Source organism: Sminthopsis crassicaudata, chromosome 1 (assembly GCF_048593235.1).
Source record: "Sminthopsis crassicaudata isolate SCR6 chromosome 1, ASM4859323v1, whole genome shotgun sequence".
NCBI lineage: Eukaryota > Metazoa > Chordata > Mammalia > Dasyuromorphia > Dasyuridae > Sminthopsis > Sminthopsis crassicaudata.
This window is the reverse complement of record NC_133617.1, coordinates 197,429,001-197,501,089: the sequence shown is the minus strand read 5'-3', so window position 1 is coordinate 197,501,089 and position 72,089 is coordinate 197,429,001.

Here is a 72,089-nt window from a genome sequence, read left to right as displayed (position 1 = left end):
TAAGTTTCTACCTTTTGTGAGGTAAATAGCTTCTTTGACTTCCAAATTGCAAGGACAACTTAGGGTAGAGATCAGGTATCTGGCTGATGTGAAATAAACAAGACTGTCAAAATGGCAGAAGAATGGCATACACCTGCCCTGGATCCTGACATTTCTACCTATTTCTGGAATCATTGGGACTCCAGGGAGTGCTTAGAGGGTCCAAAGGCTACTTAGTCAACCAGCCAGTTCTGGAGCTAGTTAATTCTGTAATTCATAATTCAATGCACATACAGCTGGTGTTTGAAGTCAGGAGATCTTTAAAATGTCTCTACCTGGAACTTCAAGTCCTGGTTTTTCTTGGGGAAACAGAAATGCTTCTTTTAAAACAGAAGGGAAAAACGAGGCCAAGGTTAAGCATCATGATGGGAGGGTAATGGAAAGAAACATTGAGAGAGAAAACAGCTATTCCTTAGACATGACTGAACTTTCTCATCTGCACCAGGTGAATCTCTTCTCCTGGACCTAACTGCAGCCTCCTTCCCCTCCTCCTCCATCACAAAGAGTGAAGTGTCATTTGGACTCTCAAACTTTTTTTTCTTCTCTGTTTCAATATAATATAGAACTTGAGGCTGAAACACCAATTGCTGCACAATAATTACTCAAGAAAGATATTCAATTGCCTGGCTAAGGATGTCATAATTTCCCTTAATATTTTAAAGAGACATGGTTTCACTGACTACATCATCATCATCATCATCTTGAAAATTCACATTTTAACCCACTTACAGATATGTCTCTGCTACACCACCAGCAGCCAACCTCAAAACCTGTCAATGCCAACTAGCATTTTCTAAATCAATGTTTAATTAATGAAGCACTATAGCAACAGGTTCTCATTCTCCTTTTTTAATTTGATCTCCATGGCATTGTAGGAACCTAAAGCTTCTACCAGCACATATTCCCACACTTTCCTTGTCAGAGAAAATGTATATTCATTTTAGAGTTGCAGAGGCAATTACAGGAACCACCAGTTGCCTACAGCAGCTAATCAAAGTGATAACCTGCAAGTTCTCAACTCCTCATGAGACAACATCATTGCCTCCAGCTGATGAATGCCAAACAGCACAATGGGCCCCCAAAGTAATGACACTGATGCCTAAATGAAATTTTAAACTCACCCATAGTTTTATTTTTTAAAAACATTTTTAACACCACTTTTAAAAAAAGACCGGAGAGAGAAAGAATTTCACAGAATGGAAAGACATCTGTTGCCTACTGTTTTTGTGAGGCCTTATATTGCCAAGTTCCTGTGGATAGTGTATGGTCCACTCAGATTTCTAGGACAGGCAGAAATCTTCCCAGTGAGCTCTTTAGAGTGTGAACATCCAAACTTCAATAGCCACATTAAGAGGTAATAAATATAATACCAATGTGGGTCATTTCCAGAAATAGCCATCTTTCACCCAGCAAAACACTGTAGTCACCACAAGGAAATCAAATCAAGGGGAAAACATCTTGAGAAAATAACCAAGGACTAAAGTTGATTGAGTAAATGTACAAAATTGTTGGAATTCCCTCATGTTTTTGGGGTACCCCATCTTCAGGGTCTTGTTAATACTTTATTGGCTCAAAAATGTGAATGCTTTCATTGCCACTGGTGCCTGTTTTCTTTCCATTTCCTATCCTGTTAAAGACAGAAGTAATTCTTACTCTATTTTTGTTTTATTAAATCATTGTGGTCCAAAGGGCTTAATATAACTTTGAAGAAAATAGTCTGCATCACTTGAAACTTGTTTTGAAGAAAAATGCTGAATTCAAGGCCAAAGCTGTGATAGGAGAGTGGGATCAGTGAAGGTAGGGGGGAGGTAGAGAAAGTCACAGTGAAGGAAGGCAGTGAAATAGAAAAAACTGACTATAGTAAGCAATTCTCTCATGATGTGCTGTACTAATTCAGCTATTGATTTAAGTTTTCTCTTTATAAAGTGTTTCTGGACAGTCTGTGACACTACAGTTTAGTATATTCTGATTTAACTGTTATGTCAAAGCATACACTTCAATTGGATTGTTTAGTATGACATGATTCCAAGAGTTTACTCAAACTATCTTAACTTTAAAAGGAGAAACAGCTTGTTAATTTAGTTGCCTGTTCACTGAATCAGTGAATCTCAGAGGTAAGAAGGACTTTGCAGGACACCCAGACCAATCTATTTCTGAACAAGAAAATTCTCTATCATATTCCAGTGACAGGGTAGCTTTTGCTTGAAGATTCCTCATTGTTTTCCTGAGACTCATCTCTCCTCATCCATGAAATTTTCCCCTTTCTTCCTCTTTCCTCCTCCTTTGTATATGTAAGTCAAAATTATCTCTCCAAACATAGCATGAATCTGCTTTTCTTCCCAAAGGCAACCTGACCACTCTAGGTACTCCCATACTCTGTGATACCTTCCCCTTAAGAACTCAAAAAGCTATTATCTGCAACCACTTGTTTCACACTTAGGAGATAACACTTATTTTTATGTCAGTGGTTCTCAAACTTTTGTTTTTGGTATCCCTTTATACTATTAAAATTATTAAGGATCTCTCCAAATAATTTGTTTATGAAGATTATATTTATAGATATTTACCATATTAGAAATAAAAACTAATTATGAATTTGTAGTTCCTCTGGAAGGGTTTCAGAGACTTCCCAGGATTCTTTAGACTTTGAAAATATAGGACTGGCCTATTAACAAGTTAGAGTACTACAGCTAGGTAGCATTGTGGATAGAGTGCTGGTCCTGAGTTCACTAGATGGGAAGCGCTGAGCAAGTCACTTAACTTTGTTTATCTAAGTTTCCTCATCTGTAAAATAAACTGGAGAAAGTAATAGCAAACCATTTCTAGAACATCTCAAATAGGGTCATGGAGACTCAAGCACAACTGAATAGCAACAAGAGTCCTACTTCTTCACTCCCTCACCCCCCCAAATTTCTAGTTCTCTTTAACCCTCAGTTATTAACTTTCACATGAAACTTCCTGATCTCTGGCTGCTATTACTTCCAAACACTGAATTTCTTTATATTTACTTGGTATAGATTTTGTATTTACTTATGTGTATACATGTCTATTTTGCCCATTCCCATCCCAGAACAATTCATTCCTTAATTGATAAGCTCCTTGAGAGCAGGAATTATTTTGTGTTTATTTTTGCACAGTCCCCAATACATAGCAGGCCTTTAATGTCTGCTCGTTGAATTGAAGGCAAGGACACTGTATCACTATTTATTAAGTCATCTACATTGTTGATGGTGATAATAATGATGATGACCATAGAATCTCAGTGTAGGAAATTACTTCAGAAGTCAAGTGGCACCTGTGCTGGAATCCTCTCTGTAATATCTTAAATATGTAAATGGTCATCCAGTATCTACTTGAAGATCTTGAATTACTGGGAAATCATTACCTCCCAAGACAAATTATTTTAATTTGTGGAAATTCTCATTAGGAAAACTTCCCCTTATTTTGCACCTAAGTCTATCTCTCTTCTGCTTTTAGTTGCTCCTAGCTCAATCAGAGACTTTTGGAAACAATCAGAACAAGATGATTTCCACTTCTGAGTAAACCTTCAGATGCTTAAAAATATTTTCATGTTCTTCCTAAATTGTATTTTCTTAAGGCAAAATTACCTCATCTTCTTCAATGATTCTATCAGTATGTGATCATCTTGGTTCATAGTATCACCAGTTTAAAGTTGGAAACGATCTTTCTAGACCATCAAATCAAGATGAGATAAAATGTATAAAGATCTTAGCATAGTGTCTGGCGTGTAGTAGATAGATACTTAATAAAATTGTATTCCAACTAAACCATTACATTTAAAGTGTGACTCCTGAATTTACAGATAAGGAGATGTAGATACAAAGAGATTGAGTCATCTCTTCACAGTCACATAGCTGTTATGTCTAGAACAGAATTTGAATTCAGGTCTTCCTAACATCAAGTTCTGCATTCTATCTATTCATCTATCTACCTGCCCCACTGGAATCATTATAAAATGATTCCCATAACTCAACAAAATGCTCCAGAATATTGACCTTTTCCTTATTCTGATCCTTCTACTACTGATGTGGATGAAAATTGTACTATGTTGCTCTCTTATCTCAATATCAATTCATGTTGAGCTTATAGGAACTAAGACCTGATCTTTTTGGAATCATCCCTAACTCTAATCCCATGTGAATGAAATTGTTTTGTTTTTAAACCCAATTGCATTTAGTTCTTTAGACTCCCAGTTGAATTTCATCTTTTTATGTTTTGCTAACATTCTGTGAAATTCTTTTTATAAACTTATTATGCCATCCAAGATGTTAACCCTCCCTTTCAGATTTTTGCCTTGATAAATTTGATAAGCATGTCATCTCTGCTTTCTTCATAATTATTAATTAAAATATCAAACAGAATAAGAACAAATACTAATCTGTGGACCAGCCTTTAATTAAATACTATCCTTTTGTTGTAGCATGGGGAAGGCAATAGGACACTGGTCTTGAAGCAGGGAAAATATGGGTATGATTCCTTCTTGAGACACCTACTAGCTATGTGACACTGAGTGATTTAATCTCTCTATATTTCAGAGGGATTAAATTACTTAACCTTCTCTGTTCCCATTATCTGTAAAATGAAGTGGTTAGATTCAATGGCCTTCAAAGATCCCTTCAAGCTTCCAACATAGAATCTTAAAATCCAAGGTTCAAGTAAATTCTATAATCAACACATGTGAAGTCTAACCATCCAACCATTCTGAATTCATTTTACTGCACTTTCCTTCAATGCTTTCCACTTTGTCTACATAGTGACATGAAATGTTTTGTACCATGTACCTTGGAAAAGTCCAGTTATATTGTATTTATGGTATTCCCCCTGATAAGACTATAAGAAAAGGAAATGAGATTAATCTGGCATTAACCTTAATTAACTCTTGCTGGCTCCTAGCAATCTTTCTAATTATTCTCAACTTGTTCCTTCAATAATGAATCTCGGCAGAATTGAAAGTCAAGATAATTGGCAAATAGAATAAAGATTTTACTTTTATTTATTTATTGAAAAGATTTGCTTATATCTTCTGCATTGTCCATGAATTTTCAAAGATCATCAATACTAAGTCAGCAATTGTAACTACAAGTCTTTTCACTACCCTGAGATAACATTCACTTAGTTTTAGTGACTTGGAATCATTCAAGAATATCTAAATGATTTCCTGCTATATCCTCAGCTATCTTGGGGTTCAATCTCCTGTGAACCATGTCATTTTATAGGTATCAGAAAATCTTTCTTTTTAAAAAACAAAAGAGAAGCAAAAAGAGTGTTAAATAATTATATTTTCCTTCATGATCATCCTATCACCTATGAGCAAGGAATTCTATCTCTTCTTAGATCTTGTTACTCTCACCAAACTGCCCCAGATGCTATATTCATCCTTATTCTTTACTTTGAGCCTCCGTTCATTCTATTGTCTGCTAGGTTCAATGGCTCTACCAGAATAGTATTGGAAAGACAAGTAGCTTCTTTCTCCTCAGAGCATTCAACTGTCTTTCCTTTAAGAAGAACCTCACGTCCGTTTTTAAACTCTAATTACATAATGCCATTTCCCTTCCCTTCCTCCTTTGTAGAACACTCTTCATTCTTTATCATCCTGACAAGGATAAAGTCTTTGCTTCTTTATTTCAGAAGCCTCTTTTCCTCCTGGGAAGCATTGCTTCTATCCCTTTAGTAAAATCCCCTTTATCCACCATAACGATAGAGAGGACATAGAGGTATTCTTTTTGTCCCTTCATCTTCTCCTTCAGAAGGGAGATGAGACTACATTTGAAACTCATATAGTAGTCACTTGAATATGGCAAAAATATAAATATCACACACTCAATACAAGCCACTGCAGTTTTCCTTACTACCCATAACAGTTGAAAGTTTGAACCTTATTTGATGAATTAATAAATGCAGGTACAAATTAGTACTATAAAGACTCTTTTTAAAATGAGTGGCCTATGTGCTTTTGTGTTATGCTTCTTCGTTTTTTTCAAGTGTGATGTCATTTCCAGCTCCTTACAGCACCCTTAGATAATATTTGAAAAGATGATACTAACTGTAAGCTTCACATAACCATATCTGTAGGTTTTAGATGAGTATCTAAAATCAATAGCTAGAGAATCATGGTAATTAAATTATAGTACTTACATTTAATTACACTTATGTTTAAAAATCTACCTTGAATCAAAGCTACTCTTGAATGTGAGAGACATAAATCTTGGGAAATTCTTTTTTCTTCACAGCAAGTTTTGTTTTTTAGATTTAATGCTTAAAAGGTTGTAATCCCACAATACTTTTTCTTCAAAGAAATCATTCGATATAAACTTCAGTGCACTTTAAAATGGGTTATTTTCAGTGATCCTTATCTGTGAAACTCAATTTAAGTAAATTTGTTCAGCAGAGGTAAGTGGTACTTTCATGTTATCTAAAATTAATGCCCTTGACTGTTTTGCTTGAGGTTTTAAATAAGTGAGAGGCAGATCCAACATGAGAAGGAAGTAAGATAGGCAGCTACCTAGAACAAAACAAATGAAGTGGAGGAAAAAATTTTACATGATTTTATGCCAAATTACAAGAATTGTGTTAATTTCATTAAATTAAAAACTTTTGGAAAATTGTTTTTTTAAAGCCCTTGATGATAAAAAAAAAATGGATAAAAGGAAAGACAACACCATTTCCTGAAAAATTTTAACAGAAATAAATCAATTGCTACTAGGAGACCAGAAGAACCTAGAAATTGACTTAGAAGCAAACACTTATCCTGCCTACTATGAGATATTAGTTTCAAGGATGAAATTACTTATAAGAGATCATAAAGCAAGGAAAAAACCCAAGTTGGTAGAAAGCTTGGCTACAGAAATAAATTCAGTTACAACATTTTAAAATAAAACTGGAAGGAGTACAATGAATTAGCAAAAAGATGGAAAAGATGACTAACCATTAAAAAGTTATAATTTTTCTATTAATTAGTGAAAATACTTCATTTGTGCTCTAATATCATTATTCTCAATATACAGTATGAGGAAAGAGAAATAGCTCTAAAGAAAAAAAAGTGAGAAAAGAAATTGACAGACCATGTATATACAGAAGAGATAATGTCAACATAATTGTGAGCATGTTAAGGGATAGAGTCGTAATATAAGTGAAAGACGTTCTTAAAAGGTAAGTCCTGGGCTTTATTATTTTCCCAAAAGTGACCTAGACTATAGAAATGACCCACCATCCTATACGCCTACTTTTGCATCTCTACAAAAGTTTTAATATGAATTATATACTTAATCATTAAAGGTATCACCATAGTTATAATTACCCCATTCTTATTAGTTGTTCTAATTTTAAACTTCAGGAATTTATGAGCTCTGAGATATTCTTGGAAATTTTTGAGAGTGTTCTTGTCCAAAGTATAAGAAAAAAAAAAGATAGGCTTTCCCAAGTGGTATTGTAAGGCAAACCACATTGTTACAGTCATATAATTGACTGAGTAATGTAGGAATTCAAGATTTTACTGTGTTTTCACTGTAGAAAATAAGCAAATGAAATCATAATCCTCAATAGATCAAAGTAAAGGTTTATCCTCCATCATGGAACTGTGCATGAACAAACAAAAAAGACAAGATTCATTTAATGATGAAAAAAATAAATAAAAATAGATGAAAAAATGAATAATGTAGGGACACTTGAGTGAGATGCACAAGCATTTAAAAGATATCAAAAAGTCATCCACATGTGATAAAAACAAGTGTATAAATACCACTTTGTTAGACTGGTACAAATACAGTTGAGTGAACAGATAAGAAAGCTAGGTTATCATTATATGTGCCTTGGTCAGACACTGTAGAAAAATAATTGACACCACTCCACACCTCTCAGATGGCTAAGATAACAGGAAAAGATAATGACTAATCTTGGAGGAGATGGGAGGAGACTGGGACACTAATACCTTGTTGGTGGAACTGTTATAATTTTTAAAGTTATAATTTTTCTATTAATTAGTGAAAATGCCTCATTTGTTCTCTAACATCATTATTCTCAATATACAGCATGAGGAAAGAGAAATAGCTCTAAAGAAAAAAAAAGTGAGAAAAGAAATTGACAGACCATGTATATACAGAAGAGATAATGTCAACATAATTGTGAGCATGTTAAGGGATAGAGTCGTAATATAAGTGAAAGAGGTTCTTAAAAGGTAAGTCCTGGGCTTTATTATTCCCTTCATCTTCTCCTTCAGAAGGGAGATGAGACTACATTTGAAACTCATATAGTAGCCACTTGAATATGGCAAAAATATAAATATCACACACTCAATACAAGCCATGGCAGTTTTCCTTACTACCCATAATAGTTGAAAGTTTGAACCTTATTTGATGAATTGGAACCAGCCATTCTAGAAAGCAATTTGGAACTATGCCCAAAGTACTATCGAATTGTGCATACCCTTTGACCTCACAGTATTTTTACTGGGCTTGTATCCCAAAGAGATCTTAAAGGAGGGAAAGGGAACCACGTGTATAAAAACGTTTGTGGCAGCCCTTTTGTAGTGACTAGAAACTGGAAACTGAATGGATGTTCATCATTTGGAAAATGGCTAAATATGGTATATGAATGTTATAGAATATTATTGTTCTGTAAGAATGACCAGCAGGATGATTTCAGAGAGGCCTTACATGAACTGATGGTAAGTGAAATGAGCAGAACCAGAAGATCATTATACGTGGCAACAAGACTATGCGATGATCTATTCTGATGGACGTGGCTCTCTTCAACAAAGAGATGATTTAAACCAGTTCTGATTGTTCAGTGATAAAGAGAGACATCTACACCCAGAGAGAACTGTGAGAACAGAGTGTGGAATACATCATAGCATTCTCACTCTTTTTATTGTTCACTTGCATTTTGTTTTCTTTATCATTTTCTTCCTCTTTTATCTGATCTTTCTTGAGCAGCAAGTTAATTGTATAAATATGTTTAATATATTGGATTGAACATATTTTAACATGTTGAACATATATTGGATTGCTTGCTATCTAAGGGAGGGGATGGGGGGAGGTGGGGAAAAATTGGAAGACAAGGCTATGCAAAGGTCAATGTTGAAAAATTATCTGTCCATATGTTTTGAAAATAAAAAGCTTTAAAAAAAAAAGGAAAAAAAGACAAGTAACGACCACCAAAAAAAGGGAGAGCCAGAGAGAAATTATATAATGTGGTAATGAGCAACAACAACTCTTTTTTTAATGCTGATACTTTTTTCAATAATGCAATATGGTTGCAAAGCATGAAATAACAATCCATGAAGAACTTGAGTTCTATCTTATCCAAAGGGTAGTAGAAAGACTTATGGAGGAGAAATATGGGATGCATTACCAAAAAAGAATTGCTCAGGAGAAGCAGGACAACAAATGCTATCATAAGCTAGATAAGGAGGTAAGAGAAGGGAATAAACTTTTTTATTTAGTATTTTTCCCCAGTTACATGTGAAAACAGTTTTAACATTTATTTTTAAAACTTTGAGTTTTAGATTTTGTCCCTTCTTTTCTTCCCACCTTCCCATCTTTGAGAATGTCATCAATTGAAAATAACTTATACATGTTTAGTCTTTTTTTATTAATTTTATAATTATAATATTTTTTGACAGAACATATGCATAGGTAATTTTTTTTTACAACATTATCCCTTGTACTCCTTCTGTTCTGAGTTTTTCCCCTCTTTCCCTCCACCCCCTCCCCTAGATGACAGGCATTCCCATACATATTAAATATCTTATAGTATATCCTAGGTACAATATATATGTGCAGAACCAAATTTTGTTGTTGTTGTTGTTGTTGCAAAGGAAGAATTGTATTTAGAAGGTAAAAATAATCTGGGAAGAAAAAAAATGCTCACAGTTTAAACTCATTTCCCAGTGTTCCTTTTCTGGATGTAGCTGATTCTGTCCATCATTGATCAATTAGAATTGGATTAGCTCTTCTCTCTCTATGTTGAAGATATCCACTTCCATCAGAATACGTCCTCATACAGAATCATTGTTGAAGTGTATAATGATCTCCTAGTTCTGCTCGTTTCACTCAGCATCAGTTCATGTAAGTCTCTCCAAACATCCTGCTGGTCATTTCTTACAGAACAATAATATTCCATAACATTCATATACCATAATTTACCCAACCATTCTCCAATTGATGGACATCCACTCATTTTCCAGTTTCTAGCCACTATGAAAAGGGCTGCCACAAACATTTTGGCACATACAGGTCCCTTTCCCTTCTTTAGTATTTCCTTGGGATATAAGCCCAGGAGTAGCATTGCTGGGTCAAAGGATATGCACATTTTGATAACTTTTTGGGCATAATTCTAGATTGCTCTCCAGAATGGTTGGATTCTTTCACAACTCCACCAACAATGTATCAGTGTCCCAGTTTTCCCACAGCCCCTCCAACATTCATCGTTATTTGATCCTATCATCTTAGCCAATCTGACAGGTGTGTAATGATATCTCAGAGTTGTCTTAATTTGCATTTCTCTGATCAATAGTGATTTGGAACACTTTCATATGAGTGGAAATAGTTTTGATTTCATCATCTGAAAATTGTCTGTTCATATCCTTTGACCATTTATCAATTGGAGAATGGCTTGATTTCTTATAAATTAAAGTCAATTCTCTGTATATTTTGGAGATACGGCTTTTATCAGAACCTTTAACTATAAAAATGTTTTCCCAATTTGTTACTTCCCTTCTAATCTTGTTTGCATTAGTTTTGTGTGTGCAGAAACTTTTTAATTTGGTGTAATCAAAATTTTCTATTTTGTGATCAATAATGATCTCTAGTTCTCCTTTGGACACAAATTCCTTCCTCCTCCACAAGTCTGAGAGGTAAACTATCCTACGTTCCTCTAATTTATTTATGATCTCATTCTTTATGCCTAAATCTTGGACCCATTTTGATCTTATCTTAGTATGTGGTGTTAAATGTGGGTCCATATCTAATTTCTGCCATACTAATTTCCAGTTTTCCCAGCAGTTTTTGTCAAATAATGAATTCTTATCCCAAAATTTGGGATCTTTGGGTTTGTCAAACACTAGCTTGCTATTTTTATTCACTATCTTGCCCTGTGAACCTAACCTATTCCACTGATCAACTAGTCTATTTCTTAGCCAATACCAAATGGTTTTGGTGACTGTTGCTTTATAATACAGTTCTAGGTCAGGTACAGCTAGACCACCTTCATTTAACTTTTTTTCATTACTTCCCTTGAAAATCTCGACCTTTTGTTCATCTATATGAATTCTGTTATTATTTTTTCTAGGTCATTAAAATAGTTTCTTGGGTACATGTTCAGTCTTATAAAACATTTCCATAATAGTTATGTTATAAAAGAAAACCCTTAAGAAAATTAAGAAAATTAAAAAATTATGCTTTAATCTGCATTCAGACACCATCACTCCTTCTTCTGGATACGGATAATATTTTTCATCATGACTCCTTTAGAGTTGTCTTAAATCATTGTATTGGTTAGAATGGTTATTTCATTCAGAGCTAATCATCTTACAATATTATTTTGTACACAGAACACTGCCTTTTCCTCAGCTCATGGAAGTCTTTCCAGGTTTTTCTGAGAGCATCCTGCTCATTATTTCTTATAGAACAATAGTATTCCACCATAAACACATACCACAATTTATTCAATCATTCCCCAATTGCTGAGCATCCCCCTCAATTTCCAATACTTTGACCCCAGAAAAAAAGTTACTATAAATATTTTTGTAGATAGAGGTCCTTTTCCTTTTTTGTCTCTTGGGATATAAACCTAAGAATAAATATTTATGTAGCACCTATTATGTGTCAGACACTGTGCTAAGTACTTCACAAATATCATTATCTCATTCTACTCTCACAACAAAGTTCTGAGGTAAGTGCTATTATTATTATTCCCGATTTACCATTAAAGAAGTTGAGGCAAAAAGAAGTTAAGTAACATACCCATCACACAGTAAGTGCATTGAACTCAGGTGTCTCTGACTCCAGACCCAGCATCACCTAGCTGCTTCTCAAAGGCAGGTCAAATATACAACTTGACCATTAGATGAACATCTTGTGTAAGATTTAAGGGAATACATGGACAAAAGTTATTCAGGATAACAAGATTCGAATTGGTTACCTATCTTATTAGAAAGAATTACATAGAAGGGATAATAACAACTAAGTTTTGAAGAATAAACATCCTCATCTTTTGTACGTAATATTGTTTCAACAAATGGTTCATTGGGAAGAATTTTGAGATGTTTTTGTTATGCAAATTTTTAAAAATGAAATACTTTTACAGAGTTAAAAATGATTACAACAGATTTAATCCAAATTTTATCTTCAGTATTACTCCTATATGGCTTCATTTATCTTTTCTCCTGTGATCTCTTTAGAATTGCTGAAGTTAATGATAAGAACTTAGGCCTTGTCTGAATTTATGAGCAACGTGTCTGGTGCTTACTCAAGTTTATCCTATAAGGGCAAAATGAATGAAGATTTGTATCCTAGGCAAATTTTGTTTTGTTTTGTCTTGTTTCTGAAGTTTTTAATATGTCAGGTGTGAGTCTTCATAACTACTCTACAAAATTTTAAGATCCATGAAAAGATATATTATTATTCTATAATATCTTATCATTCTATAAACAGTCTCATTCTACAAATAGTTCTAAATTTTGCTCCAGACTATCAATTGTAGAAGTTCAATGATCTCTGGAGGACTAAATTCCCTTTACCAATGTAGACTAGCAAATTGTTCTGTTATCCAGAGTATTAGAACATTGCCTGGGGCAGTGAGATGTCAAGTGGCTTGCCCATAGTCACCCAATCAATATGTATCAATGACAAGACTTGAAGTCATATCATCTTAGCACCAAATTGATTTACTGCCTCACAATTCTGCCTCTCCTAAATTAATAGATCAATAAATTGTAGTTTCTTATCAAATACAGCAGAACAGTATAGCCAAGAAACAATAATATGTAAAATCAGATAGGAGGAGTACTATCATTTCTATAAACTGGGGCTAAAAATTGTACTTTACTGGACCTCAGTTCCTTCATCTATAAAATGGTGGTAATAATATTCAGACTGGCTACCCAAGTTTTATGTGAGAATGATACATCATCATTCATGTTAAGTGCTTCATAATTTGGGTAACTCATATTAAACTAATTTTAGCTAAACTACACTAAATTTTTATTTTGATTTCTATTTTTGACATTGAAGTGATCTTGGGTTTTTGAAAGCTTTTCCAACTAAATGCAAGCTCCACAGGTGCTTGTATCTGGTAAGTATTCTAAATCCAAGTGGCTGGTAGTGAGGAATAATTTTATTTTTAGCCACAGCAACTCACAAAAACTAACTGATAGCAGACAAAGAGGGAGAAATCTGTTTTGTGGAGAGTTGCTTTGAAATCTTTTTTTTTTAAAATACTTCAGAAAATAAAAATGCTTGAAGTATAATGTATACTAATAACACCAATGTAACAGCAACTATTGCAATTATCACTATTGTTCCTACAAGTAATGATAATAAATTTGCTTTGAATTATCCACATTAAAATGATTTGTTAATGTCTTTTTTTTACATTACCTTAATTTCCCAGTATCCTTTTTCCTTTATTCCCAAAGAGCCAAGCCATGTACAAATAACATTTTTTGAAGACAAAAAAAAAAAGAAAAGAAAAGAAAAGAAGAGATAAAAATGAGTAAAATTGATTAATACAATGAAAAAGTCTGAAAATAGATGCAATATATATAGCATTTGTGGACCTTAAGCTTCTCTAAATGGGTAGAGTGGGAGTATTTTCTCATTTCATCCTTCATTCTTTTTTGATACCTTTTATGGTTGTCCTTTTTATTTAACATTGCTGTAGTCGTAATTTATATTTTCTTTGCTCTGCTTACATCACTCTGCATCAGTTCTTATAAGTCTTTCCTTGATTTTCTGTATTTTTCACATTCTTCATTTCTTATTGGACCATAATATTCCATTACATTAATATATGACAAGTCTATTTGGTCATGATCTAACTGATTGGTATCAACTTTGTTTTCAGTTCTTTGCTATGATAAATATGCTACTATATGTATTTTAGTCTGCATGGGTAATTACTTCCACTTAACCATTCTACTATATTTTCTTCTAATAAAACTTCCTTGTACTTAATTAAGCATTAGCTAGAAGAAAATAAATGTTTACCTGCAGCAAATATACCTTGAGATTAGATTTATATAAATTATGAGTGAAATGAGTCTGAGTGGTTAGATTTGATTGCATTGGGTCAGTAATTCCTATCTTTAAGGTCTGGTTCTGACATAAGTGGGTATATTTATAATTCTTATTAGAAGAAAATATGAAGTAATCAGAACAATAGAATATGACAACTGGCAAAGTAGTACTAATCAGAGACCCATGCAGGTGGATAAAGTTAACTGATTAATTTAACTTTTGATTCTAGTTATTTAAAGACTGCTTATGAGTTCCATCCTGAATTTGATTCAAACAGAAGTTGTCAAGAAAAACTATAAAAGAAAAAACTAAAAGAGAAGAAAAGAATAATACATTTCTTTCAATAATTTTAGAATGATTATCTGACTTTCTTACACCCAAATTGATTTTCATATATATATATATATATATATATATATATATATATATATATATATATATATATATACACATATACATATATCAGTTTGTGTCATTATCCTTATCAAATGAGATATGGCATATAAAAGGCTTTGCAATTTAAAAATGCTATTTAAATGAAAGCTATTGCTATTATTCTTCCTTCCACCATGCCTGTACTGATTCTACCTAAATATTTGCTCATTTTCAATAGCCAGAGAGGGGTGGATATGACAATAAATGGACCCATTTCATCATATGCATTTTTCAGACTTAGACTGATGCAGTCAGAAATCCATCAAGATATATAAACTGTCAAAAACCATGGATCTGAGTCATACATTAATTTAACATTCCTAAACCTTTTACTGAGCACCTACTATAATAAAAACTCACATTTCATGGAGAACCACAAAATCTCAGAATCTGAGGGGACTTCAATAGCTATCCACACTAGAGGACCAAACATCTAGTTTATTGGCTGCAAACTCCTAAGTGTGAAATCCAAGATACATGCAAGTGTGTCAGATTAAAATCTAATTGGGAATATTAAACAAAATAAATAAAAATATAATAAAACATAGGTAATGTCAATTTGTAGTTTTCTAACTCAATATTCACATCCAGGAATTTTATGTACAGTTTTGTGGTTACCATTTGTATTTGCATTTGACATTGCTGACATAGTCCAAACCATACCTTTTTTTTTTTTTTTTTTTTTTTTTTTTTTAAATTAAAGCTTTTTATTGACAGAACATATGCATGGGTACTTTTTCAACATTGACCCTTGCAAACCCTTTTGATCCAACGTTTCCCTTCCTTTCCTCCACCCCCTCCCCTAGATGGCAGGCAGTCTCATACATGTTAAACATGTTAAAGTATATCTTAAATACAATATATGTGTACATATTTAAAAGTTCTCTTATTGCACAAGAAAAATTGGATTTAGAAAAGTAAAATCCTCTTTGCCAAAGATAGCCACTTCCATCAGAATTGATCCTCATATAGTATTCCAACCCATACTTGAACAAGAATTCTCTATACAACATTCCTAGTAGTTCATCATCCTGCCTTTACTTAAAGATGCCAATCAGAAGGAATACATTATTTTCCAGGGTAACCTATATTATAATTTGGAGAGCTCTAAATTCACCTTTCAGTTTGACCCATTGGTCTTAGTTCTATTATAGGGACAAAAAATAAACAATTAAATAAAATCCCACTTTTACATGAGAATCCTCCAAATACTTGAACACAGTTATCATATCTCTTTTGAATCTTCTCTTTTTTGTATATATTCCTCCATATCATTTAATTGATCTAGAAATGGAATGATCTCAATGCCCTTATCACCCTTATGTCCTGCAGTTTTTCAACATCATCCCTAAATGTCATGCTGGAAAATGAAAACAATTTTCCATGTATGGTCTGAACAGAAAAGAGTGAAGGAGAACATCACTATATTTCTGGAAGTTATGCCTTTCAACCTAGCTTAAGATTGAGCCATACAGAGATAGTGACTGAACTTGGAAATAGATAAATCAATAAGAAAGTATATTTTTTAAAAAGAAGAGAAGCCAAGATAGAGTCTTGAGAGACACACATGATGATAATCATGATAATAAATAAATGTTGAAGTGTGTGGGCAGGTAGATGATTCAGTGGATGAGAGCTAGGTTTGGAATCAAGAAGAATCATCTTCATGAGTTGAAATCTGGCATTAGATTCTGGGCAAATTGCTCCTGTTTGCTTTAGTTTTATCATCTATAAAATGAGCTGGAGAAAGAAATGGCAAATCCTTTCAATATCTTTGCCAAGAAAACTCAAATGGGGTTAACAATGAGTCAGACATGACTACAATGACTGAACAACAACAAATTCTGAAAAAAGTAGAGTGAGATAAATAGGAAGAAAAGTATGGGATTATATTATCATATAAAAAAAAAACAAAAAGAAAAAATAAAACAGGAGCTATAGAATCTATGATGAAGGGGTCATCAATAGTACCAAATATTAGAGAAAGGTTGAAAAGGATGAGTACTGAGGAAAATAGTATTTGATTTAGTAATTACCAAGTTATTAGTTGGTGAGAGAAGTGTACATTGGCTTAATTAATGAACTCAGAAACCAGGTTAAAATGGATGGAAAAGTTAGAAAGAAGAAAACAAATGAATGCAATGGTTCCTAAACATTTGATCAGATCAATATAATTTCAGAATCCAAGTGAGTGACTGTCTGGATAAGAGAAGTGAAAGGATTTAGCTTTTGAAGCAAATGGAATATTTCTTCTGACCCTGCAGATAGACTATGTAAATAATTGCCACCTCTTCCTTTTCCTCCCAACCCTGAGGGGTTTTCCTACTAAGAACCTGACTAAGAAAGAAGTAGGAATTTTTGGAGTGGAGAGCAAAAGATCTGGATCTTTTAGGAAATTTCTAACATGATGTGTTTGCATATATATATATAGCTTTCCAACTTTTACTCTCATGCATTTGCATAGGCTGGAACACTCTATACCTGCAATATTCTCCTTCTCATTTCTACTACTATGCCCAACTTTCTAGATGTCAGAATAATACTTCGTATATGGGGTACTGCCATTCTCCACCCCAATATATTCTATTCTCTTTATTTTTTGTCTTCCCTACCAGAGAGAAAGCTCCTTGAAGAGAGGGGTTATATGTTTGTATCCTCAATATTAGCACCATATCTGCCTCACAAGCAAAAAAGAAACATAGTCCTTGCCCTCAAAGAATTTACTTTCTGATGGGGAAGACAATACATAATAGGAAAGTGAAAAACAGAAGGTTAGAGAATGAAGGTACCCAATATAGGTGGTATTATTTTGACATCCAGAAAGTTGAGAACAGAATAAAGATAGGCTATCTTAGCTCATTAACAAAATGAAGGCCTGAGTAGGAATTCATCAGTTGGATAAAAAGAGTAGGTTTTGCTGAGAGATATATACCTTGGCTAGCAGATTGCAGAAGTGATGAGATAATTCAAGATGAAGAGGTCTCAGGTGCTGAGGGCAATTTCAAGATAGGATAGCAGTAAAAGCAAGATTTTGAAGTCCAGAAAATTGAAAGCAGTACTGGGAGGAGAATATAATTAGTAAGTGTCTGAGATAGGATTTGAACTCAAGTTTTCCTCCCTCTAAAACCTGAACTTTATCTATTCTCTGACACTATCTTTAAGATTCAACTCAACTCAACTCCTTTCTTCTTCAGGAAATCTTTAGCTGTACCATTCAGATATAATTCCTTCCCTCTATTCTGCATATATGTTCTGTGTGTCTATTAAAATCATCATCAAAATGTTTCTTAAAGGGACTATTTCTGTCTTTCTTTTTATTTCTATTACTCAAGGTTATGTTTAAACTTTTAAGTCTTTAATAAGAGTTTGTTGACTGACACTGTTATAACTGAGGTAGTATAATGCTGGAAATAAGTGAATCTAAAGAGATTTACATGTCTTCTGCTTTGCCTTTGGTCATCTACCTTAAGGTCATACAGGAGGCTAGGAGAAAAAAGGCATTCTTTTTGAATTCAAAACCTATATTTAAACCATACACTTTTGATCTAATATACTATCTATGTAACAGTAAATATGGTTTTTTAATGTTTAGAAGATTTTTTTTAATTAGTAGAATAACATATCTAACATGTATAAGGCTGCCTGCCATCTAGGGGAAGGGGTGGAGAGAAGGAAGGGAAAAATCAGAACAGAAGTGAGTGCAAGGAATAATGTTGTAAAAAATTACCTATGCATATGTACTATCAAAAAAAAGTTATAATTTAAAAAAAAAAGAAACTGAAGATAGAAAATAACAGAAAAAAAATTAAAAATTAGTAAAATACATTCTATAAAATGTATTGCAATATATTCATCTAAAGTTTACTGACAGGAGCATTAAAAAAATTTTTTTTTGCTTATTTGTTCCCAAGAAGGAAGGCAAACTGTGCCCTTGCATCAATTACTGAGGTATAAATGAAGTAAAGATTCATAACCACTACTCAAGCCTGCTGATATTAGATATTTTGGATAGTGTCCAGGGAGCTTGGATTTATACCAAATGGAATTGACAAAAGACCTTATAATAGCTTTAAAATTTAGACTTGAGAATGAATGTAAGACAACTTTTTAGATGCAATCTGGATGTCTCATCCTCTTGATCAGGACACAAGAATCCTGGGCCTCCTCTATTTTGGGGAGAGACTTCCAGTATGAAGAGGTTTCAGGAAAATGATATAGAAAGTCCAGAGTGAAGTCTGGAGAATATGTTCAAACATATAAGATGATCTCAGGAATTAAGAGAGTTCCAATAGCCATCAATGGTACCTATATGCTCATATCAAGTAGGGCTTGGTTTGAAAAATGATTTGCTTGGCAGCCCTTTTCATAGTGGTTAGAAGCTGGAAGATGAATGGATGTCCATCAATTGGAGAATGGTTGGGTAAATTATGGTATATGAATGTTATGGAATATTATTGTTCTGTAAGAAATGACCAACAGGAGAAATACAGAGAGGCTTGGAGAGGATTACATCAACTGATGCGGAGTGAAATGAGCAGGACCAGAAGATCATTATACACTTCAACAATGATACTGTACAAGGAGGTATTCTGATGGAAGTGGATATCTTCAACATAGAGAAGAGCTAATCCAATTCCAATTGATTAATTATGGACAGAATCAGCTACATCCAGAAAAGGAACACTGGGAAATGAGTGTAAACTGTTATTTTTACCTTCTGAATCCAATTCTTCCTGTGCAACAAGAAATTCAGTTCTACACACATATATTGTATCTAGAATATATTGTAATATATTTAACATGTATAAGACTGCCTGCCATCTGAGGGAGGGGGTTGGGGGAGGAAGGGAAAAATCTGAACAGAAGAAAGTGCAAGGGATAATGTTGTAAAAAATTACCCATGCATATGTACTGTCAAAAAAAATCATAATTATAAAATAAAATAAAAATTAAATAAATTTTTTAAAAAAGAAAAATAATTTGCTGCTATCTTAAAGTTCTAAATAATTTCTACAGAATGGGCTCTGCTCTATAGATAATACCTTATTTTCAGAAGGAGACCACTCAGCTTTTTCAACTCTCAATACAAACTGTGTCACAGAGAACTCCAAAATTCATTATCAAATTTTAGAAGGCATTCCAACCTATCCACAGACCACTAAGCAATATGCAATAGCAATATTATTTCATTTATATTTTTAAAAGTGAATTTCATCTAAATACTATATACTACACCTATTAGCAAACTTGGATTCAGTTCCTTTCAATGAAACTCTAAAACTGAAAATGATATGGTTCTGAGCTCAACACATGGGAACTAATAGATTTTCATGTCCCATCTGTGTTTAGGAGATTTTACTAAAGGTACCCAACTCCCCCCATCATCATTTTCCTTGGGTGAGAGAATTCTGAGGAGGATACTATTAACATGACAATTAAAGGAACACGGGTCAGCAATGAGAAGCAAAAAGAGTTAATGTGACTATCTGCCCTGGTATTCAGACATAAAAGATGGTGTTTAACTGATGTGTTTAAAGAAAATGAAAATTACTTTTTTTATTAACAGTGGACACACAATTGATTATCATACTCTTGCCTTTGGACAAAACTGTATTTGCAGTAGAGAAGAATTTGAATTGGAATCCCATGATTGGAATTTCTGCTGATGGGAAAGGCTGAAGTTTGTCAATAATTAGAGGTCAAGATTTTTGACCACAGTAGGGCTAAAGACAATCAGTGTCCAAACTGAATCTGGCATTAATCTGGTGACCTTCTAGGTTAAGACACAAGGAAAGGCTTTGGTACATGGATAATAAATATGATACCTATAGTTTATTATGATTATTATTATTGTTTTCATTTTATAATTACTAATAACATTTATGTAGTACTTTAAGGTTTAAAACATTTTATACATATAAACTTTGATCCTTACAACAATCCTGTGAAAGAACTGCTATTATTATTCCCATTTTTAAAACTAAGAAACTGAAACTGGGAAAGACCATATGACTTGCTTCGGGTCACATAGGAATTTGTCTCCCTGAATTCAACTTCAACATGCTTATCAGTATTGTGATCTAGCTGCCCATTGTGTGACAAATGTGGGTTTTTCCTTTTACAGTTGTTCTACCTATCTACCAATATGTTGTGTCACTGAGGGAATGGGGGTATAGAAGTTTTCTGGAACCAGCTCCCTGGATTGCTAGAGCTGATTTTTAAATGTTTAGTGTGAGCTTTTATTTCACAGAAGTTGGCAAATGTATATTCAGGAAGCAACTAGATACTTCAGTGAATAGAACTTTGGGCCTGGAATCAGAAAAATATGAGTTCAAATCTGGTCTCAGACTCACTAGCTGTGAGACCTTGGATAAGTCACTTAATCTGTCTGTCTTAATCCACTAGAGAAGGAAATAGCAAATGACTCCAGTATCTTTGCCAATTAAACCTTATACAGTGTGACAGAATCAGAAATGACTGTACAAACAAAAATCAAGACTTGATTTGCTGTTATGTTGACTATCTACATTTTAAAAAGTGATGGAAAAAAGTTATTAAGATGAAATTTAAAACTCTTTTGTGTATATTCAGAAAGCCATTTGTTAAACATCGACTCATTCCTATAGGTGGAAGATGGGGGATGGAGAGGGTTTAGGAATCATGCTGTGTCTGTGTTGCTTCACTCTCAGATATTTATGTAGTAAATCCAGAAGCACATTGACTGTGTAAAAGGAGTCAGTATTTGTTCATATAATAATTCAATTAGAACTTAAACTATATATCTCCAAAAGCTATTAGTGTATTTGAGAGGTCCAGATGTTATGTAATAAACCCCCAAAATTAGTAAGGACTCTGGTTATAATCCCAATTTATCTATCTTTCATGAAAGTAAGAGAAGGTATCATAATTCCAATTGATCTGAAGCATTTTTACATGTTCCTACTGCATAGAAGGAAGTGACCCTTAGAACTATATTTCTAAGCATTTGCCATTTATCAATGGTTATTTTGTTTGAGTCATATATATAGTCTATAAACTATATTCCTATAGTTTAGTTTTAGTTTTAGTTCCACCAAGAGGAAGTTCCAGGCTCAACCTTTCAATCCACTGGGGATTTGTGGCAGTAAGGTAAACAGCCTTTAAATTCACAATAGGAAAAGTAAGGGGCATGGAATCCTTCCCAGTTCCTCTCATAGGCCTGTCATAGAGTAAGTAATTTCACAATCAATATTTAAAAAGCAGAATTTGAATCCAAAAGGCTTCCTTGCTTCAAGTCTAACTCTCAACCCATTATTCTCTATTGTCTCTCACACAATATCATAGTATCCTAACTATGATTAAATCAGGATTAACTTTAAGTCCTTTTACCCCAAGTTTGAGAATTATTGCTTACAAAAGTTACCATGAGTCCCTTAGAACTGAATGTATAGGGGGAAGAACAAGGTTATTATCTTCTTTTGGTCTAACGAATTGTGAATATGAAAAGGATGGCCAGCATTTAAAGCACTAGCATTGAATTTGGTGCTGCTCAGAAGAAAGTTATATATCAAATAATTCTAGTAGATAGAAGGAATATTGCACTAAGAAATATTTATTAAATGCACTTTAAATATATATATATATATATATATGTATGTATGTGTGTATGTATATATATATGTGTATATATATATATATATATGTATATATATATATATATATATCAGAGCACTCCATTGTAATAGAAAATACAAGTAGAATAGAATAGGGACATGGATCCATTGAAATAAGTAACAAAAGAATAAGAAGAATAGAGAGAGGCACTCAGAGTTAAGAAGTACCTAGGGAGATCCTAATTCATGATGATAGGGATTAGAGAAGTTGGGTAGGTGATTAGCTAAAAGGATTTCTAGGCATATAAACATAAGTGTACAGAATTAATTGACCTCAGGATTCCATGTGCTGATCACTTCCCCTTATATATGCTCAAAAAAATATAAGATTGGGTCAGAACAGGAATGGAGATTTTTTTAAGTCTTTTGCTTAGCACAGTGGCTGGCATATAGTGGGTGCTTAATAAATGTTTATTCATTGACTGAATTGTCTCAGACAATTCCTTTTAGGTCTGATTGTGCTTCAAAGGGCCAATTCAGTCAGTCAGTAGATAAACATTTATTAAGCATCTATTATGTGGAATAAATCAATACTACAGAAAGGGGAAAGAAGGACTCCACAGAGAGAGAGATATGGGGAAAGGGGGGGGGGGCAAAGAACCAGATCGCCTGGTATTCAGCTACTCTTAAACAAAAGTCATACAATAAACAAGTACTGGGACTTGGGCTGAAATGAATCTTCTGACTCAGGTCACATCTTTGACTATGATAAATCAGATGCAGATGTAAAAAATCTGGTCTGACAGGCCCTGGTTTGTTTTAAGCACTATTTTCCAGTTTTGTGAATATGGGTCTTCCAGATAGATGATTTGTGTCTAATCAAGCCAACATTTGGCTGCCCCAGTTCCATATCACTGACACATCCTTATATGATCAAGACTGTATCCTTTTTTGGTAGGTAATCCCATTTGTTACTGGTAGGTCACTTGGGGTGTCTCACAGTTCCCAGATCACCTTCTGACCTCAGTTATGAGATCTTAACATTGCTGGAAAGTCCTCCACATTAAAGAGTGGATGGGGGAAGCAATTACTTTTTGTGACTTTCCAGAAAGAGGGAAATATACTATCCTCATCAAATGTTTCTTTAAATCTGTTCAGAACACACAACCAAATTCATTTTCTACAGTCTGTTTCTAGAGCATGAAAATATATATTAAAAGAGCCTTTTTCCATGATGATGGCCCTCACATGAAATAGCTGTGAGGAAGAGAAAAAAAACCTCTGCAGCTGTTTCAGGTATTGTCACTAATGGTTGATTATGTGCATCACCATAAACTATGTTTATAAATTATGTTTATTGTGTTATAATTAGTAGCGCTAACAGTGCATAATATCAATAAGGTCATTAAATATGTAAATAATAAATAATAGCAATATTAATGCCACCAAGCAGCAATGCTTGATAGCATCATGTATATTCAGCCAGCCTAGGACCATATTTCTCAGCATTTCATCAGCCAGACATGGAACAGTGCCAGTCACTGGTTTAATGAACATAAAACTAAGTTGCAGTCTTGCTTAATGATTGGCTTAAAAGAAAACTGCCATTTTTAAAAAGAGAAATGTGCAAATCATACAGAAAGTACTTCATTAAAAAAAAAGAGTTGGTTTTCAAAATCTACATATTTGAAATAGGGAGGAAAACACTTTCTTATACATTGTAACACATTTATAAGTCTCTGTGGACACTCAGAAAGGACACTGGATTTGGGGTTTGTCTCCTATCATCTTAGGAAACTCATATTACCTTTTTTTAACCATATTTGCTCATCCATAAAATTTAATTCTGTTTCCTTGGTGGTTTGCTAAAGATATAGATGTGAATTCAAATCCAGTCTTAGACACTTACTAGATGTGAAATCCTTAGCAGTTACTGATTTCTGTCTCAGTGTCCGCTATTGCAAAATCAGGTTATTAATAGCACCTACCTCTTAGAGGTTGCCTCAGTCAAACTGAGACCTGTTAAAGACCTCAGTTTATAAAGGCCAATATCTCCCGTAGCATACAGGGCCACCACCAGTCATTCTGATTTATATCTTGCCATCGAACCCAGATGACTCCTAAGAAGAAAGTATGCCTGGTTACTTTGCACAGCTCTCCCTCACTTAAATCCATTTCATTTGCATGTAATGGCATCACCTCTCTGATGTCATGGTCTGCTCTAAAAACATATGATAAATAACAACCATCTCTCAGAATTGTTGTGAAGATGATAAGTAGATAGATGACATTTTTCAAAACTTAAAGGTTTACATGTTAGCCATTACATGTTTTTTGCAGAGGTACTCTTTATGGGTGTTAAGTATATATGAAATAAATTTAGGAGAATTTTGGGAAAAGAAGGTTTTAGCATATAGGAAACCATGAACTTCTTCCTGTAAGTAACAGTAGTTAAGCTGAACTTTGATGAAACCTAAAGATTCTAAGATGTAAAGTAGGTTGTACATTCCAGATATGAGATATAGCCTGTGCAAAGGGACAGCATTATTGCTGGAATGTCTTGTGATAATAACAAGAAGAAAATCAGCTTGGCTATAGTGTTAGAATATGTGAAGGACTTAAAAATAATCCAGTAAAGGAACCAGGTTATAAGGACTTTAAAAGCCAAAGAATTTTGTATGAATTTTGAATTTGATCCCAGAGGTAACAGATAACCATTGTCTGTACTCATGAACTCACCAATGAGGAGAGCTTAGGCAGTACTCAAAGTGAGTTTCAAGAAGATAGTTCCAGAGGTGAGTGGAATATATTTCCAAGAGCATGTTAACCTTAGGTTCAATGAGTGAAGTGTCAGGTAAAATGGCAAGAAAATATTTGGAATAAACATGTAAGCTATGGATCTTAACCATTTGAACATAATTATACTATGTGATATTCACTAATACCTACTTTTGGGGAAATCATTCTATGTTTAATGGCATAACTTGAAGGCATTGAATACTTTTAAATGGGGGAAAATTATATTGGACATATGTGAAAGTTAGCAGAAAGCAGATTATCCCCCTTTCTTATTTATTCTTCTTAACTCTCAAAGGATTAGAAAGAGAGGCTGAAGGTTTCATGTGCTCTAAAAATGATTTGGGGGAAAAGGCTCATTTTCCAGAATGCACTTTGGGCCAATGACAAAATATTGAGCAGGGTTCGACCAAAAGGCAGGTATTAGTGGAAGGAAGAAGGAAGAAGACAAACATATACAAAATGCTGTTGTTGCTGTCCAAGAATATTAAAAACAAAACAAAACAAAACAAAAAAAACCTCTACTATTATCAAGAGATGGAAAGTCAAATGAATGAAAAAAACTACCAAATACTTACTATTGATTAGTAAAAAAAAATCCAGAATTACATGATTCATCTAAGCACACACAGCTAGAATACCTAGTACTAGCATAATGCCCTATACATTGTTGCTATTGTTTAGTCATGTCCAACCCTTTGTGGAATTTTCTTCATAAAAAAGATTGGAGTGATTTGCCATTTCTTTTTCCAGCTCACTTTAAAATGAGGAAAATGAGGCAAACAGGATAAGTGACTTGGTGTATATAACTTCATGGTAGTGACCACAACAAAAAGTTTGGGAAGGAAAGAACTGCATCTTTGGTTAACATTTTGGCATATAGATTGAATGTCATCCTCTTCCTCTTTATTATATTTACATATAATGGACTTGCTTCATTTTTTTTTTTTTGCTTTTAGTGCTAAAATTGTTTTAACTCTTTTTCAAATAGTTACACAAATAAGAATAAACAGTTTTTAAACATATCAATATGGTAATTTCCTCATTTACGTCATATTCAAAAGATGCCCTAAGAAAAATAGGAATCATTGAATAAAATACTAGATAAATACATCAGATTCTATACAACTTATGTTTAACTTAAATCAAGCTACAATCTCAGTTATAACTAAATAGAAGATAAACTCAAAAAAATAAAAAAAAAGTTTTCCCCTAACCTGCATGACATGTCAAGGTTAAGACCTTCTTTGGATATGGTAATAAACTACTCAAAATACCCTAGTCTGAAAGTTTGACCGTGTAGGGCCTTTTTCCTTAGCATTTTGACTTTTCACATCATCACTTTGTTCAAGGTTACATACAGTAAGAAGCTTCAACTCTGACAATTGCTTCCTACATACTAGAAACACCAACCTACTCCGATTCCAAATGATGGCCTTCAAATTTCTTTTGCTTAGTTAATTAGACACCCCACATCCACTCTTATGTCATAGCCCTATCATTTAGATCTCTAATTACTTGTGGTTCTCTCATTATATCTACCCACTCTCCACTATTTCAAATTCTCTAGCTCTTAAAAAGCAATTTTTTTCTCCACAATTTTCCCTCCAGATCTTTATTGACTCCAATTTTTTAAACCATTCTTCATCTCTTTACTCTTTCTACCCCTTATTTGATCTATGTCTCTTTATTTTTGTTATTTATTGCCCTGTTTTCTGAATCATTCCAGAAATAGTCACATATCCAATTCTTAAGCCTTCCTCAAATAAGAATAATTCTTTATTCTCTCAAAGGTATGGGGTCAAATGAGCCTTGATCCTTAAGACAGAACTGAGGACAACTTAGTGGCTCAAAAAGTCTTTATGGCTTCTTCTCTCATCCGGGAAACTTTGGGAGCATCAGTATCTGACTCATTTTTCTCCATTCAGAAAGGCGCTCAATGCAAGCATGTACTTTAAACAAAGCATGAAGTACAAAGCAAGTGATATTTAATCCAATAATCATAACAAATGCAAAATGTACTTATTCATATTCAAGTTTTTCAAGTCATAAACCCTCTCTTTTCCCCTTCTCTTCCTGAGACATTTGGTGGCTCCCATATTCCTTCCGGAACCTACACAATATGCAGCAATAATTGGTGAAAGTCTAAATGTGCATTTTTTAGACTTTATTATTCCTTGATGTACTAATATTACTTATGGCAGCAAAAACAAGTTTTTTATATTTTCTCCTTCTTATCAAAATATCATGCCTTGCTACTACTCCAGTTTCAGAGTTCTCTACTACATCAATCCAAGTTGCTAGCAAGGGCAAGGTTTATAAATTTGTTCCTTATTATTTTATCACTTCATCTCCTTCTGGTTCTCTGCTGCCCATCATACAAAATTCAGGGAATAAATCTCTTTTTCTCATAGCCATTTTATTCTCTCACATCTGGAAGCAGAGTTCTTCTGGTATATCTTTCTTGGGTATTCTCACTAAATTCATAGGAAGTGACTAGGCTATAGTATGCCTGCTACATATACCTTAAGTAGCCTTTTGTAGACCCAACATAAAGCACATAGTAAGAATTCAATAAAATTTTGCTAATGGTAACAATGATCACTAAAGTGCATCAGTAACTCATTACTATTTAATTTACTGTGAAAGCATTGAACCTTGAGTACTAGGACTTAAATTAAACAATTCAGTTCAACCAATATAGTATCTACTATGTGGCAGATATTGTAACATATGTTAGGGATATCAAACAAACAAACAATGAAACAGTCTCTTCCCTGAGAGTTCTTACATTCTACTGGGGGATATAATATGTACACATTAAAGCATAGTACAAATTAATTTGGGTAAAGGAAGAGCACTAATAAAGAAGAAGAACAGAGAAATCATCAGGGAAAAAATGACAGCCAAGCTTATCCTTGAAGTAAAATAACGATTGTCAGAGGCTAAAAGGAGAAGGGAGTGAATTTTTAGTTTGGGTGCTAGCTGATGCAAGATGGAATATTAAGTTTGGACAAAAGGCACTATTCTAATTTTTCCCTAAAAGGATTAAATGGAAATAAGTCTGAAATGCTCCATAGGAGTCAAGTCAGGAAAGTTCTTAAATGTCAGATTGAGAAGTCTGTATTTTATCATGAACATAATGGATGGTTAGTGAAAATTTTTGTTTTTGTTTTTATGCATTTTTTTCAAAATAGAAGTAATATGCCTTACTAAATTTATTTTGACTGCTTTGTGTAGCAGATACTGGAGAAGGGACATATAAGAAACAGGGAGACAAAATAGAAGACAGCAGACAAGAGATGATAAGGGCTAAATTTAATCAATCAGTATGTAAATAGAGAGAAGAGAATTGAAGTGAGATATATTAAGGAAGCAGAGTTGGCAAGAATTAGCAATTGAGAGGGAAGAGTCAAGAATGCTATGAAGTGACCATAATGATAATTGTTTTACCAAGAGAAAGACCCTTAGAAAATGAATATGTTTGTTGGAGCTAAGATAAGGGAGTACAGGCAGGAAACTCTTTGAATATCCCCCTCTAAAAGACTTTAAAATAATGCTTCAAATTGAATTCTGAGCAGCAGACCCAACTAAAGGTTGAGGTGAAACAATTTCCCAATGCAAGACAAATTAGGAAGTCAGCAGGAAAGGTCTGTTTCACAAGGATAGTGGCTGGACACACAGTGGCAATGTCAGTAGCAAGTCTCAGAGGTGATTGCAACAGTAGCAGCAGCTTAAAGAGCTTTCAGCTCACATATAACAAGACAACTGATCAGAAAGAAATTACAGAACACTGTCTCAGTGTCCATACATAATTTCAGGTAGAAATTATTGGGCCAAAAAGAGCAATAGCACTCACATTTGAAGATACAGGGTAGAGATGGGTGTTTATGACCATTCACAAGATAGAGAAATTCTTATCTTAGTTCAAAAGTAGAAAGAACCATTAGTTCTTGCAGCTACAGGACAGTAAGGAAACTTATTTCAATTTAAGGTCAAACACTTGTAGCTACAGAGAAATAAAATTCATTCACATTAAAATACTACTGCCAAAAAAGTACTGGCCAAGAGAGCAGTGTGATCACACATCTCCTTAGATTTTATCATTTTGGAAGCACCAAAAACTTACAAATACAATAACTAGCTCTGAAAATAGCAGCACAAAAATTCTGAAGCTTGGACCAGTGAGTCCTCCATTCCAGGAATAGAGAAAAACTTTTATATAGTTAAAGTCAAGAAATAAGCTAGAAAAATGAACAAACACCACCAAGAACAAAAGGACCTGACCCTAATAAGTTACTATGATGACAGAAAAGATCAAAATCCAAACTCAGAAGAAAACAACATTATCAAAACACTTATAAACAAAGCTTCAAAGGAAAAACTTGTGTCTTGGGCAAAATCCCAGTAAGAATTTCTGGGAGACCTTAAAAATAATTTTTAAAAGCAAATAAGAGAGAGAAATAATTTGAGAAAAAATGAGAATGGGTCAAGAAAATTATGAAGTGAGTCAACAACTTGATTTTAAAAAAAGAGACTCAAAATGTACTGAAGAAAATAATATTCTACCAAAAAAAATTGGTCAAATGGTAAAAAAGGCACAAAAATCCACTTGAGATAAACATGCCCTAAAAAAGCAAAATTGACCAAATGAAAAAAGAGTTCCAAATTTCACCGAAGAAAAGAGCTCCTTAAAAAGTAAACTAGTCAATTCATGGTGAGGAGAAAGAGGTACAAAAGCTCACTGAGAAAAATAATTACTTAAAAATTAGAATTAGGCAACTAGAAGCTAATTTCTGCATAAGATGTCAAGAAATCAAAGTTGGAAGAATGAAAAATGGAAAAAAATGTGAAATATTTTTTGGTATAACAATAAGCCTGGAAAATAGATCAAATCTAGGCAATTTAAAATTATTGTACTAATGGAACATGATCAGAAAAAGAACTTAATAATCATCTTTCCAAAAATTGTCAAGGAAAACTACTCTGTGTCCTAGACTCAGAGGGTAAAGTAAAAATTGAAACAACCAACAGATCACAATCTGAAAGCTATACCAAAATAAAAGCTTCTAGACATATTGGAACCAAATTTCAGATCTCCCAGATAAAAGAGAAAATATTGCAAGAACTCACAAACTGTTCACATATCATGAAGCCACAGTCAGCATCACAGATTTAGCAGCTTCCACCTACAGGATCAGAGGAGTTTGGAATATGAAATTCTGGCTATACTTCTTCAGGGAGGAAATGAATACTTGATGAAATAGAGAATTTCCTGAAGAAAAGAACAGAACTGAATAGAAAAATTAACTTTCAAATACACAATTTAAGAGAAGCATGAGAATGTAGACATGGAAGGGAAATCATAAGAGATTCATTAAAGTATTTACATTCCTTTATGGGAAGATAATAATTGTAACTCCTAAGAACTTTATCATTATTAGAAAAGGAGTATCCAATGACAAAGGGAGAGGATGAATTTGACACAATAGATTGATTTCCAAAAAATAAAATTGAGCAATGTGAAAGATGTATGCATTGGGAGAAGGGGAATGGAAAAGGAAGAATGGGGGAAATTATCTTACATAAAAGAGGAATAAAAGGAAGAAATTTTAAAATAGAAGGCAAAATGGAAGTGATAAATAACATTTGAAGCTAATTCATCAGAATTGACTCAATGAGGGAATAATATGCAAATTCAATTGGGTAAAGAAATCTACCCTGCCTTATAGGAAAATAAAAGGAAAAGTGGAGAAATGATAGAAGGGAAAGAGAGAAAATTTAAAAAGAAGCAATCAGAAGCAAAAAAAAAAGAATTTTAAGAAGACACAGCAGGGAGAGAGAGAGAGAGAGAGAGAGAGAGAGAGAGAGAGAGAGAGAGAGAGAGAGAGAGAGAGAGAGAGAGAGATGAATAAGGAAAATGTTCAGTAAACATAACTTTGGATGTGAATGGGATGAACTCACCCATAAAATAAAAGGAAAGATGAAAAACTATAATTGCTAGGACCAGATGTATTCATTAATGAATTCTATAAAACATTTAAAGAACAATTCAATTCAAAACCATACAAAGTATTTGGCAAAAGAGACAAAGAAGGTTTCCCACCAAATTCCCTTTTACAACACAAATAAAGCAGGAAGAATATAAACAAAAAAGGAAAACTATTAACCAATTTCCCTAATGAATATTGATGCAAAAAATTAAATATAATTCTAGCAAAGAAATTACAGAAATATATCACAAAGATAATTTATTATGATATGGTGACAATTATACCAGGAATACAGGACAAGTTTGATATTAGGAAAAATAAGCATAATTGGCTATATCAAGAACAAAAAAACCAAAAATTTTATTAGTATCTCCAGATATGTGGAAAAAAAGCTTTTGACAAAATACAACACTTATTTCTATTAAAAACTTAGAAAGCACAGAAATAAATAAAGCTTTCATTAAAATTATAAGTGCCTATCTGGAACCAACAGTAGGCACTATTGGTAATGAAAATAATCTAGAAGCCTTTCCAATAAGATTGGAATGAAGCAAGTATGCCCATCATCACTATAACAATTAAAAATGAAGGTATTAGAATAGGTGATGAGGAAACAAAACTAATACTCTTGCTGATTACAAGATGTTATACTTAAAGAATAGTTGAAATAATTGACAACATTAGCAAAGTGGAAGAATATAAAATAAATCCACATAATTCCACAATATTTTTGTGTATTACCAACAAAGACCATCAGGAAGATATAAAAAGAAAATTCCCTTTAAAATAACTGCAGATATTGTAAAATATGGCATAATCTACCTACCTGGTAAAATCCAGAAATTATATAAACACAGTTGTAAAAAACTTTTTGCACAAGAAAAATCATGTCTAAACAATTGTTGAAATATTAATTGCTCACAGGCAGGCCAAGCCAATATAATTAAAATGACAATTTTATCAAAATTTATTTATTTAGTACCATACCAATCAAACTATGAAACAATTATTTGATATAGCTAGAAAAATAATAACAACATTCATCTGGAAGAAGTAAAGGTCAAGATGATAAAGGGAATCAATATAAAAAATGTGAGGGAAAGTATTTTAGCAGTTGAGATTGAGATCTTAAATCATAGCTGAGATCCATGAGCAGATCTTAAATTGTCATATAGTAATCACCAACCAATCTGGCATTGTTTAAGAAATAGAGTGATACATTTGCTGAATAGATTAGGTTTATAATGCATATAAGTAAATGATCACAGTAAATTTCTAAACCCAAAGATCCAAACTTAATGCACCAAAAATTACTTGGAAAAGTGGAAAGGAATTTACCAGAAAGTAAATATCAATAAATATCATATACTATAATATCAAGATAAGTTGAAAATGGGTATTTTTATTTAAGCATAAAGATGATATATTAAGTAAATTAGGGGATCACAGAAAACTTTAACTATCAGATATATGGATAGGTAAGAATTCATTATCCAACAAAAGGTAGAAAACAAATCAGTATGTGAAATGGATAATTTTTATTACATTAAATTAAAAATTGGTTTGCACTAATAGAACCAAGGAAAGCTGGAAACTGGGAGAAATTTTTACAATAAGGGTCTCTGCTAAAGGCTTCATTTCTTGTATAAACAACTGGGTCAAATTTAAAAGAATTTTAGTGATTTCCCAATTGATAAATGGTCAAATGTTATAAACAAGTACTTTTCAGAAAAAGAAATAAAAACTTTTATAGTGATAAAAAATGCTTTAAACCTGTATTGATTAGAGAAAAACAAATTAAAACAGCACGGAGGTACTATATCACATAACAAATTGGGACATTAATGCATGTCAGAGTTGTGAACTTATCTAACCATTCTGGAGAACATGTTATTTGAGCAAGTGCAGTATCATAAGCCAGCTATGTGTCTTCCCCAATTTCTATCACAATATTCTACACAGGATTAAACAACTTTCTTTGGAACTGAAATGTTGACAAAGAACTAGAGCCTCAGATACTAATCCTAGTCCTGAGCTGAGTATATGTTAAAACTGATCTCAATAAGCTTAGAGTCTAGTAAGAGTATATGACATTAATATAAAGAATGGCCCACATGATATATGATAATTGCCTTGGGAATGAAAAACAAAGACTTTGTAGTTTTATATTAGAAATTGATATTGATAAAGACAATCAAAAACATTTCCTAAAAGAGGACATTTAAATAGGACCTAAATTGATAGGTATGAGGAGGTAGGTGATTTGGTGGACAGAGAGCTGGATCTGTAGTCAGAGAAATGAGTTCAAACCTGCTGGTAGTAATTGACACCTACTAGCTGTTTGACTCAAGTTTGTTAAGTTACATAAGACTGGAAAAGTATGGAAGAGTAGACAGTGGAGAGCTTTGAATACCTGGCAAAGAAGTTTAAACATTACTTGGGGTTCATATATAATTTTTTCAGTAAAATATTTGAGAGCCAGATTATGGAGGAGGAAAGAACTGCTAAAAGTTATTGCAATTATTGAGTCAAGTGGTAATGAGTATCTGTCCTTAGATATTCTAAATAGAAATATAGAAGAAAAAGAAATAGTTTTTCTATCTTGGTTCCAATGGTACCCAAATATAAAAACTGGGAACATTTGTTTGTAAAATCAAGTCTAGATATTGACTGAGAGGAATTCTCCATCTCTTCTCTCTTACTCTATAGGGCTTCAACTTGGTTTCCCTCAGGTATTACTTGTCATTCCTAGTAGAATGTTCTCTGATAAAACTGATAGATATGCCTCATCTCTTTACTCTGTGGAGTTCTGTATCTGGACATATTACCACTGTTCATCATCATTATTAAAAGAAAATAATGGTTTTTTTTTTTTCCTTACATAGAACATAATTTCAAGGAACTAATAGTGAAATAGGATTCAACAGGACTTGATAAATGATTGCATACAAATAGTATAGAAAAGAGAAAAAGTCAAAATTAAACCTCAAGATTTTAAGCAAGGGCTACTTTAGAATTGTGGTGACATGGAAAGAAAGGATGAAATCAGGGAGGGGGAATATTATATGTTCAGTTTTGGAGCATGAAGTACTGATGGGAAACTCATGCTGTTATCTACCTATAGTATAGAAGAGAGTCCTGAAAATGTAGATTTCAGATTCATCTTCAAAGAAATTACATTTGAAGCTAAACATATGAATGAATTTGGCAAGAATGTGGAAGAAAATAAGAAGAAAAACAATAGTCAATTTTTGTCATTGGCTTATCATGCTAATATAGATAAATCACATCACTTCTCTAGGTTTCATTTTCCTCATTTGTGAAATGGAGAGTATTTCCGAATTGTTCTAGAACAAGGCCATCTTTTGTTTTTAACTATATCGTAAAACTTTACCAACAGTGTTCAACTATAAAAACATATGTTTTTATGTTATGTATACATATATGTGTAATATTAAATATAACAGATTTTTATTATAAATATTAAATATATATTATATATTTTTAAAAGAAGTTCTTTTATTCTATTTTCCTTTCTATAGAATCTCATATTCTTTCAAACTCCTAGGACCTCTGAGTTGCTGAGGCCTAGTGTGCTAAAAAGAGAGTGACAGAAGAGAATATAAGTTTTTGATGAGTCTATACTATAGTTTTGGCTGGGAAATATTAGGTTAGCATCTTCCTCCTTTCTTTTAATCCATACCCAATCAGATATCAAGTTTTATTGATTCTCTATTCACACCATCTCTCTCATCCATCTTCTTCTCTCTATCATTATCCTTATCATACTTTGTCACTTCAGTTCACTCACTATTCACTTCTTATTGGCACTCTTGTCATAGCATTCTAATTCATCTCATTCCATCTAATAGTTCTCTTTTCCAATCCATTCTCTACTCAATTACCAATTGATATTATCAAAGCACAAGTCTAACCATATTATTTTGCTGCTCAAGCAGCTCCAATACTGTCCTATACCCTCAAAAATCAGAAGAATACACCACCATTTGGAATTTAAAGCTCTTCACAATCTAGTTCCCATTAAACTGCACAATCTTAATTTCATCCAACTGGACCTAACAATTTTTCAGCAAACATGACATCCAATCTTCAATTTCCCTGATCCTTTTTTACAAATTGTCACCTTTACAACCTGAACTGGAGAATATTCCCTCCCTTTAAATTCTACTTCATAGTATCCCTAACTTCCTTCCAGGTTCAATTCATGTTCCAAAATCTATGTTGACTTTTATGACAATTAATGAGGGCCTACTCCCAATCAATCTGCATATAATTTCTATTTATCTAATATGTTTTTTTCCAATTGGATTTAAACTCCTTGAGATCAAGAATTGATTTGTTTTTGTCTTTGTATCTCCAGCATCTAGCACTGTTCCTGGCACATAATAGGTATCTAATAAATGGTTTTTTAATGAAAGAACTAATTAATTAATTCAGTTCAACTTAACAAATAGAAATTGAAAACAGCATGATGCTGGATACCAGAGTTGCCTATGAAATTTAGAAAAGACACAGAATATACTCTCATGGATTTTAATATGTTTTCTAAATTCAATAACAAGCTATTAAAAATCATAGCAATGGACATTCTGTAGAAGAAATTAATTTTATGTGACTAGCTATAAATGCATGTTTAATTGACTGTTGATATTAAAAGTTAATTCATAATAAATTGTCTTTTATTTTTTAAAGAACATGACAGCATAGAGCCATTTAGTATAGGGAGAAATGGTCTAAAGACTGTAATCATATCTGAATGGACTATAGTATTATAAGACAACAAAGCTATTGATTCTCATCATGAAATACTGCTGGATTCTATTTCTAGCTTTTCTCCAAAATAGCCCTGTGATCTTGAGCATCACTTAATATTTCTTGATCCCAGTTTCTTATTCTGTAAAATATGGAAGTCAATTTAGTTAATTTTTTTCTATTAATCCTTCCAGCACTGAAATTTCGTGATGCAATTATGATCCTACTGTATCAAAAACAGGTTAGATGATATTTGATATTCCATGTTTAAGAAACTAGAGAAGTAAAAATGTATTATATAAATATTTTCACCCCAAATTTAAAGTTTTTAAATTATAAAGCAATGTTTAGTTCATTGAAAATTTATTTATGAGTAATAATTTATTCACAGACACTGTCACAGAAGTAAGCCTCTATTACATATGAAAAGAAGAATGAGGAAGTTTATTTACCTCCCTTTACTCAGATGATTAGTGTTAGATGGATACAGTTTCTGGGATTGTTCATCTTGTTATTTGTTTTTACTTGTCCTGTAAAACCAGCCTTCAAAAAATATGAATCTCAGAAATTCTCAAAGTATTTAAAATTTCAGAGACTTCAGGTTAAGGTACTATTGAAACTGTGTCTTCTTCATTTGTCATTGATCTATTACTAATTCACAGACAAAAACAATGTTAGTTCAAGGGAAGGCTAATACTCTTTTCTGTTCTGAAACTCCAATGTGGTGTCAGCAGAATGGAGAAGTTACTACTGTATATTTGAAGTGCTAAATGTTTTACCCAGTATCTTTCAGATATTCCATTCCTGAGCCCTTAGTGGGAATTCATCAATTTGAAACAAGCTATTCATAAATGGGTATGATAGATAGTATCAACCAGGTAAGAGTATGCTTGAAGCTTTAAGAATTAGGATCTCCACAATATGCCATCATGCAGAAGACAGGTAAAAATGGGACATTTCTGGAAGGTACAGTTAAATAAAGGGCCCCTTTACTGTACCAAGTTGCTTCCTTAGTCATACTGTAGTGCTCTTTGTTGCATTTTGCATGGTGCACATGTCTCCTCAGTGCATATCACTCATGAGACGTATGCTTCCTTCCAAAAGGAAACAAACATTAATAACACAGAGGCTGCTTGAACCCTCCAAGAAGGTCAAAGTTGGGATAATTACGGTTATCTGACTGATGTTCAGATGCTCACATTCCCCGATGAATCCGTAACTAACTCTATGTGATGGAAATATCTCACATTATTCTTCTGTTTGCCAGCTTGCAGTGTCATTCCAGATGGCAAATACAAAAATAGCATGAAAAATGTCCTCCTGAAATGCAGTCTCGAAGAGACTTCTCTTAGCCTGGTAACAGATATACTGAGATCTTATGGTCTAATTGTTATTAACATAACTGGTGATACTCTCCCCCCCAAAGGTCTAGTCATACCAAAATAATAAACTTAGTTACAACAAATTGCTGGTTGTTATTAATTTCATTACTGATTGCTTGCAAAAGTGTTCTTCCCCCACCCCTTTGGAAATACCCCAGTGCTCTCCTCTCTCCTCTGTGCTGCATTCATTACTGGAGGAGTATCTCTGGAGCAATAGAATTGTAAAGGTCTCAGTTGTTAACATGAAAGTGGAACTGCTTAAATTTGATTACCGTGTTTAATGAAGTGTCACATTTATTTACAAGATGACATGATGAATCACATTACAGTTATCATAAATCAACTTATAAAAATGGACAAATGGTCCAATAAAGTGATGCATTTACAAATTTAAGATGAACAGATTTGAACTCATTGTCATATTCTCCCCCCCCCTTAAAAAAAAAAAGCCATTTTGCTATTATCCCAGGAACTAAACTTGGTGATTTACTTCTTAACAGCTTTCATTTTCTTACATTACTTAGATGCTACATAGTCTATTTTGGCTTCAATTTTTATTTAACTGGAAAATTCCTTCACTTTTGCTTTGTGAACATTAGCAGCTGCCTGTACAGCTATATGCTTATAGATGCAAACACATTTACCCAGTGTCACCCAGAACCAAGAACCTGCTAGAAAATTCTTGAGAAGCCAAGCCATGAAGATGAGTATTTAGGAGGTAGCCAACTATTCTTGTCTCATCATTCAAGAGTCAGAAAAATTTACAGTGAGTAGGGTCTTAGCATTTACAGAGGGAAAAAGAAGAGAGACAAAGACAGAGACGAGAGACAAAGACTGAGATGGGGGGACAGAAAGACAGAGAGATAAAGAGGAACAAAAGGAAGGGAAAAATATGAAAGAAGGAATGAAGGAAGAAAGAAAAAGAAAGTGTGGAGGTTAAATAGCTTAACTAAACCACATAGATAGTTAATGGAAAACTAAAAATAATACCCAGATCTTCTGACATTCAGTTAAGTTAAACTTTTCATTAATCCCAATAAAGGTATGAAATAGACATCTGGGCAAAAACCAGAATGCATTCATTCAAATATGTTTACCTAGGACATTATTGGGGTTGATTAACTGCTGAGATTCTTGAGTATTATTTCTTTCCACTCGTAGAGAGGAAAAATGATTTTAATTCACTTACTTTGCTTCAGATTAGTGCTTCCCATTAGTGTGCAATAGATACAGAGCAAGACCTGGAATCTGGAAAAACCTGAGTTCAAGTCACTTCTTAGCTGGGTGATCGAACAAATCATTTAACTTCACTTCAATTTCTTTATCTGTAAAATGGGGATGATGACAGTAACACCTATCTCCTAGACTATTGTGAAGATTAAATGAACTAATAATTATAAACACAATGCCTGAATAGAAATGTTAGTTATCATCATCATTATCATCTTTATTATTAATGTTATTTATTTTGTTGTATTTTTATCTTTTTATTATCATTGCAAACACTTTATTGTGGCACAGTGGATAGAGCCCTGGGTCTGAAGTAAGGAAAATCTGTATTTAAATCTGATCTCAGACAAGTAAATTATTTGATCTCTGTCTCAGTTTCTTCATTTGAAAAATAGGTTTTAATAGTTGCATCTACCTCCAAGGATTATTGAGGTTCAAACTAGATAATATTTGTAAAGTGCTTAGCACAGTGGCTGGTACTTATAAAGCATGGGCTAAGTAAATGTTAGTTATTATTATTATCATCTGAGTATGAAAGTGGCTAGCCCTCGATTCTCAAAGACTGTAACTGTAGACCATGATCCTAAGCCCTGCAATTGCTATCATGACCAAGTTTGATTGAATCCAAAAAGTGTGTTTGCTTTTTAAAAGGCCCCAGATTGACTGCATATGGAGAGGTTCTTTAAGAGTAGGTCAGATGAATGGTGACAAATTGTTGAGCTGTAGCTGCAAATGAAACAAAGAAAAATACAAAATGACCCTAAGTCCTGTGGAATAGGGTTTATGTTTCTGCAGGAATAATGGCAAAATAGCCAAAAATTAGGCAGAGGGTATGAAGAATCATCTATTTTTGACTATCTATAAAAATTTTACTTAACATTTGGAACTTTAAATGTGTAATCATGCTATAAAGAATTAAATTGTATCAATGACAGTCACTATAAATGAAACAGAAGAAAGAAGAAAGTTGCAGCTTAAAAGGAGGAAATGTAGCTTCTTGATTGTTTTATGTTTTCAAAAGTGCTGATTGAGTAGGTTTTATTGGATTTCTATCCAAAAGGAACTTTATGTCATCAGGCATTTAATGACATGATACTGCAGTACTCATTGTTTGTATTTTCAGGAAAACTATTATGAAAATAAACTGTTGTTTACATATAAATATCTGTTGTGAAGAATGAAGAGAATGAAAATTTTTGTGGATTGATTAAGAAAGTACATGTAAAATCAGTTTATTCTCTGATGCAATGAAAAGTTGTGTCTATCTTTTATTTATTAATATTTATGTATTTCTGTGTTATGTACATATATATGTATATGATTCAGTAGTAGAAAATGAGATAGAACAAGTTATCTTAGTCTACATAGGAACTTCATGCCTATACTATGAATACTCTCTTTGAAGAAAGACTCAGATGACATTAGACATAGTTAGAAGCAAGAAAAACCACAAAATGAATGATTATTTTTCAACAGATTAGGAAATAACTTCTTACTGATTCAGCAATCACTTCTAAATTACCAGAGTGTATACAGTCAGATTACAGACTTGCTAGAGAAAAGACCAATATTAATACAAGTCTGATGAAAAGACAAAATAGGGAAGAGGGGGAAGATATGGGATGCAAATAAAACAATTACAGCATTACCAATTCTATTTAAATAAAATTTTTATGTCATAGATAGGAAAATAGAGGAGAAGTTGTAAATAGCTATAATTCCATACATCCCATTACCTCTTCCATATGTCCTATTACTGTCCCAAGAAAAAGAAACTCCGTGGGGCAGATTGGCCCCATACCAGAGCTTTGTACACCTCCTTACCTCCTTCTTCAGTCTAAAATCTTAGAGCCCAACATGATCCAGTCTACACTCCCTCTCCTCACTAAGCACCACTTGCACTCTCTTGCTTGGATCACAGTGGTAGTTTATCTTGATGACAACAAAAAACTATGTACCAGGCCAGATGAGGCCCCAAGTCTTCAAAAGAATTCAGTTCTACTACAATTCCAGCTCTAATATGTAGGAAGATATAATCAAACTAGCAGGTTGTTCCATAGTCAAGGTGCCAAGATACACTCAAATTCCACTATTGGTCAGATGCCTGTCAAAGTAGTTAACTACAGTATAATCTGAAAGAGGTCACTAAAAGATGAAGAGATCAGAAAATATTTCATATAGAAATTCAAATCATGAACTTTTGTCACCTTTGCTCTTTGTTTTACCCTAAGCCTTATTGATTATGAGCTAATAGCCACTTTATGAGATATGAGTTCTTACCCTTTTTTTCTTTTCATTCTTCTCCGTTGGTGACCTATTTGTTTCACTCAATAAAGGGCTAGAACTTTCTCAAAGTTTCATCAAGATCTAGTTTTTACAGGAACAAATACAAAGTTAATCATGGGAGGGATAAGGTGATTCTCTTCTTCCCCTTCTTTTCTTCATTTCCCTTTATCAATTTTAAGTCTTAAAGATGGCAAAAATATAGATTAGAAAGCAAAGATAATAAAAAAAAAATCTTACTTCCTTAGCAATCAACAATCTTCTGGGAAGCAGGAGAAGCTAATAGATAACATATCAAAAACCTTTTATGTTGGAAAAATAGGGAAATTAAATTTGTCATCTTTTTGGGGGTCTGCCAACCATTATCTCTCCTTTTCCCCAAATAAATACTCTAGCTACAAATTTGGAGGTTTTGGACACCTGTCCCACCAACTCCTGAGATTTGTACAGCTACAAATAATATTCTTCAGTAAATTTCGTTTGGAGATATTCTGTTTTACAGGTGAGCTCTTTCTCCTTTTTCCTCCAATGTGAACATTCGATTTACCAAAAAAAATGAATTATATAATCAGATATTGGCTATCAAATGTAGAAAATAAAATAGAGAGTAAAACTTAATCAATTCTTTTGTTCATTTCAAGGCAAAAAGTGATGAACCTAGAGAGATAATACAAATTCAAGACCCCAATATGAGAAAATTCCCCATTAGAAATTAAAATACTAAAAATTACAACTTTGGAACCTTAGGTTTGGGCTAAAGCAATTCCCTAATTCCATAAAAAAGTTTGTTGATTTCATTTTCTTTGAACAAAACTGTTCTCTGCTAAATTTTGATCATACTCTTAATAAAGTGGCTTGTTGGTACCAATGAAGATATTTCTGTACGTTTGAAGGATGAGTGCTGAATCAAGTGACTTTTGGTCCCCACCAAAGCAACCTAGGTTCTGGATGCCATAGCTACCCAGATACAAGGGTTCTGTAAATTTATTCCGTAGTTTTATGAATCTGTGATCTCATCAGTTTGGTTTAGTATACAATGCAAACTTTTCATGTGTCTTTCCTCCACCTATGAAGTGCTGATTCCTGGCTTTTTTACTTTTCCTAATAAAACCAACAAGGAGTATCCTCCCAACAATCTAGGGAAAATCTTTTGATGTTTTGTGGATATCAGCATCTGTTATTAAACAAAAAAGATAACATCTGTTATTAAAATACATAAAAATGACTTAATGGATGGATGAATGAATAAAAGAATAAATGTCAAGGCATTTAATAAACACTGCTTACATGCCAGATACATGACTAATCTCTGGAGAAAAAAATAAAACAAGCAAGAAACTCTGAGTAGGAGGAGGAAGAGGGAAAGAAGGAGAAAGAGGAGGAAACTTGACTGCAGGGGTATGGCTTAGAGATATTTGGAAAACATGACTTCCCCACATCCTTTATATATTATCAATGTCATAATTTATGCTTTCTTCAGTATGAAAAATCACTGATACCACACTGCAGCCTACTCATACTATTTTGTATATTTTCACAGTCATCTCTAATGTTGATTCTTTTGATATATTTTTTCTTAGCCATATTGAATCACTATGAAACTAATGGTGTTAAAATGCTTCCTCTAGGAATGCAGTATTCTTGGGGCTTGAAGGTAAACAGTATAGTTGTCCTTGAGCTTAAGGATTTAATGATAGCGTAATTACTTCAGTGATCTATAATTTATTTGGCATGGTACTTTCTTCAGTGTTAAAGATTACAATCCAAAAATTTAGTAGTCTTCAAAGTTATCTATCAGCCATAACTAAATAGATGAATAGATGGAGTAGATGAAAGGTAGGTAAATAGACATATAGAAAGACAGAAAAATAGATAGATACATAGATATGTAGATAGATAGATAGATAGATAAACAGACAGATAAATAGATAGATAGGTAATTGAGTGGTTGCCATAATCTTAGCATTGTGTTAAGCCATTCCAATATTCAAGATAAATCAGAAAATGTGCCCTAAGCAAACAGTTGTGACCTTAAGACAAAAAACAAAAAACAAAAAACAACTAACCAATAAACAAATACCCCATTGCAAGAATAACCCTGGGACTCTTTCTCAGAAGAGAGAATCAGATGCACTGGAACATAGCCATCAACCCATGGGCAGAAGCACTTGCAAGACTAAGAAGGGGGAGAATTGGGCATACCTTCCATGAAGGAGTTCACAGGGGGTGCAAACATTAGGGAGTAGGAAGTGGGCGTACCATCTGGTTGTTTCTTATTTTAACGATTTATGCTTTCTAACAAAATGCTAAGCTCGCTTATTTCACTCTGATGAAGTACAAGGGCTATCCATACACTCTCAATTTTGGTGGCCTGGAATAAAGTCCTAATCACCATGTCCTAGTTACTATGGCTAGAAAATTCATCTTCTCACCACCAACATGATAAAAAGCAATTTTAAATGCTGGGATCTTTGATATGAAGAAAGGAAAGACCTTTGACCTTTCTGTCTGGCAACAGAATTTACTGAAAATATCCAACATATTTACAAAGCCATGTTGTAACAGGCTGTTTCCCCATATTCAGCTCTGCCTTATGTAATTTTTATATTATCATATCATAAATCAATTACAGTCATTATCTTAATAAAAGACAGTAAGTCAAAAGAACTTAGAATCAGGAAATTTGTATTGAAATCACTTAACCATTCTAGACCTTGTTTTCCTCATCTATGAAATGAGGGATTTAGACTAGATGAGACCTAAGGTCTCATAAAACACCACCACCAAACTGCTTATCTACTGGAAGTATGTACCTAAAATCAGTCTATCTCAAATTTGATTTATTTTGAAGATATTCATCATCATCAAGAAAAGGCAAAAGGATTAAATAAAAGTTCTGGACTCAGAGGTAGAAGGAATTAGACTCTTTGTGACCCCAAACAAGTCACTTCATAGCCTAAAGAGTTAAGAACTCAGCATTTATCTGCTAAAAATCATAAAAGCATTATGATTTACTTTAAAAAAGAGAATTCCCCATATCAAATGAAGAGTTTTCCATCTTGGTAGAATTACAGATCCTCTGCCTTTATGCATAATTATCATTAACATTCAGAAGACTTATTTTCAAATTGCTTGAGCATAAAATAAAGCCAAAATCTTAATTTCTTGAATCACTATATACTTACCTAAAACAAGAATCTACTCAAAAAAGATTTTGGTATTATTCTGAACTTTCTTTTAAGACATTAATTGATGAATTTCCCAGGCTTAAAAAAAATCAGGAAATAACTCCCCAAAGAACTCCATTTCAATTCACAACTGAAAATAGGATGAATGATATTTTTGAATTATTTTTTCAATTACCAAAAACTTATTTTCTTTCCTCTCTCCCTACCCCTTAAATTGAAAAAAAAAAAAAAGGAAACCATTGTTAAAAAATATTCATAGTCAAGCAAAATAAATTCTTTCAGTGGCCATAACCATGTCTCATAGGGTTGGTCTCTATGTTGATCAGTTTTTAAAGCTTTCAAAATTGTTGGGGTTTTTTTTAAACGTGATTTTTACAAAAATCACATACATTGTTCTTTTTCTACTCACTTCTTTTGTAACAGTTCCTACAAATTTTCAAATGAAACAGGAATGGGACTATTTAGATTCTGTCCCCTCTTTACTTGGTTTGGAAAAGAATCATTTCTTTTCTCTGTAGCACATTTGTCCTTTTGGGGATGAGGTTGCCTTATAGATATGGTACTGTAGGATCATAGCATTTAACTAACAGACCTAATAATATCTGCATCTACTGACACTTGTATGACCAGAAAAGGACTGGGATGAGCACTAGATTGTTTGGGGGTTTTGTTATTGTTTTTTTTTTTTTTTTTCTGTAAAATGGGGGATGGGAGTCAGTCAAGGACTTTCCAGTGATTGAACTAGTGCTTCCCTGACACATCTGCATTTCACCCTGTTTGAGTGACAGGTGTACATGGATGCCACATTGGCTGCCAATATGTTATGAGACCATGGTAACAATCACTCATCTCCAGGGAGCTATGCTGCTTCGATGTTCCCTATCAGACATGAAAGAAATGATTTCAGGTGCAGGAAAATGAACTCTGATAAAGAAAACATTTGGGTTTTCATGCCACTGGAATCTACCCTAAAGCAATAACTTTAATTAAAAAAAATAACAACAAATAAACAAAAAAAAGACCTTCTTTCTTTATATCCACAATTAATCCATGATTATCTGTGCATAATCCTTTGACCAATAGGTTTGCTTAAGAGAAGTATTAAGCTATGCTTCCCCTCTCTTTAACAGATGATCCTTTGTTCTATGGATGTCATTTTTTGTAAATTTCTCCAAATCATTGTGATGAAGTCATTTCCCTAACTAATCTAACTTTTTAGAACAGTATAAACTACATGCATATTTGTGGATAATGGCATGACAAATTGAGCTTGGAGGGGGGGAGACACAAATAAACAAACAATTAATGAGATATCAAGAAAAACCAAGCCCTTATCCTTCCCTTTTAATGGAGAGAGCCCTTCTAAATACCCAATTTAGCATATGTTTTTCATTGGTAACCACTTCTTTTGTATCAATTCAATCCTTCCCAGTGAATAATCTTAGAAGTCCTGTATCTATGTATGAAGTGAATCAAAGCAACAACACACATTGCTAACAAAAATTATTCAGATCTGTGGAGGGAAAAATATATAATATACCCATATACATATGTACATATGTGTACACACATATACATACATGTACATACCTGTATGTATTATGTGTGTGAAGCCTAGGAACTGAATTTATTTTTACCACTAATTTGCACTACAACTCAAGGTGAATAATTAAGCCACTATATACTGATATGTAGAATGATGTATTATTGCTGATCTGTATCACAAATATGCTCTATAATTTAAGATATCAATCTTCTCATTTCATCTCACACATACATGCACCTGCACATATAAATAGCATATGAACAGGATTGTGGGTGTAGAGCTGAGCTCAGACTCATGAAGAACTGGATTCAAATTTTGCCATTATACAAATATATAAATTGGCTGGGTGACCCTGAGAAAATTATTTATTTCTCAGTGCCCTAAGCAACTCTCTATGATTATATGTTATAGGGAATATTCTGAATAATGTACAGTGAAAGAAGAAGACCATTGTTGGGATTTCTGATTTAATAAAAAATAAATATAGTGCAAAGATAATCTGTTCTTAGGACCTCAATACTGTAAAATGAGAGTGCAGGGGCACAATCACATCCATTTTTCTATGATTCAGAAATAAACATCAAAGGCCATCTATCTAATACCTGAAAAAGAATCCTCTACTACAACATGCTTGACAAGAATAATTTAGACTTTGCTGAAATAGCTCAAGTCAGGTATATTAAAAGAAGACCTGTTATTTCATCAACAAGCAGCCAATCTATAACTTATAGTTTTAGAAAAATGTCTGAGGGTCAGAGAGGTTAAGTGATGCCTATGGTGTTATATCTAATAGGTACCACAGGCAAAGTATGAACCCAGGTCACTGGCAGAGGTGACACTGGCCTCCTAAGACACTACATCTTTCAACTCTAAGTGTATTCCTTAGTTGCACCCATGCCCAGAAGGATCTCCTTCCTCATCTTCACCTTTTAGTTCTCTAGGTTTCCATCAAACCTCAGTGATAGTCTTATTTTCTGCAAAAACCTTTCCTAGTTCTTCATATTAATACTTTATTTCTGGAACTGTTTCAATTTATCATGTATTTATCTGATTTTAATGCACTTATTTGAATGTTGAGTTGTCTCCCTCATTAGACCACAGGATCCTTGAGAGCAGGAAGTGTTTTTTTTGTTTTTTTTTAACCTTTGTATGCTCAATGCTTAGCATAGTGCCTACTGCATAGAAGATGTTTGATAAATGTTAGTTGACTAATTTACTGTAGCCTTGAGCAACCACAGAATTCTATGAGTACTCCAAAATATTCTCCTCTAGTCAAATATCATTTATTCATCCCATATCTAATGTCAAGAGGTATATACTATTTAAAATGAAGCAATTCCATTGACCTTGTGGTCCATGTGAAAAGAGCTCTTGTCTGAGCACCTGGGATCCATATCTGACTTCAGTTATTCTAAGTTCTCTTCACATTTTCACAGAATTATAATTTTATTGTGATTGGTTATATGGTGAATTAGAAAACAAAAAATTCCCATGCAATTGGAAGTATCTGGCTTTTCTTTTATTCTTTTATTCTTTTTTTTTTTTTTTGCAAGGTACATAATGATGAGTTTAATGAGTGTCCTTAGAGGAATTAATTCTTTGTGTGTGAACAGTTGGTTCCTAAGAGAATATTTTCATCATTCTATCTTTCTATATAATTGCATTCATTCAATTCTAGTCTCTTATATTCCCATAAGAGAGGCCAGTGTCCTAAGAGAAAAATGAATTGTATACAATATTCCACCTCCCAGCTCTTGACATTTTCACTGGCTCTTCCCTACTCCTGGAATTTTTTCCCTCCTCCATCTGATTAAAATGCCATCCTCCACAGGAAGTCTTTCCTAATCCCCTTTAAATCTAGGTCCTTCTCTTTGTTGATTATCCCCAATTTATTTCAAATATATCTTACTTGTACATAGTTGTCAATTTCTTTGTTCCTTATTAGACTGTGATCTTCTTGAAAGCAGGACTATTTTTGTCCTTTGCTTTATCCGTAGTACTTGGTAGTATTTAATAATTGTTTATTGTTTGATTGAAATTCAATTGATCAAATATTTATTAGATACTTATCATATGTAAGTCATTATGGTAGGCACTGGATATAAAATGATTTAATAAAAAAGGACAAGTAGTCTTGCTCCTCTTTTACTGTGAAATATGTAATGAATTAAGTAAAGACAAAATTAGTTAAAGAAGAAAATATTCATGTTTTTAATTGTATTTTTATTAATGTGGCTTGTTTTTATATCTAAAACATTAACAGATTATTCCCATTCAATGGTTAGTCTCATAATAAAATTACAGAGTAAATCAATCAAAACAAACAATAATGACCTCATCTGAAAGTGCATCAGATATTTTTCTTCTGTAGCACCTTCCCAACCCTGATCCCTCTATTTTTTTTAGCATTTTCTTACTTAATATATCTATGTGTTGTTCCTCTTACCACACACCCCACTGGGGGAAAAGAAAAAGAAATTCCTTATGACAAATTTTCTTGATCAAGTAAAACAATTCCCTCTATAACCAAAAATGTCTCATCCTGTATCCTCTCTGTCAGGAGATAGATAATATGTTTTGTTACTGGCTATATGGAATTGTGGATGCTTATTGGCTTGATTAGAATTCTTATAGCTTTCAAAAATGTGTCTTTATTCTCTTTTTATTATATAAATTGTTTTCCTGATTTTTCCTATTTCAGTCTTCATCAGTTTGTAACAATCCTCAAAATCGTTTATTTTTATAAAATTGATATTATAATATTAATTGTCTTGATTATGTTCATTTTACTCTGTTTCATATGCCTTTCCATATTTCTCTGAAATAATTTATTTCTTCACTTAGAATTTAACAGTATTCCAACACATTCTTGTGCCACTAAAGGCATGAACATCCTTTTAATTTCCGGGAGTCAGGAGAGTATTTTTTTTTCCTTTTTGCTACTACATAAAAAGCTTCTATAAATTATTTTACATACATGACTTTTTCCTATTTCTTTAAATCACTACTATTTAAGGATATCAGGAATGTTTTATCATAAGAAGCAGAATCTAAATTAGCTCTTCAATTCTAAGAATTTTAAGTGATAAGAGTGAAGATGAAATTGTCTTAAGCATGGGAAAACAGTCTATGCAAAGGGGAATATGTAAGCCAGTTTGACTGAAACAGTAAACTCTAGTGAGATATTGCGAAAGACTTTTATTGCCCATCTTTGGAGTTTGTATTTTATCCTATAAGTAATAGGGAATTATGGAAACTTCTTCAGCAGAATGTGACATAGTCAATCCTATGCTTGAGAAAGATTATTTTGAAAGCCATAAAGAGAATGGATTATAGAGGGGACAGACAGGAAATTGGGTAATTGATTAGGAGGCTATGGAAACAATCTTCATGACAGGTGATGAAAACTGGGAACTAGATTTGGGGAATGAATCGAAATTGGGAGGGAAGAGATGAGAAATATGTTGGGGGGATATAATAGGTAATATTAGACAGCAGATTAGAAATGAGAAAAGAAGCAAATGGAAATATGGAGGATGATACAGACATGGAAAACCAGTACAAATCACACTTGACAAAAGTAGAAAAGATTGGAAAAGATAGGGAAGGAGATAATGAATCCTATTTGAGATATTAAGTTTTAAATGTGTATGGGATAACCAGGTAGAGATGTCGAATAAGTTGGTGATACCGCATGAGACCTCAGGAGAAAGACTAGGGATAGATGTTTAGACTTGAGAGTTTTCCACATTATAATAATAATAATAGGTGCTAACAAATTCACAGAGACAATTATAGAGAGAGAAGAGGATCAAGGCCTGAGGTTTTGGAGAAATTCACACTTAATCTGTTAATCTGAGAAGGTGTACAATCATATAAAGGGATGAGGGAAGTCAAAAAAGTAGTAAATAAAAGTGATGACAAAGAATTCTGAAGTCTGAGGCAAGGGATAAGTGGGTAGAAGTCACTTTCAATAGAATGGTGGTATCAAGATTCAGACTGCAAGTGGTCAAGAATAGTTAAGAATATGCCAAAAAAATGAAGTTGAATTTTTTTCTAGGAATTTATTTTTGAAAGAAAGTGGAGATAAAACACTATGGCTAGAAAAATCGGGAGGTCAAATGAGGATTTTTGTTTCATTTTTTAGGATTTGGAAATCTAGGCATGTAATTTGGCACCAGGGAAGGAGATAGTAGAAAAGAGGAGGTAATTTGAAATTAAGAGAGGGGGTGATTGAATGAGAAAGTGACCTACCCCTAATATGCACCCAGTGGAATTTTGTTGAATTTAATTGAATCCAAGAGTAATACAACAGGTGAAATGGCATTCCCTTGTCTAGGAATTATAATAAAGACTTCATTTCTTCAGAGCAGTAAATTTTATGAAATAATTTACTCACAACAATTACTGATGTAGGTAGAGATGCTCTCCATTTTATGGGTGAAACAAGTGAATCTCAAAATAGGGAAATGATTCACCATGGTCACACATAATGTGTTTTATAAAGGGGATTTGAATCACTGGAATCACCTACAAGTAAAAATAATTAAAAGGAATGATGAAAGAATACAAATACTTCTGAAAAACTCAAACTTGTTATTTCATTCTTCATAAGATGCACAAAAGACAGGATTGGTCATAGTTTCTACTCAAAGAAGAAATAGTTCCCGCCACTACTGTGTTACATTTTGATAAGAGCGCTTTTCTTATGCTGGTTCATCCCAGGATCAATTCTAATTAAGTCTTATCATTAAAAACTATATAAAAATGTAATGAGCATGCACATCTCATTGAATCTGCACTCCCAGAAAGACAAGGTTGGACTAGAAAGATAAACCTTGTGAACAAGCTTTACATAGGACTCTTGGTGTCAAACTATCCATGAATTCACTCTCAAAAAAAGGGAGATCCTGACCAATAAGATCACTTCTTTTCCTGTTTGACTGAGTAAAAAGGCCCTAATATTTTCATGTCCTTAATTCTTAGCCTTACCCTTTGACTTCTTCTCTACCCTAAGGGAAAGGCCACATAATACTTTGTTCCATTGCCTATTCATTCTGCCTTGTTCATCATTTGTTTTCTTCTTTTTGTGTGCAGTCTTGCTTCTCAGTTATTCCCCTAAGTCTATGTATTATTACCTCCTTTCAACATACAGAAACAATTGAATAGTACCTTAACTTTTAAAATAGAACAATAGCTTGGAAAATATAGAATAATTGGTAACCCATTTTCATTTGCTTCTCAGAAGTCATATATTTTGTGCAGCAAATTTACTTTTCTACTTCTGTTTTATCTAGGTGATTCTTAAAAATGGTTTGTGTTTACTAAGTATTTACTACTGACCACAAAGGGAAGTAGACCAGAGCATATTGAGTGGCAAGCCTAAGACTGAAATGTCATCACAGGTCATTTATTCAATCAAAATATTTATGGAGGATTTGCTATGTATAAAATACCATATCGGGTATTTAGTGGAGTACAAAGATGATAGTAATGTTAGCTTGCATTTATATGGTACTTATATCTGTCAAAGCACTTTCCTCACCATTGATTTATAAAATCTAAGAATTACTTTGGATTAGGAACCTAAGGCTCAGAGAGGTTAAATGATTTGTCCACAGCAATATAACTTGGTAAAGGGTGAGATGTAATTTTGACACAAGTTTTGTGACTCAAGTTCAATACTCTTTCACAATGCTGCCACAGCTAGACCAATAAAATGTTCTTGCCCTCAGGGAAAAGATCATAATATCATGATTTAGAGGTGAAGGGATCATTAGAGGTTATCTAGTCTAACCCCTTTTGTTATAACAGATGATGGAATTGAGGCTCACAGAGGTGACTGATCACACAGTTGGTAAATGACAGCTCCAAGACTGATATTCATGTATTCTATTTTCAAATCAGTAATCTTTTCCCCTGAATCATGTTGATAATCTGTAGGTAATCATGAATTGATATATTAATTTACCAGGACAATAATTAATTTACCAGGACAATAATTTCTTAGGAAGCACAATGCTCTGCTCATAGTAGATTCTTAATTTAAAAAAAAATCATTGAATGGAATAAAATTACAAAGACACATGCTAAGCACTTGTAAGCTGATAATGTCTCAATGGTACCTGCTTTCTTAATTTTATCTTACAAAATGTCACAGAATTTCACCCTTATGTCAGACTGAGCAATATACCAAGATTCAATTTCACAAAGCCTGTTCTTATTTAGTTGGGAGCAAAAAGAACACATGGAATGAAAGGAGTACTTTTCCCAAAATTTTTCCAATATTTTTCCTAATGAAGCAACCCCCTCCTCATCATTCAGATCTAGGAAGTTTTCATAAAGTTCTGAGAGATAAATTAGGTGATTAGAATTAGTTAACGTTGTGATTGCTGTTTGATGTTTAGCACAGGACACAAGAAAGTTATGCTATTGGCCTGGGGAGATTTGGAAGATTCATTATCTTTGATATGTAGAATTTTTGTTGCTTTTTTTCCTAAGAGTTTTTTTTTTTTCTAGAAGGAAAAACAAAAAGTCTGTATGGTATGTATATAAGGATCACTTCAATCACTTTATTCCTTGCAATCCAATAGGACCATTCCTATTAATTTTGCTGGAAGGGATAGTAAAATATACATATACTAATTCTCATAATACACTACTTCTTTTAATATATAAAAAAATGTATCATAAGCCTGATTTTGATTGTAACTTATAGAACAAGTCTTGTTACTTTGTAATTCTACATATGTATGTCATCCAGCTAAAAATAGAAGCGGGGGAACTGACTTTCAAGATTGCTAACACTATGTATTCATTAATCATAGTAAAATTTGATGACTACTAACATCAGTGACATTTGTTGGGTTTCCTATTCCTCTAGTACACAGGAATTCACTGGCTAAATAACTTCTTGGGTGATTTGCTTTCTTTCATTTCCTCCTCTCTTATCCCTTCTACCCCAAACTACTTTGTTCATGTTGGAAAATAACTCCAGGGTAATTCTGAGGCAGCTTTTCCTTAGGCTGCTTGGATGAGGTCAAAATTATAATCACATTGATGAGAGAAGAGTTTCCCTCCATTCGGGTTCATTCAAAATAACTAGGCTTAAAAAAGTCACTGCACAAGCATCTGGACCATACTACCCAGACTGTGAGTTTGGCATTGAATTTTAGGGGAGGCAGCAAAGGTATGTCAACACATGGGTGGTTATATAGTCCAAGGTCTGATAATTCTCTTTTCATCCCAATACATTAAATGTTTACGAAGTTTTATAAACTTTGTCTCTATGATAGATTTCTTTCTTACTCTCACCTACAATTTCAAATTGGGCACTATCCAAGAATCACAGATAACAGTTCTCAATGTAGTGGTAAGAACACTAAATTAGGAATCAAAAACTCTGAGTTCTAATCTTCCCTCCACCACTGTCAAGTTCCTTGAGAAAGCCTTTTCATCTCTCTCAATATCAGTTTCCTTATCTGTGAAATGGGGTTAATAATACTTGTAGTATATATTGTTAGCAAAGTACTTTGAAAAAATTAAAATGACACAGAAACCTAAATTCAATGAATGTTCTGCTATGAAAGTAGGTATAGAAGCCAATATAAGATTATTGAAGCCAATGGATATCAGGTAATTCATTCCCTTTTTCTGCCATCCATATCAGTTTCTAAACTAATAGCGTTTCAGAGCCACCAAGAGGCTGGAGATTGGAATACAAAAATAGCACCTGGAAAAACAGAGCAAAATAAATAAATTCTATTTTATCAAGGGATCTCCATTTGCACAAGATCCTTTTCCCCCACAAATAAGAACTTCAGCCCCCTACTTGCAACCCATGCAACCTGTCAGGTAGATTTACCAATGGAAAGTTCTGATGACTATGATACAGAAGACAGAATTCTAAATATTTCAATGTTACTTAAAACAGGATCTTCAAGCAATGTGACATTAATCACAGTGTTCTACAAGTCCATCTTGTAGATTATAAGATGACTTTACCCCCATTTTGATATATGTTTTCCTTGTTCTTATCTTGGGGCTGTCAGTTTTCAAATTCTTTGGTCATGGAGAATGCATCTTCTATTCTTACTATAATCTGGCAGTTGGATAGGGTGCCACCACAGAGAAAGCTTTCTCCCAAGGGAAATTGGCTTTTGGCAAAGAATCTGCCTCCTGAGGTACATATAATTGAGCAGTTTGGACAATAGAAGAATAAAAGACTGAAAAAATTATCCAATTCTAAACTATGGAAAGAATATGTGGAAATTTTCCATTTCTATATATGGAGATATTTTAATTTTGTTTTCTTATTTTTTCTTTATATTTATTCATCCATCCATATGAACAGATGCTCTTTATCACTGTCCCTTCATTCTTTCTCCCTTCCCTTGATTTTTCCCCACTACCACTCTTTACACAAACGTGCATCCTCATCCATGTTTCTATTATTGTTATCCAACTAACCAACCAACAAAGTTTTTAAAGATGAAATAATCTACAGAAAGAAATAAAAACAATCTGAAAGATAATAACAAATAAATTGAAGAGATGAAGGAAATATCAAGGAATAAAAATTAATCTAAGTTGTATACAGATAGTTTTCTGTCTCTAACAATTCATTGAGATCAGAGATATGGTTGAAGTGTCTTTCCTGTTCCTCATTCTTTCTCTGTCTTGCCTCTCTAAGTCTGTCTCTCTCTAGCTCTGTCTCTCTGTATCTGTGTCTGTGTCTGTCTGTCTGTGTCTGTCTGTCTATGTTTGTGTCTGTCTCTGTTTCTGTTTCTGTCTCTGACTCTCTCTCTCTCTCTCTCTCTCTCTCTCTCTCTCTCTCTCTCTCTCTCTCTCTCTCTTTCTTTCCCTCCTTTTTAAAATCTCTCTCTTTTCTGATTTTTTTCTTTCCTAAATCAAGGCTGGGGATGGGTGGGTGGAGAGCCACAAAGCAGTGCTTCTGTGTATATGTTTGTACGTGTTTCAGGGAAAAAAAATCAGGACATTGTATGAGAGAGGACTGGTTCTGCTGTGGATCGACAAGGGCTTATTATTCTGAGCAGTACTCAATCAAATGTGGCCCCTATGAACAGAGAGTAATGTTGGCGAATCATCCTGGGGGCTTTTTTTTCTGTGTGTGAGTGGTATCCATCTGTCAGCTGTCAGTGCCAGTGAGAGATATACAGAGCTGTCACTTCTCGTCAGCCAGCATTTGTGAGGCCTTTTGCAGCTGCTACACAACACATACTGTCCTTATTGAAGGCCAGTGAGTAGTCTAGGAGAAGATTGTGCTGGGCAGGGTGAAAAGGAGAAAAGAGATGTCAGGGCCGTTCTAGGAGAACAGTGTTGAACCGTCAAAGACATAAGTACAAGCTACATTTGTTTTCCCTATTTTTTTAAAAGAATAATAGCATTAAATAATAGAGTTCTGAGAAGATAATGCAGCTATATTTTGTCTTGAGAAAACCCAGGCAGGTTCAGAGTTCCAGGATCTATGGAATACTTAATAGCAAATGAAATTTATACCACATTATATGGATATATTTACAATAAAGATCATGATAAGTAAGGTGATCCTAATAGAAAGAGAAAAAGAAACAAGTTTTTATTTCTCACATTTTCTGCAAAAAATTATATCAATGTAATTCTTGTTTAAATACATTCAGGTTTTTAACATGTATGTAAATGCTTATAGATTGAAAAAAATATTTAAAAGGAACATACAACATCAGGTATGTACATGCCCATACTATGATAATATGTGTGCTGAAAATGGCTGTGATGGAGAAATGAATTTATTTGCCTTTATGTAGAATTCCAGTAAATAGTTCAATCATTGCATTTATGCCATGGATATGTTTGATTTAATTATTTTAAACTAATTATATTTTGGTTATGTGGTTTTTCTCCTGCAAACATTTCTTTGTAAAATACCAACATCTAATAAGCTTTCCTTTTGCTTCAACAAAACTGACTCTGCCAAGTAATGTTCTAAATAATATTCTCTATACATATACATATGTACACATATACATACACTCTTCAATTGAATCTCTTTTCATCTAAAGTAAAGAAGAAGTTATAGATCTAATGCCCTGGCTAAAGTAAAAGGTCCTTCATTTGGTTTTTATCACTTTAACAATGCTAGTTATCCATAGAAAATGATGCCAAGAACTCACTTCAACAAAAAAAATCATAGTTTCATTTTGCTTTTTTTATTCTCAGAGCCTACCACAGGTGTTTAATATATGCTTACTAAATTGAATTGAATATGAGACCCATATTAATAGCAACTATTGTCCAAATTCCAAACAACATACCTAGTAGCATTTTAATGGTAGGAATTATGTTCTGAGCTCAGGAAGTAGGAAAAAAATTAAGGAAAGAAAAAATATAGATAGTGCTACAGTATGGGTGACAATAAGCAAAATAAGCCAGGTGAAAAAGGATTGGAAAATACAAATGAAAAATGGCCTCGTATTTATTTCAAAAGTTAGCCTGTGAAATTTGTGAGTTTGTGAAACATGGACTATAATGAGATCAGTTGGGGTAAGATGGACAGAAATTAGATCAAATCAATAAACACTTTTGATTTTATGAAAGGAACTCGTTTTAGAAACTAGACGTCAATTTTGTCCTTAGGGCTTTATATTCACTCTATTGGGAGAAATAAAGCATAAATGTGTACAAAGTTAAATAAAAATACAAGATGTAAATAACAATTCAAAGCAAGAATAAAAGATATCACAAAGTATTTAATGATTAATGTATCAAGTTAATTGTACTGAAATATTTTGCATAAAAGAAGTATCCCTTCAAGTTGAACTGATCAAGATTTTAAAGAGGAGATGAATTCTGAGATGATTCTTAAAGAATTCATGGAATTAAAGTGGGGATAGAATGGCATTCTGGACAAATGGAATGGTATTTTTAGTTGATGATGAATAAGTATCACTGAAGGATACATTCATACAAATGGATCGAAAAACTAAGCATGAAAAAGCAAAATAAAGAGCAGATCTTAGAGGATGTTAAATACTAAACTAAAGAGGAAAAGAGGTTAAAAAAGATAAAAATAGACAAATTAGATTGGACTAGGTAGCCTAAAAAGAGACATCTAGTAACAATTAACATAACTAACATTATAACACTAATAGATATCTATTGGTCTCTACTTTCTTTCCTTTTTTCCTGATCTTTGAAGAAAATATTGTCTTAGAGTCAAGCAGTTCTTTATGAATTCTTATTGCCTTTAAGACTAACCAAAGCGATCACAAACCAAAGCGAATCTGGATAACTTGGCTTCTTTTGTTTTTCATTCACATAATAGACCCAAATCTACGAAGGTGGTGAAAAAATAATGAATGCTATTCTATACTCTTCATATACCTTATAAACTGAATGAGGCTGTAAACAAAAGCAGCGTTAGGTTGTCTAGTCAATGTTACAGGTGTACATTAAGGCTCTGTAGTACAGGAGTAAATCCTTCAGAATGACCCCTCCAGAGGATGTACTGTTCTGGGGCCTCAGTCCACCAAAGGAAAATTGACTGGATTACAACAGATTGCCTTATAAAAGTTATTCTTTCCTGGGGGGTGGGGGGAGAGTGGAACAAGAGAAATGGGCTGCTTTGGAAGTAGGGGGGGCTGACTGATACAAGTTATCATGATTAAGAAGCCCAGGAGGCTAGGGAATCTTTATAAACTTAGTTATTCTCAGGGATGGAAAGCGGCAGGCCTGAAGTAAATTGGATCTAGGAAGTAAAGCCTATTTACTGCCAGGTGCCTAAGAGGGCATTCTGTGGACGCAAAGAGAAACAAAGGATTTTTTTTCCTCATTTAAGTCACATGAAAAAACTGGACTATATACTGTTTAAATTCTTCAGAGTTAACTTTAATACTTTTATCATTCTTCCTTTATAGTGTTTCTTCTTGAAGGTTTCCTCAGGCATATCTCTTAAATCACAACTTACTCTACGTTATAGTATGGGTCATATATTCAAAATCCTAAAATTTGGTCGACTCACCCTAAAATTGGAATAGAAAATAAAAATATGTGGTCCCCAAAATAGGCAATGATACATGAGCAGTTTCCCTTGACCAGAATCTATCATTTAGGACACATGAAAAGGCATGGATTTTTGGTTGCTTGAGTGTTTATCTCAATATCATATTAATAGACTACATGAAAAGGTTATAGTTTCTATGGATGAATACAAAACTCTAAGTAAACTGACTCAAAACTTTCTAATTTTTCTAAAATCTAAATAATAAAAAAGAATGAATAAGTGGTGATAACAGAGGGGGAAAGAGTCATAATGCTATCATGCCTATATGCCAGCATGGTTTGAAAAGTGGGCTAGAGAGGGAGTAGGTAATCCAACACAATATATATAGTATATTGATGTTTCCTATTAACAAAATATAACCAAAAAAGGGAAATTAATAGAGATAGAATTTTCCATCTAGCAATGGTAATCATTTTAACAGAAATATCTAGTCAAACATCAGGAGACCATTACCAAGGGAGACAAATTCATGAGAAAATATCATTTCATGATAAATTCTTTCTGTTCCAGACACCAGGCATATACCATTTTTTTTAAACCTAGGAAAGATGATGGAGAGAATGTATTATGATAATGATAATGTAGCATGGGTTAAATTAGCCTAACGGGGCCATCCCAGAAAGCATGTGCCTAGACTTACCTAGAAATTTCTAGGGACTCACAGCACATGGTTACTTGGTGACTGGACCTTTCAGGATGATATTTTTGCTGACTGATGATAGGCATGCATGTAAATGCTGAGAAACCTTTAGTTCTCCCTAGCCCTGTAATCAGCAGGGGAGTAGAGAGATGGTAAAAGTATAGATAGAAGGAGAGGATAATGCCATTTAAAAGGAGAAATTTCTGGCTAACTCTCTTCCTTTTATCAGTAAGTTGATATCATATACCCCAAAGGACTTCCCATGAGATAGATAAGCATTAGCTAGCCCTATCTCCACATACTAGCCATGGCAGACAGGCGCAGATACATAGGTTCTACATAGGTTGGCCTGAGACTGAGTTTGAGGATTTATCTCTAGTTTATTTTTTCTTGAATTTCAATGATTAAATACCTAATGCTGAGAAGGACACATATAGGTTTTTGTTGTAGCCAATTGCTGGCCAGGTGAGAATTGTCTGACAATTATGCCAGTGATTTTGGAGAAAAGAGCCCCAATAAAAGTAATGATGCAAATTTGGTGTGTTTTATCAGAAGACATCAGCAAGTTAATTAATTGGGCAGATGAGGCAATATGCAAAAATATCCAATACTCTCCAAAACTACTGTGTACTAATAATCTTCAAGAATCAGCCTCGCAGTTGATTATACTAGAAGTAATATCAGGCTACTGAATCCTATTTAACATTTGTATTTGTCATATTCATACTTGTGAATCTTCTTTTTTTCACACTCCTTGTGTAGATAGGAGATACATATTTGTCCCATTTAAATCTGTCTGATTCAAATTATATACTAAATTCATCTTTCTACTCCCTCCCTCTTCAGAGGAGACCTAGAGACAAGCCAAAAACTAAGTTTTAAAAAATCTTTATCCTCTCAGAAATGAACTTAGCTCAGATCAAATGCCTCAGTCCAGAGCAAAACAATATCTTTGAGAGAGTGAGTGTGTTCAGTGCTCCAACCCTTGGCCCCATTAGCAATTCTTAATTCTAAAATAATAACAAAAATAATGTGATTAAAAATAGGTACTCTGTGGGAATTTCAAAATACTTGAATTAGTCTAGTAGAGCTATGAGAGTTTGGAAGGAATTACTTAAAGAGCAATGTTGAAGGGTATAATGTACATGAGCAGTCTATAATACTTTAAAATTAAGAATGCAGGAGAACAACTCTACTTTTGAAGTGGAATTCAAGAGGAAGAGCTAACGAAATAGAAAGAGATGAAGTATGGATGATTTCCATATAAATATAAGGAAGCCCTCCATTCCCTAATACATCAAGATCCTTGTGATGAATCTATATGGATTCATGAATGGGAATTGCAAACAATTGGCAAGCATGGAAGGGTTTATCATCTGTATCACTGGAGGGAATAATAGCCTTGATGATCCAGTAACTCTGGAATAGTTTTGGCTTATTGCTTCACCATTCAGTGACCCTTCCCTTAGGGAATATGCATCTTCAGAAAAGTATGATTCTAGAAGTGAATTCTCCTACCTCTTCTTATTCTTTCTCCATATGCAATACTTGATAAATAGGAGCACAGGCTGTCTGTTCCTTTTCAATGACTGACTCTAGATACTATCTATTGGTCATCTACTATACAAAAGGAATGTTTGCATACTTTTAAGAAAGAAAAGCAGTGTGGCCCAAGTAATGAGATCTCAATTTGTTCTTTCTAAGGGCCTCTGTCCACATAATGGACTAGATTCCCACACTTTCATCATTTCATTGGGATATCACTTCAGCACACCAATAACTTGATTATTTTAGTTTGGATGGAATGGAGATACTACACTGCATGAAAAAATTGACAATCTGCAAATCAAAGAAAGTAAATCTCTTGAGAATTTACACAAATCCTGTAAATAAACTCTACTTGAATATAGAGTTTAAATAAATATATTTAAATGAACATCAATCAATTCTTAAGCCAAACTACTAACAATTTCCTTCTGAGAAAACCATTTCTTAGGTACAAAATGTCCCAGGTGACCTCCCATCCTTACATTGTGCATATAGAGACTTCCAAAATGTCTGCACAATGATCACTGGGCAACCAATTTAGTCTTTGCAATAGGGCTGTAGGGAGGTTGTGAGGGAGTTCCTGTATGATCAGAGCTCATTTGCTCTTATATTGCACTTCTTAATGAAAACCTTATTTGGATAATAATTTGGATTATCATTATATTAGAGCTTGTTGATGCCTCAGCTCTACTTATATATTAAAATGAGAAAAAATTTCAACATAGTATGCACATTTCATTATGAACATATATATATTTATAAATTCATAAACACATATATATGGCAAAGTATATGTTCACATATACTTGAATTATATAGACCCTAACTCCTGAATTCTTTTGTTTGGGTAGCTAAAAAGCACAGTGAATAATGGGCTGGGCCTGGAGTCAGGAAGACCAAAGTTCAAAGCCATCCTCACCCTGAGCAAATCACTTAATCAATAATTTGTCTCAGTTTCTTCATCTATACATTGAGGAGAATAATAGCAACTATTTACCATGCTTGTTATGAGGAACAAATGAGAAAATTCTTATAAAATGCTTAGCACAGTGCCTGGCACATGGGAAGTGCTATATAAATATTAGTTAGCTCTTAGCAATTATTTTATCAAATTGACCTTTGTGAATCTTCTGTTTTTAGCATTGCTTTTCTCTGTTTAAAATAAATACTAGTCCCATACTTGATTCATATTGTTCATTGAGTATCTTTCTACTCCCTCCACAGAAGAGACCTAGACTTAAACCAAAAGTTAAGCTTTAAATAATTTATCTGCTGGTTACTAGGGTGAGAGTTCACATACATTCATAAATTCATAGTACACATTATGATGATATGTACATTCATACATACATGAATTCATGAATTCAGAATTCTGTTTTACATTTGACTTGTCAAATTCATATGGTGAGACTTCTGTTTTTAGCATTCCTTTTGTGTATAGGAAATACACACCTGTCCCATATGTGATTCACAGTGTACATTGAGTACCTTTCTACTCCCTCCTTAGGGGACATCAAGACATAAGTCAACCCTAAGCTTTAAATAATTTGTCACCAGGTCACTAGGGTGAGAGTTTATATATATGCATAAATTCATATATACATTCCAGGCTGTAGTTTTAGGAAAATAATTGGCTCTAATTCTTAGATTCTCTAATCCTATGGAGGTTTTTAGGAGAAGACTATATGACAATTTGCTAGCATTTATGCCATGGGAGGGATTCTTAGACCAAATGACCTCTGAAGACTGTTCTGATTCCATGATCCTGGGAAACATATATGATATAATCCAAAAGGAAGCAAAAGACCCCATTACTTACAAAATATCCAACTCCTACTACATGATTAGCAGTGTTGGAGATTGCAGCCTTATTTCTCAATGTGTGTAGTTTGGATTTGTAAAGCAGAAATTTTCCATTTCATTTTTTATTAAGTCAAAAAGGAAAAACCTTCACAAAATATTACTTTGGCATATGAGTGTAGAACAATAGGGGAAGCCTATTTGAATTTTCTGAAATATTTATACAAAATGCACTTATGCATTTTTGTTCTGCATAATTTGTGAGAGTCAGCCTGGCATAGTAGACAGAAAATACCTCTATACAGAATCACTAGGAGCAAATCACTGAACTTCTTATTGCTTTGGGCTGCTTATCTGTATCTGTGGTCCAGAGCAAATTTTTCTTTCCTTTCTATGTATCTCTACTTTATATTTACATCATTTATATATAAATTTACTATATATTTCTTATCTCTATATTGATTGCTCTATTATCCAGACATATTCATATAAATAATGTTATAGAAGGTTAAGAGGCATTATTATCATGCTAATAAGTACAAGTTGATTATCCTAGGCTCTCTGAAAGAGACTCTAACCTATCATTCTAGCCTTGATTATCACCTAATAATCTATCTATCTATCTAATCAGTCTAAAAATCAATCTAAGGCATCTGGTCTCAAAGAAAAAAATCTACTTCTAATTTGTATTAATATTTACATTAAGTTACAAGGTCTCATATGGAGTTGCAAATCTCAATTTAAGAAGCTGAATTCTAAAGGATCTAAGTGAAAAGAGAAAAGATGAAGAAGAATATAGAATACACATACACACACGCACATACATATATGTCAAAATTACCCAAGCTCCTAATTTAAGTGATAGAAATTTGTAGTGCCATTTTCCAAAGAATTTTTCTTTATTTTGCTTCATTACTTATTATTTTTGTTATCAAATTAATTGTGAATCTTATTTTTTTTCTTTGAGCTATATAATTATATTTACATATTCCTTCTTAATTATCACTATAAACTGAGGAGTTTCTAAAAGATAAACATTAATCTTTTTTATAAGCACAATATAAACTGAAGGTAAGGTTTATTATTAAAAATAGTAGTATGGTCATATTTTAATAATCTAAATAATTTCACATATTTTGTCTCATTTCTTGTCAGATATGCTTATTATCATGTTTTTTATCTGATGTGACATAACTAGTTTGTACTAGAGTAAGATAAGTATCATCTTTACTAAATGAAGATATTAATGTTTATCTATCTCTTGTATATTAAATATTAGAAAATATTAGAACAACTTTTTGTTATTCATTTTTCATGTTTTATTTCAAAATTGTTTCCTTTTTGCTTTAAATTTTTTTCACTAAGGAATTTTGAGTCAGATTTACTATATAAATATAATACAAATATATGTGAATTACATATAAGTATGTAAATATAACATATACAAAATTGAATAAAATGTAAAGTTTGGGGAAAAAAGTAAATTAAATTACAAAAATATAGCATTGAACACATTCAAAGGAAAGTTAGAGGTGAAAAACTTCTAGCATATTTTTGATGGGGATCATTCATATCTCTCTTTTTAAATATATCTCTATATATAAACATATAGATATATAGCCTCAAAAACAAATAAAAAATCACAAAAATAGACCATGTGCTAGGACACAGAGAAATTATATGTAAATCCTAAAAATCAGAAATATTGAAAATATCTTTTACTGATTGCAATAATAAAAGGTTAATTAACAAGAAAAAAAAGCAAAAATTCACAAATTTGCATATAAACTAAAGACATTTGGATTAATTAATGAATTTACAGATAAAATGATAAAATATGACAACATAGCAATATTTTTTTATGATAGCCAAAGCAATATTCAGAAAAATTACATATCTGAAAATATAGATTAAAATTTTTAAAGAGAATGAACTGATCAAAAAAATGAAATCTGGAAACTCGACAAATTCACAAAAAATAAAACATACTTTTCTGAAAATTCATGGCAAAACAAATAAAATGGCAAAGGTTATTTGAAATAATAAATCTAAGCTAATTTTAAAAAACTTTTTTGAAAAGTTTTAAAATACATTTGGAAATGTTTCTTTTTTCTTTAAGTTGCCAAAATTTCAAAAATAAAAATATAGAACAACAAAAAATAAATAATTGTCAAAAGTGACTATATAAAATTAACTGTCACTACACTATTAGAAACAAGTAAATCATTACTTAACCAAAAGTAGACATAGATTTTAGAAAATACCAAAGAATTAAAATGAAAAAAAAAAAAACTGAGGAAATTAACAATTTCAAGGAACAAGCAAGATATAAAATAAAACTGCAACAACTATCACTATTTCCATATAGCTATAGTGAATATCAAAATGAAAACACAAAATGAGAAATCTCTTTCAAATACCTACACAATGCTTAGATTATCTAAAAGACATGTGATACAACCAAACTCAAGACATCTATAAAATATAAAAACATTATTTAGAAGAATAAAGAAAGGCAATTAATTGGAAAGACCTTTCTATCTTATGGGTTTTTTTGTTCTTTCATTCAGTCAGATCCAACTGTTCATGACCCCATGGGCCATAGCATATCATGCCTTTCTTTCCTGCACTATTTCATAAAGTCTGCCTAAGCTCATGTTCATTGTTTCCATAACACTATTCATAGATCTTATTTTCTGCTTTCCCCTTTTACCTTCAGTCTTTCCCTACAGAAGGGTCTTTTCCAGTGAGTCCTGTCTTCTCATTATGCAGCCAAAGTATTTAAGCTTCAGCTTCAATATTTGTCCTTCAAATGAATAGTCTGAATTAATTTCTTTTAGTATTGACTGATTTAATATCCTTACTGTCCTTTGGACAAAGGTCTTCTACAGCACCACAATTCAAAAACAACAATTCTACAGGCTCAGTTTTCTCTTGGCACTCAGTTTTCCTTGTAGTCTAAATCATATATCTCTATCTTGTTATTGAAAAAGCCATAATTTTGTTTATAATAACCTTTGTCAACAAGGCAATGTCTTAGCTTTTTAATATGCTGTTTAATTTTGCAATGGTTTTCCTTAAAAGAAGCATCTTTCTACCTTAGTCTGCAGTAACCGTATGAAGTAATCTTTGAGTTCAAGAATATAAAATCTGAGGCCTCTTCCATTTCTTCTCATACTACATGCCAGAAAGTTTTGGAACTAGTTGCCATAATATTTGTTGGTTTTGTTTTGTTTTTTGCTTTTTTTTTTTTTTTTCTTTTTTTTTTTTTGTTTGTTTTTATTTTGTTTTGGGTTGTTTTGATGTTAAGATTCAAATCAGCTTTTTCACTCTTCTCTTTCATCCTAATCAAGAGATTTTTTAAATTCTTCTTCACTTTCTGACTTTATTTCTGAATTTATAGATTTTTTTCTGATAACCTTAAGTCCAGCATTTTATTTGTCTAGCCTAACATTTTGCATGATGTATTCTACATATAAATTTAATAGAAAAAAAAAAAAAAAGGTCAAGATCTCCCACTGAATTCTGAGCCATCCCGTAGTCATCTTGACTTATATCTTGCCACTAAATTCCTCTGACTTAGGAAGACAGAGTGAGACTGATGATTTTGCACACTCTGCTTCATTTCATACAATTCATTCCCAAGATATCACCCTCCTGTTATCATTAGTCCTCTTCCAGAATGAAAGTCAAAAAACAATCCAAGTCATAGTAGCTGCTCCTTGGAGACCTAACTAGCCAGTTCAACTTGGGCAACACTGTTATGATTTCTCCTCCTCTTTTTTCTCCTCTTTCTCATCCTCCTCCTCTTTATTCTTCCCTCTCTTCCTCCTCCTGTTCTTCCTCCTCTTCCCTCATCCCTCTGTTCATTTGAGGAGTCATACATGTTGATGCTCTTGAAGAAGGGTCCCCGAAACTCTAAAAATTCCTTAAAGGAGAGATTGTCCTTGAACTCTGTGTCTGTGGGACCCTGCCCCACAGAGGAAACAAGATAAACAGCTTCATTCTATTATCTAGGTGGGGTTATTTCAGTCCTGAGCTAAAAGAATTCCAAACCTATTGAATTAAAGAGGCTCATTCAATTCTATTCAAATTCCAGCACAAGCTGAAACCCAGCTTGTAGATCAAAAGAGCCAACTTGAAACAACTCCTTGCAGAGGTCCTGACATACTAGCTATGCCATTCTTGCTATGCCAAGGAAACTTCTGCCCACTGGAATAATATTCTCTTCCAGTGTTACCTTCTCTTTATACTCACCTATATCCCTAAATAGACTTTATGCCTTTTTGTCAGTTTTCTTTAAACTTTACTTCTCTGTCAGACTTTGCCTCTAAGGAATTTCTATTCTTGCATAGTAAAGGCTGACTTCCCAATGCCAATGATAAACCTCTTTTATCAGTCTAGCCTTTTGGGGTTTGTAAATTCCTTTACAGAGAATCTCTGTACTGCCAGAAGGGGGTTCCCCCAAACTCCCTACCCTTGTGCCAAATACCAAGGGGGTGTAGGGGAGCCAAACCTCTCCATGTGGTTCCCTGAACCCCGAACCTGTCACTAGACCTTATCATTTAACTCCCTGACCACCAGAAATCCTAATCTCATTTTGGTTCCCTAAATCTAGATCTCATCATTTGGTTTCCTGATAAAGAGAACCCCGAAACCTAAACCTCATCACTCTGTTTGAAGGAATATAAATTTTGATCACTTTAACTTCACAATATATCTTGGGAATTGAGGGCTAGATATTTTCCTTCCCTATTTATTCATTCATTCACTTATTTTTTTTTTTAAAAAAGCTGGGATAATTAATTCTTTTGAATAATGTAGTTTTATTTATGATTTCTTAAAATATACTTCAGAAAAAAAAAGGCTTAGGAAAAAATCCTAAGATTCAAATGTTGCTACTCTTTTAAACCCAAATCATTCTGGCATTCACTAATTGGCCAACAATAGGTCTCAGTCTAAACTTCACTTGCTTACTGTTTGGGTTTCCATGGCTCAAAGTAAGTGAAAATATCAATTGTTTTCTATTCTTAGAAACCATGAAAATCTTCCCCTCCCAAATGATTCTTTTGGGAAGGCAAAACTCTCAATTCTTACCTTTAATCACCGAATAGGCCTTGCCTCAGTCAAGCTGGGACCTCAGCTTAAATAAATCAAGGTCTCAACCTGCATCATGGGCCATCTCTAGTCATCTTGACACATCTCAACACTGGACTCTGATGATTATGAAAGAGATGCTTTGTTCTTACTTAAATCCAATTCATTTGCAAGTCAAGACATAACCCTCCTGATTTTATTGATCCTCTTCCGGAACATGTAGGTGCTCTTGATAATGAACAACAACAGCAAATTAAGTAAATAAGCTAAGCTTTGTTGTACTACTTTTCCAATCTTAAACCTATCAGTTCTGCAATGACTAGTATGAAAAATTAGAACAGAATATGAAACATCTTATAAGAAAAATGACAGATCTGGGGAACTGAACACGAAGAGAAAATATAAGAATAATTTGACTGCCTGAAAATTGTGACCAAAAACAGAACCTTGACACAGTAAGGCAAGAACTAATCCAAGAAAATTGTCCTGGAGTGATGGAACAGTAGGGGAAAGTAGAAATAGAAAATTCTACTTATCACCACCTCAATGAGATTCTTTATAGAAAACACATAGGAATACTATTGCCAAATTTTAAAAATCCCAGACCAAAGGGAAAATGTTGCAAGAAACATTTGAATCGTTTTTTAAATTCAAATAAGCTGGAGTTACAATTAGAACTTTACAGGACTTATCAGCAACCACAATAAAAGACTGCAGATCTGGAATTATATCTACTGACAATCAAAGGAACTAGACCTATACCCAAAAATATCACTACCAACAAAATTATCTATAATATTGAATGAGAAAAAAAAAAAAATATGGCTCTATCTAAATCATTTTGCTAGTTTAGTTTCTATATAAACAAAGCTACCAAAAAGGATTAAAGGATCAGAGATATAGAGCTGCTAGCAAACCTGCATGTCTTCTTGTCCAAAATTTTCATTTTATGAATGAAGTAACTGAGTCACATAGAGGTTAAATGATTTGCTCAAACATCACATATGTAATAAGTAAAAGAACTGGGACTCTAATATTATGTCTTCTAACAGCATACTTTCCACCACATTATAATGACCATTAATTATTTATATACTAGATAAAGTGATAAAAATTCATTTGGGGAAACAAAAAAAAATCTAGAATTTCAAGAGAAATAAGGAAGAAATGCAGGAACAAAAGAGACATAACACTTCTAGAACTCAAGTGATATTATAAATCAATAATCATCAAAAAATATGGCACTGACCAGACAAAAATCACTTAATGTTTTGGCAATCTAGGAAGTTTTCTAAGACTTTAAGCTGCAAAGAGGCTTAAGAGGCAGGAAAATCACAGTATAATCCTCATCTGTATTCATAAAAAAGTGATATGGGAAACTGATTATATAGGCAAGAAACAGAGTCAATTGAAATCAATAGTTAGTGTTTCATAATCATAACAGAACTTCCTGGGGAAAAGGACTTGACAGAAATTGTTGGGGAAATTGAAAAGGGTTTTGGCAGAAAATAGGTTTAGATGAGCAAATTATGTCTATCATAATCAACAAAAAATCATAAGCATTTACTAAAGACCTACTATGTGGTAATCTGCTAAGCAGTGGGAGACAATGACAAAAAAGAATAACTCTTAGAACTTATATTCTATCAAAGGAGAAAACATGTAAAAATAAAGATATAGACATATACACATATAGTATATGTGTATTTATAAATAGGTGTTGTGATATATGTATTTTATATACATATATGTGTAGATATAGTATGCATGTATATAAATATTATTGTATGACATTTCATATATATATATATATATATATATATATATATACTTATTTCCATATTTAAAAAGGAAGAGGTAAAAGATGATAGATATAAAAATGATAGAGATAATAGAGATGGCAGACGGGTGATAGGTAGCTCAGCCACTAGCAGTTGCAGAATCAGTATAATATATACAAACATATTTCTCTGTGAAGCCCAGTCTGATACTTAATCATTTCAGCTATGTCTTTCTTCTCTATCCACAGGAGTTGTTTAAACTCCTACATTTGGCCAATTTCAGGATAGCTCCAATCTCTTCCCAGGGTGGGAAGGAACATTCTCCCTCTAAACTATTGTCTCCAAGATTCCCTTCCAGACTTTGAACCCATTTCCCTGCCCATAGAGACATCAATCTGAATAAATTCAAATAAAAACTAGTCCACACACAATACCCAGTTGTATTAGGAAAGGTTTTATGTAAGAAAATGTATGTCAAATGAACACAAAGGAATTTATGTAGTCTAAAAATCAGAGGATAATAGAGGATATTCCAAGCTTGGGGGATGTTTATAGGAAAAGATGTGGGTGTAAGGAACAGCAAACAGTTTGGTTGGATTCAAGGAGAATAATGTAAAACAAGCTTAAAAAAGTAAAATTCAGATTGTAAGGGCTTTAAAGACTAAATAAGAGAGGTTTAATTTGATCCTAGAGGTAAAAGACAGCTACAGTTGCTCTTGTTATTCATTTTTGAAGAAAACCAATGGCATAAATAACTGTTGTCTTGACCAGTACGTGAATTGGTTTGAAGCAATGCACAGTTGCACAAAGTGATCAGCCCCACTCTCTCCCAGAGTTATTGACATACAGTGGCAAGATAAAAGTCAGGATAATTAATAATGACTCAGGAATAGATAATTGCAGCATCTTTGATGTGTGATCAAGCTTTAAGCACTCCACAGTGTTTGCTTCAACCATTTTCATGGAACATTGGAACACATTGTGCTCATTTGCCTAATCTAATCTATCCAATCTTCACATGCTTAGGTAGATATCCCCCTAACTCATCAATGGGTTTGTGGCCTCTTGGTTTCCCCTCAATTTGTTTTAGCCTCTCTGCTGATAGCTCCTAGAATCTGTTGAGCAAAGGTGCAACATAGCCAATGACATTCTTTAAGAACAATATTCCCTTGCCAGCAGAATGGAAGATAGATTTGGAAAGGGTCAAGCCAATGTAAGAAGACAATTGAAGAAACTATTACAATATTCTAGTTTAAAAAATGGTGAGCATGTGAATGGAAAGACGATATGGAAGTAGAATAAATAAGGTTTGACAAGTTTTTGAATGCATAAGGAGATAGAGAGAAAAGAGGGAAGGATGATTCCATGTTTTCTAATTTGGGTATTTTGAAAAAAAAAATTATGTTCATTAGGTTCTGAGCTCTTTGAGGCCAGGGATCACCTTTTATCTTTGTATCTCTAGCACTTAGGACAGTATTTGGTAAATAGGAAATATTTAATAAATGTTTAATTGATTATTGTTTCATTTAATTTATGAAATATTTCACAAATGATTGATTGATAGAGGAAGAAGTTTAAGGTGACAAGAACTGTATAATAGAATAGTAGTGGCAGGGGAGTACAGAGGGCATAATAGAAAATAAAAGGAAGAACTGAGATAGATGGAAATATGAGATCAAGGAATAATCATAAGGAAAGAAAGGAAAAGGAAGATAGAAAAGAAAGAATGAAAAAAGGCAGCAAGAAAGGAAAGTAAGAAGAAGGAAAGAAGAAAAAGGGAGAAAGGAAGGAAGTGAGGAAGGAAGTGAGGAAGGAAGTGAGGAAGGAAGTGAGGAAGGAAGGAAGGAAAAGAGGAAGGAAGGAAGGAAGAAAGGAAGGAAGGGATAGAGGAAAGAAGGGATAGAGGAAGGAATTAAATGATAGAGGAAAGAAGGAGGAAGGAAGGAAGGAAGGAAGGAAGGAAGGAAGGAAGGGAAGGAGAAAGGAATAAAGGGAAGAAGGGAGGAAGAAAGAAAGGAACCTCTGCTCTAGAGATATTTCCTTTATTTAACTTTTTTCTTCCTCTCCTTTTCCTTTTCTCTCCACTTTTTCTGCCCACCTTCTATTTCTCTTCCATTGGTAATACCATTCATTTCTACAATTTATTGCAGTTTGGAATTTGTGTATTAGAGTCATGAACTGTGTCCATTCTAATTTTCTTTTTTTTTCCCCTGAGGCAATTGAGGTTACATGACTTGCCCAAGGTTACACAGCTAGGAAGTGTTAAATGAAGGAAGTCAAATTTGAACTCAGGTCCTCCTGACTTCAGGGCTGGTGCTCTATCCACCGCACCATCTAGCTGCCCTTTCCATTCTAATTTTCAAGGTGTCTCTTACTTGGGTAATGTTTTGTAACTCTTGTCTTAAGGTATTAATTACTTTTCCAAGACTTTCCTAAAAGGACTAATTACTGTAGTGTGAGGAATTGCTTTTCTGTTTACCTGGCACGCAAGTCTTAGCTATGGTTCCAAAAAGTGGTAGTATGCACAGCAGACACATCCTAGTAAAATCATATCAGCAAGTGGGCTAAACCAGGTTGAAGCTAACTTATTGATCTCATACCTGTTGGTGAGTTAGGGAATATCTACTCCAAGCCCGTGAAGATTTCTCCCAGTGGAACCAAGAACCAAGAACAACTTGGTCCAATGTCAATGAAAGTGGCTGAAGTAGGTATTGTGAAGTGCTTAGAGCAAAAATGCTAAGATCCTCCATTGCATCCCAGATCATTGCCAGTCTTGACTTTTGTTTTGCCACTGGCCTTCAATATCTCTGGATGAGGGAGTAAGGTTGGCCATTCTGCCTCACTTAAATCCAATTTTACTTTATAATATCATTGATCCTTTATGAGGATCAAGGATGAATAACAATCCTCATCCAAACTTTAAAGGCTCTGAATTTCTATTTGATCTGGGAAATAGCTTGTTCCGAACAGCTAATTATAAGACTCTATAGCTTCAGAGTGACAGAATTATAGTTTCTTGGCTATGTTCCTGGTCTGCATTCTCTACCTTGGTCACTTATCAATAGTTTGATTCAAAGATCCTACTCCAGGTCAGAGCAACAGTGCTAAAAATTTAGTCCTAGACATTCATCTATATGCTAAATCTGTAATCTTCAAGTAGAAAAATGACCCACTTTCAGATGAGAAATTTTGGGAGGTCTGCTCCTGGTTTGTTATGCAGTTAGTGTGTATTGCTTAATAAACAATATACCTGAAAGTGCAAACCTTTTACCTGCCACACTACTCAGTCTGATATTTTTCTTTGAATATTTTTGGAATAGTTGTAGTTTCACTCCACAATATTTTCTGTTCTCTTTCACAAAGCCATTTACACAGCCTCACGAATAAGGATCAAACATAATATGTCCAGAACTGATTTTAGGATTTCTCCCCCAAATCCATTTCTCCTTCTGATTTCAATGGGGATCAAAATACATCCACTCTCCTATGTTTGAAACATTGGTGTATTACTCACCACTCCTTTATTTTACATGAACAACAAATTACCTAATTTCTTTTGGTTGCATTTCTACATATCCTGCATCAAAACTCTCTTTTCTAGTACCAATGCTACTACCACATGTTATAGGCTGTTGCTACTATTTCAATTT